General features: G+C 41.8%; 2 protein-coding genes across 10 annotated transcripts; both read right to left on the bottom strand.

The window, feature by feature from the left end:
- Positions 1–24366: 24366 nt before the first annotated feature.
- On the bottom strand, positions 24367–57422 carry Mthfs (methenyltetrahydrofolate synthetase). 9 transcript variants are annotated; one of them, XM_038321612.1, is made up of 5 exons: positions 57266–57371; positions 54818–54926; positions 54179–54287; positions 53224–53485; positions 24367–24710 (listed from the first exon to the last, which is right to left on the bottom strand). In XM_038321612.1, the coding sequence occupies exons 4-5, from the start codon at positions 53429–53431 to the stop codon at positions 24478–24480; spliced, it is 441 nt and encodes a 146-aa protein (XP_038177540.1). In that variant the 5' UTR covers positions 53432–53485; positions 54179–54287; positions 54818–54926; positions 57266–57371; the 3' UTR covers positions 24367–24477. The 9 variants fall into 9 exon arrangements, with proteins under 9 accessions (XP_038177540.1, XP_038177542.1, XP_038177539.1 ...); XM_038321614.1 differs by having other exon boundaries at positions 54179–54249; XM_038321611.1 differs by lacking the exon at positions 57266–57371 and adding an exon at positions 56936–57150.
- Positions 57423–60725: 3303 nt separating this feature from the next.
- On the bottom strand, positions 60726–69722 carry Bcl2a1 (BCL2 related protein A1). The gene is made up of 2 exons (XM_038321619.1): positions 69179–69722; positions 60726–60977 (listed from the first exon to the last, which is right to left on the bottom strand). The coding sequence occupies exons 1-2, from the start codon at positions 69596–69598 to the stop codon at positions 60789–60791; spliced, it is 609 nt and encodes a 202-aa protein (XP_038177547.1). The 5' UTR covers positions 69599–69722; the 3' UTR covers positions 60726–60788.
- Positions 69723–72089: the final 2367 nt, after the last annotated feature.

The raw sequence follows: 72089 nt of genomic DNA, 5'->3' as shown, positions 1-72089 counted from the left end.
ATATTCTGCCTTGCTAGAGACCAAAGCAGTTTTTATTATCAACTAATAATAGCAACATATATACACAAAGTGCCGAAGGCTTATCCCACAGCAGCTCAGCTGGTAGAATGTTTGCCTAACATGCACAAAGTTTTGAATTCAGTGCCCAGCAAAGTATGAACTGTCATTATAGTGTACACCTGTAATCCCAGCACTAAGAAGGTGGAGGCCAGAATATCAATTCAAGGTCATCCTCAGTTACTTAATGAATTTGAGGCTAGCAAGAGCTACATGAGATTCTATCTTACAAAGCAAGAAGTAACAAGAACCACCATAAATGTTTATGTATACCATAAATGTTTATGTGTAAGAATTGTGACACCCCTTTATCATTACATAAGAATTATTAGTAACAGTTAATCATATTTGGCAATATTTTGGATACATATATATTAGGAGAGATATATAAGATATACATAGGATATATAGCTATAGGATATATGTAGAGGGTCAAAAATGTGATCCTATTTCCACCTTGACCAAAGGTCAGAGAGTTGGAACTTACCTCTATTCCTTTAAGGTTATTGTGTTTCTACCTCAAACAAAGGTTCCGCCTAGACTCAGATCAGAGAGCTCTGCTCTCTCAAGGTTGTTGTTAACAGGTGTGGCTAATATCCAGACCTTGTATTTCAGGAATAGGGAAATAGATTTGTTTCTACCTCAAACACAAGTCTAAGGATGCAACTAAGGTTCCAGTTCCTTTAAGGGGAAAACATTGAATTCCACCCAGGGAGTGGTTTTCCCACAGAATATTTTGGTCTAGGGTGTGAGCATGACTTGTTTTGTTATAACAGCAGAATGTTTAACTATGGATGTAGCCCATGACCTCCGACTAGTCAGTTCACTTCCTTGTGTCATGTTAATGCAATTTTTTTCTATCTTACTCCTACCTCTTGGGGTCAGGGATTTTTTTATTGATTTTTATTGACCTCTACATTTTTATCTGCTCCCCTCCCTGCCTGTCCCCCTTCAACCCTCCCCCCAAGCTTTCCATGCTCCCAATTTACTCAGGAGATCTTGTCTTTTTCTACTTCCCATGTAGATTAGATCTATGTAATTCTTTCTTAGTGTCCTCATTGTTGTCCAAGTTCTCTTTATGTTTAAAACCACCTATGAGTGAGTACATGTGATAACTGTCTGTGTCTGGGTTACCTCACTCAAAATATTTTTTTCTAGCTCCATCCATTTTCCTGCAAAATTCAAGATGTCATTTTTTTCTTCTGTGTAGTACTCCATTGCGTAAATGTACTACATTTTCCTTATCCACTCTTCAGTCAAGGTACATTTAGGTTGTTTCCAGGTTCTGGCTATGACAAACAAAGCTTCTATGAACATAGTTGAGCACATGTCCTTGTGGCATGACTGAGCATCCTTTGGATATATACCCAATAGTGGTATTACTGGGTCTTGAGGAAGGTTGTTTTCCAGTTTTCTGAGAAATCGCCACACTGACATACAAAGGGGTTGTGCCAGCTTGTATTCCCACCAGCAATGCAGAGGTGTTCTCTTTTCCCCACAATCTCCAGCATAAGTTGTCATCAGTGTTTTTGATCTTGGCCATTCTTACAGGTGTAAGATGGACTCTCAGAGTTGTTTTGATTTGCATTTCTCTGATGACTAAAGATGTTGAACATTTCCTTAAGTGTCTTTTAGCCATTTTAGATTCCTCTGTTGAGAGGTGTGGGAAGTCCTTCTGATATGTGTTGTTTTTATTGGTCAATGAATAAAGCTGTTTAGAATAGAGCAAGGTGGGAATTCCAAGCAGATAGAGAAGAAGGTGGAGTCAGGGAGACGCCATGTATCCGCTGGAGGAGACAGACGTCGGAACTTTGCCCGGTAAGCCATAGCCATGTGGCGATACACAGGTTAATAGAAATGGGTTAATTTAAGAGGTAAGAGTTAGCTAGAAATATGCAGAAGCTAGTAGGCCTAGCAGTATTGTAATTAATATAGCTTCTGAGTGATTATTTTGGGTCTGTGCGACTGGGAAATGAAGGAGTGCTCTCTGCCAACAATATATCTACTGGACCTCGCAGGAACACAGATCAGAGAAGCACTTTCTCACCTCACCTGGAGGGAGTTAATGTGCTCAGGCAGGATAAAGTTGGAAAAGTCATTCTGTTAGCTACTAAGCAAGGTGGGCACCTTCAGGGGCAGACTCCTGTGTTAATGCACCTTAAAGTATCTATTCTTTCCCTGTAGCTGAAAACTTAAGCTGCCAGCTGAGCATGCCCAGGGGCATTTCTGTCCATTGCTCTAATCCTTTCTGTATGTACTCCAAGGCTGTAAGCTAAGCACATGCAAAAGAAATGTTTACTTTGAAAATTGTGACCTTAAACTGAGCATGTTCAGGAATATACAATTTAACGGAACAAGCTTAGGAATTGGCCAGCCCCAATATGAATATGTCTATCCAAACATAAAATCCCAAGGCTTTGTTTGTTCTAGTAGAACACTACTTGAAAAATGATTACTGTGCTCTCTTTACTTGCTACAGGTAAGAACTCTCCCACTTTAAAAAAAAATATTGATACTTTGTGGATTTCCCATCATGCATCCCGAACCTACTCAACTCCCAGTCCTTTCCCTTCTGTCCTTAGAACCTTCCCTAAAAAACAAAATTTAAAAAACAAACAAAAACAAATAAAAAAATCTTGGCATGCAAACTGTGGTGTGGCCCAGTGAGTCACACAGTATACCCTTTAGCTTATACACTGATTGCAAGTGTTCATTGCAATGAGTCTGATTCGAAGCCTCTGACTTCTGCTACATTAGATATGAGACCCTTACTGAAACTCCTCTTGGAGATCCTGTAGTTGCCTTGTCTCATGAAGACCCTGTAGCATTGGATCTGCAGGTCTGGTCCCTTTGCATGCTCCAGCAGTTCATACTCCTGGTTCTGGGCCTGGGTAGTAGCTGGGTTGGTCAGCCCACCAGCTTTCTGCCACCACCCAGGAGAGCTCTCCAGCACTGCCTCAGCCTCGGCTAGCTTCCCCAGTGTAGCAGACAGCAGTGAGTGGGGCCAGTACTCCAGCTCTTCACCCTCTGGTCCAGTTCACCCACATTCCCACCACCAAGGTCAGCTTTACTGTTTTGCCCAGGCAAGATGGCTGTACTTGGTGAGGGGTAGGGCCAGCGCTTCCATTCTCATGCCTCTGAGCTTAGTTCTTTCCCTTGTCATTCACGGCATAGCAGAGAGGCCACAGGGGCTGCTCTCCTGCTCTCAGGCCCACATGCCTGACTCACCTGAGCCTCCACCAACAATGTCAGTTCAAGTGTGCTGCTCAGACAAGGTACTGTGCCTCCTTTCCCGTGTACTGAGGGGCAGAGCCAACTCGCTTACTCTCCGTGGCCCTGAAGCCAGCTCTCTCACCTGCTGCAGGTGCACCCATGCCCCTGCTAACAGGGGCAGCTCTACTGTACTACCCAGATGAGGTGCAGGGCCTGCTCTCCCGAGTGCTCCTGCCAGTGGGGAATAGTGCCAGTTCTCCCGCTCTCATGACCTCAGGGCCAGCTTTCCCACCCGAAGCAGAGGGAGGCCATCTCTCCTCCTACTCTACCATATGGTAGATGAAGGGTGGGGCTAGATCTCCCATGAGCATTCACTGGGCCAGACCACCTGTGTCCCTGTCAACAGGGTCAGCTCTGCTGTGTTGCCCCGGTACAGGGCCCACTCTCCTGAATGCTGCAACTGGTGAGGAGAAGGATCAACCCTCTCACTCTCATGACCCCAGGACCATCTTTTCCCACAAGGGGTGAGAGGCAAGGGGTGAGGTGCAAGGGGGTTATCTCTCCCTATCCCACACCACTGCACGAAAGACCTTGAGGTTAGGTCTCCCAATCTTATGTCTTCAGGTCCTGCTCACCCACACTGCTGCCTGCAGGGACAGCTCTACTGTGCTGCCCTGGGGAATTTTGGGGCCCACTCTCTGGAGTGCTGTAGCCAACGAGGGGCAGGGCCAACTCTGTGCAGCCCTATCCTCACAGCTTTTGGTGGTAACAGGAGCCACCAACATCAATAGAGACCACAGACCACAATTGTGGTCGGGCCACGAACCCAGACATGGCCCCTGGCAGAAGCCCATGCCCAGATGACACCGTGGACTCTGGTGGCATTGCAATCTACTCAGATCTTGCATGGCCCCAGCAGAGGCTCAACCCTCAGATGCTAAGCCCTAGGTGGCACCCCAGATCACTGATGTCCGCGTGGCCCTTAGAGGCACTACAGGTCATGAACCCCAGTTGTGGTTGGAACATGGATCCAGACATTTCTCCCATTTTTAATGTCTTGGCAGTATTTATTTCACATCTGCACTCACCCAGACCTGAACTCACCGCACAGGGTTACGATCCTGCAAATATGCAAAAGTAATTTCATGAAACTCTGGGCTCTTAGCCATTTGATGTAACAAACTGGCTTGGTGCTTTGGAGCCTTAAGCACTATACAGCTGGTGAAATTATGACTCCCACTTGGGATATAACATGTTACTTTTTCAAGACTAAAATGAAAACATATACTGTACATTCTATCCACAGACCAATTATGCTGGGGTAACAGGGCCATTTTTGCTGTCTGTGCCTGACCAGTGATATACCACCCCCTGCTATCTCCTACTAGCTGTTTCCATTGTTCCTTAATGTCCCACTGATCTTTTGGAAATGCAGGAATTTCACACAAAATGAATAGCTTGATGAACTTTAATCTTACCCATAATTGGATAATAAAATTAGTTAGATGCAGTAATTAAAAGGGTTGTGATAGAAGAGTCAATCTGCCATTCATTTTGAGCCTCTTCCAAACAGAAGTTCAGCATGCAGGAGACTAGAAATCAAATAATGGTCTTTTAGAACAGAGAAATGGCTCAACGGGCAAAGGCTCTCTGCAAAACCTGAGAACCTGAGTTCAGTCCCTGGGACCCTGGTGGAAGAATATGTGCAAGATGTCCTCTGATCTGCACTGTAAATTCTACACACACACACACACACACACACACACACACGCACACACACACACACACACACAGAGAGAAAGAGAGAGAGAGAGAGAGAGAGAGAGAGAGAGAGAGAGAGAGAGAGAGAAATGAAATAGTTAATTACTTGACAAATGACCAGGGAAGAAAGGCTGTGTTCCCTGTTAGAGGAAAATGTGCTTATAAAGAAGCTATCCATGTCAGCAAGGGCTAATACCATTTTAGAAGCTTTGGGAGAAGGTCTTCAATGTTAAAGAATAGACTTTGACATGCTATTTGACATATTTGTGAACAGGAAGCAAACCGCTTGATTTTAATCTAGTAAGTTTGTTTTTCCAGACTGTCTCCAGCTGGTTTATCTAGCACACATTCTCCATTGCTGTCTCTGCTGCAAAAATGTAAATTTGTCATTCTTTTTTTTTCCTGGAAATTCTGATGTAGTGTGTCTGGAAGAGGACCAGGAAACCAGAATTTGTAAACAAGAGCCATAGGTGGTTTTTATAGTGTGGCAATAGGTCTCACTTTACAATCACTTGGCAAGATTTAAAAGTGACGATCAAGACAGCCATAGACTATCGAGGCCAGCTCTTCTTAAGAAGAGCAAATAAGAGTCCTGAATAGAGTAGTATTTTAGAAGAACTCATTATGCTCGGAAGCATTCAGAGAGCTATCAAATGCAGTGAACTCTTAAGGTATTGGGGATCTCTCGGAGAAAGAACACACAGAAGGGAATCTAGTATTGGCACAGCATTTGCCTCAAAGCACTAGCTGAGTCCGAAGCTAAGCCTACAAGCTGAGAAGCTGTGCTTTTCATCAGAGAGAGATGCTAAGAGAAAAAAAATGAAGTAGAAATTGGAAACCCAGAGGCCATGGCACGAGCAGTTAGAGCAGTATCTCCGCCTTTGAGAAGCAAAAGTAGAGTCCATGGCTCCTCCAAAAGGAGGGCGCCTGGAATACGCACAGATTTTTAGAAGGAACTCCTGAATTCTAGCAGTGGGACCAACAAGAAATAGATTGCCATGTGGGGTTAAGGGGATTTAAGTCTCATTTAACTCTGAAATGTGGGTTTAAGTTTGCCCAGTCCCTGACTAGAGTATGCCAAGCCACCCTTAACTCTGATGTCCAAAGGCAAAAGTGCAGGGAGAGCTGGTACCACCCAGATCCTCAGATGCTTTTCATATTGGCACACAGTGTATCTGTTCATCAATAAGAAACTTACAAAATCCAATGAAACAAATTAAAGACAGGAAAATCCAGAATTCAAGAAGATAAAATAAACACAGAAAGAAATCCAAAGAGGCCCTGATACCGGACTTATAACAAAGAAACAAAAGAAATGAAAATATAATAAAGCAGAGAGGTCAACAGTCAGACTTCATAGTAAAGTAGGGACAACTTGAGAAACAATTAGAGAATCCAAGGGGAAGTAACAAAATATTTGGACTGAATGAATAGAAAGAAAAACATGTTCAGGGAGTACTGGGGTGGACTAGGGCAACACATGAAACCCAGTGGGACATAAAGGTCAACACACGTGTGATTGGGCTCCTGCAGAGGAGAGGACACTGGGGAGGTACTTATTTTTATAGAATGACAGAATTTCCCTAAATTAACGAAGTATGTCAAGCCACCATTTTCAGAAATGCCACAAACCTCAAACAGAATACAAAAAAACCCCACATTTTTATCCACATGTAGTAAAACTATTTTTAATTTAAAAATAAAAAGCACTCGAGATTTTTACCTTTTTACTTTTTAAAATTTAAAACTAAAGCTGAAAAAGCATTCAAATTTCAGCTCATTGATTTATCATTAATTTTATTCCATTACTGATAGGTTGCATAAGAGTCTCTGAACCTGAGATGTGCTTTTTACCAACACATTACAGATCACTGTACTCATCTGCTTTCTGTTGCTGACAACACAATACCTCAGACTGGGAAAAATATAAGGAAGAGAGGTTATTTTGGCCCACAGCTCTCGTTCAATGTCAGGGCCTACACCTGGCCTTCTTGGCTGGTAGAATCCTGGCCTATAGTGGATAAAAGTATCACATAGAGACATGGAGAACTTATGCGTGTGAGAGGAGTGCATGTGTGTGTTTTCTGGTCTTCCTACCTCTTCTTATGAAGTTATGAATAGCACTCAACAGTCGGTGCACTATGGCAGGAAGGTCAGAACTGAGAAAAACCAGTCAGGGAATGGATGCCCAAGGCCAAGTGTCTCCCAAACAGAAAATGAGTGACCCCAAGCTCTTTCTCCCACTTTACTGTAAATGGCCTACAAAGTAATCAGCAAAGTGGAGGGAGCCTGAAAGACTGAGAAGTAAACAAAAGAATAGGAACAGGATAAGCAACAGACCCAATACACAACAGCTGCCATAGGCAGATCAATGTCTACTGGGCACTGCCCCTCTGTCCTAAATGTATGTTCAGAAGAAGGTTCTGTGGGGAACCTCACAGAGCTGATACAGCTGTGGCTAGCAAGGACACATTAGTCAGGATTGTCAAAGGATAATATGTGCCCATATTATAAACAAAAAGACAATAAAAACGTGATGGCCCTCTTTTTTCCAAATGGGAAAATTATCCTCTTGACAAAAGTCTGAGAAAGGCTGTCAAAGGGGATCAACAGTTACCTTTGACTCTTTCAATCAGAGGAGCTCATGTTGGAAGAGGACCTGCCCCAGTTTGGGAGCCTGAAGGCTGTTTGGTCTCCTACATTTCTGGCTCTGTGAAAGAGCAGGTAAGCAGCGTTCCTCCCTGGCCTCTGCATTAGTTCCTACCTCAAGGTAGTTGCCTTGCACTCCTGCTCTGACTTCTCTGGATGATGCACTACAAACTGTAGGATGACACAAACCCTGTCCTTCCCAAATTCATTTTGGTCATGGTGTTCTACCAGAGCAACAGAAACCCTAAGATAACTCTACTCCCTACAGGGTACTTTAGCTCCATTATGGTTGTAGCCATGGGCTCCAGTTTCCTGGGCACTACTGGAAACATTCCACATTGTAGTTTCTTAACCCTGAGGATCATATTAACTGAGCCTATCTGCCTTGCAGCTACCTGGACAGTAATAGGTACATTGGTATCTATCACTTCCCAAACCACATTTAATCAGGACTGCATACCCCCTACCACAATTTCCTCTTTAAACTAGGATGGACCATATTCAGAGGCTGAAAAGCAAGAATGTAATCATTTGGTACACACCTGGAAGACTTGAAGAGCATCAGGAGGATGCTCATCTTTGGGGAAGTAGTCAGAGTCCCATGGAATGAATTAGTGAGCTGAGAATCCATGAATCCATAGCTTCACAACCAGAAAGAATTAAACCAAAGGGAGAAACCCCTGCTGGCCTATAACTTGACTGTAAAGAGCTGTTCCTCTGAAGACTAGGCTAAAAGAGCTTAGTCCTGAACCAGGACTGAGTGACATGTTGGGCAGGCACAAGCCGGGAATGGGAAAACATGGCCTTCTCTCAGTCTTCCTGTCTTGGGCTAAATAAATGATTTTATCTTCAAATCTGCCACAGACTCCCGGAAGCCTTTGTGAATTCAGGTTCCTGAGAAAAGTCAATCCATGAGAACCTACGATGCCTCATATCCAAGAAGATGGCCAGGGGTGCTCATTTTCCCAGCACTCTAAGTGAGAAACAAGGAGCAGGAGGAATGTGTACAGACTTTGGCTTTAAGATCGTGTACTTGGTTTAAATCTTGCCACTGACTTGTAAAAACAGACCTCAGCTCAGTTTTATATAAAATGCGGCAAGTGGTACCTCATACGGCTATAAAATGTGATGAATGAACCCACCCCATGCATGGAAAGCCAATCTTGCATGCCCATTTCCCTGCCTCCGGGAACACATATGCGAAGACTTCAGCCAAAGTAACATCTCTGTTCTCTCTCCAGTTCAAAGGGTAAGTTTTACAGATTAAGCCTGCTTTTCTTTTCTTTAATCTGACTCCCTGTAAGAAGGGTGCTCTGTACCATGTACTGGCATATTCTCTCCACGGAAAGCTAGTCAGTGTCTGGCCAATAGAGGTCTTTTTGTTCTGTTTCTGTTTTTAAGACTCTACCTCATGCTTCTCAGTGCTACTGAACTCCCTAAATAGCTGAGGATGACTTTAAACTCCTGATCCTCCTACCTCTACCTTCCAAAAGCTTAAATTACAGGTGCCTCTATGCTTAGCTTTATATGGCTAGGTCTGATGCAGGAGAGTAGCGGCATCTCAGCTGCCTGTCAATCCTTTATGAACTAAACTGATCCAACTTTCTGGTTTTAATTCTTATGACTGTCTCTTGGATGATTCTAAGTTTAGAGGGTAATAATTAGCTCCTGTAGCTCCTCTTGCATAGGAACAAAACATCCACTTAACCTGTTACTTGCACTTCCTCCTGAGATACAGTCCTCTACCAAGTATGGTAGCATTTCCTCCTGAAGGGACACTTAGTCCCTAAATTAACCTCCAAAAGCAAGAATCAGTTTGACAGCCATAGTCTCTCTTTTCAGTTGTGCACCACTGCGGGCGGGGGTGTCCCTATTTTATTTCCAATTTGCCCCTCAGGATCACGACATAATTACCAAAATATCTTCTTAAATGAACCACTACATCATCTGCTTACATCTCCCATCCAACGTCTTCCTTCAAGAGAACTTCGGAGACATAAGCCTTCCTCTTATGTGGGGAGTACATTTTAAGATGCCTGGGGGCTACACAAAACCACAGCAGTACTGAGTATCCTATACAAATAGTTGTATCCTATACAAGCAGTAGTATCCTGTACAAATAGCTGGTTTCCCCTCTATATAGACACCCATAGTGGGGCTTAATTTATAAATTAGGTATAGTAAGAGATTAACAACTAATCAAACAGAGCAACCACACACTGTAACAAAAGGCAAGTGAATGGGTCTTGCACTCATCTTTCTCCTTGGGATAATGAGATGATGCGATGCCCATGTGATGAGATGCAGTCAGCTGAATGGCACAGACTGGTGTGGTGCTAGGCTACTATGTAAGGATAAACCTAAGCGGTGCAATGCAAGCGCCAGCTGGTCTGGTCCGCGAGCTGCTGAAGGACTACTGGCAGGTGATGTGTACGGTGCAGGGACAGGGACAAACAGATACTTCACGTCTGCAGGGCATGGGCTGGGGCAACGGATTTCATCACGTTGCTCAAAACAGCATGTCATGCATGTAACTTAAGATGAATAAATGCTTGCTTCAGGAATTCTCCATATATTCAGACTACAGTTGGTCACATGTAACTGAACTATGTAAGGTAGACCCACAATGGGGGTGGGGACACTCTGCCACTCCTCTTTTCCACCCTGCCTCAGGGATACTCTGCTCTCAGACACTGATTTCAATACACGTGCTTCCTCCCAGAATTTCAGATGTTGGAATATGAAATAACCTGGTAGCACCCAAAAATATTTTCAAATGTCAGGCCTTGGGGGCTGCCCTTCTTTTTGTCCTGCCTGGGACTTCTGTGTTGTTCAATTTGGTAGGATGGACCCCTGTATCCAGAGGCTGATGAGAGAGAACTCTCAGGAATAACTCTGGTAGAGAGGAAAGAAAACAGGCTGGGCAGAGAGAGACTTGGAACAGAATTGCTATTGTATATAGTACAAGGCCCTTGGGCTGTAACTGGGATGTCCTTTATGGGAATCCTTTCTTGAAACCATAGGGCAGTACTATTCAAGCCTTGGGAGCAGGGTATCATCAGAAGGGAGCTGAAACCTTGGACAAGATGCCTCTCCATTTAAGGGCAACTGGTGGGTAGGACCTCAGCTCCAAATTGTTAGCAGGCATCATCCTGGACAATGAGAAATGCATAACTCTATCTCCAGAAAGAATTGGGAACCATCGTATACTGGCTATGGCTCTGTCCAATATTTCTTTTTTCTTATTGAAATTCAGTCCCTGCTTGAAGCCCAAAACAATAGCTAACATATACAGACACAAAGATATGTCAGGCCCTAGGCTCCAATTTACCCCCTGCTCATGGAGAACATTCCTTCACAACATCTAAATCAAAGTTTATCTTGCTACCGCACATCACTCTCATCCCCAAACCAGACCAGGAACATGAACCCTTATGACCAGGAACATGTGCCTGCTGCTACCCAGCCGGAGCTTCTGCTTCACAGTGACTATGTTGTTACCTGTCTGATAGAATATAGAAGGATGCTTGGTATAGTCTCCAAAGTGGAAACAATAGATAAAAAATATCCACAGCATCTAACATGATGAACAAGTTTAGCCTGGATACTCAGAAAAACAGGTACCCAGGACAAGGAACTGTATGACTCAGAATCAAGAAGCAACAGTTGGTGACTGAGAAGAGGGCAACGACAGATGAAGGCCAACCTGAAGGTTAATTAACTAGCTTATTATCACCACACACAGAGAGAGATCAATGCCTGGAATTCATGTTAGGATGAGAAGAGAGCAGATTGTATTAGCTGTCTCAAGCCCTGTTCCTTGAGGAATCGACTCCTTCATACTTCTAGGTCTACACATGGATGAAAGTGATGAAGAGGGCCCTTTCAGGGACTTATTCAAATGTGACACGGCAGAGTAGAAAGCAATGCAGGCGAGAAGTACTATACCAATTGTGGGATAAGTAAAGTCCCCTAAGGGAATGTAGGTGTAACACAAGAGGGGGTCATGACACACATCCATACAGATTTGTTCATGGGGAGCCAGCATGGGTTTTGACCAGTCCCTACCAATAACTCAACTTAATGATGCATCTGCAATGAAAAAGGCAAGTCATGATTGGATTATTTGAGGAAGGGCATTTTCAGGTATAGAAAGTGCTGTTCTTTTCTTTTCCCTCGCCGTGAAAGCTTCCTTTAAACTGGAGGTGTGTAATAAAGAGGCACTTAGGCACTTGTCTCCCAGCAGAATCACATGTCCTGGTAGTTATCACAGTCTAAAAGGAGAGTTCTTGGGAGACACAAGCATTTGTGAAGATGGCAGAATCCTGAAAGTTGTGCCCTGCCTGGAAAAGCCATCAGACCAGATCATGTATGGGTCACATGGGAGATAGGGACACTTGCAGCTTGGTGGGACACACATGCAGGTAATAATCTATTTAGCTAAATATAGAGACCATACAAAGCCATAATTAAGGTTTGATTGAATATGGGGTTGGGGAGGTAAGGTTGGACAGGGTGGACATTAATCGAAGCTATAAAAGCTCAGCTAGGGAGTGGTGCAAGAGGCAGTCTCACAGAGCCTCCCCCCAAACTAGCATAGCAGCTCTTTGAAAACCAGCTGGGGGTGGCACACACCTTTAATCCCAGCACTCGGGAGGCAGAGGCAGGCGGATCTCTGAGTTCGAGGCCAGCCTGGTCTACAAGAGCTAGTTCCAGGACAGGCTCTAGAAACTACAGGGAAACCCTGTCTTGAAAAAGAAAAAAAAACCAGCTAGGCATGTGGTATGTAGAAGGCTCCAATGCCCAGGGGACAGCGGCAATGAGTTAGACAGCTTTGCCCCTTTCCTATTAGAAATTTGAGAACTAGGAGAAAAGCCAAAGAAGAGGAAAACCATTACACTGACACCCACTCCCACAGCTGAGCTGCCAGGGAGAAGGGCACAGAAACAAACAAAAATCTACATAGATGAGGATGAAATTCTGACCAAAACGAAGCTTAACTTTTAAATGTTCTTTTTAAAGAAAATGGAACTTTAAAAAATATCTGAAAGGTAATAAGCAAAGAGACACCATGACCACAGCAACTACTACAAAGGAAAATATTTAAATAGAGCTGGATTACAGGTTCAGAGGTTTAGTCCATTAGTCACGGTGGGAAGCATGGGGGCACAAAGGCAGAAATGATGCTGGAGAGGAGCTGAGAGTTCTACATTTTGATCAGCAGCAGCAGAAAGAGAGAGTGACACTGGGCCTGGCTTGAATATCTGAACCTTCAAAGGCTACCCCCCAGTGACACACTTCTTTCCAAAAGGCTACACCTACTGCAACAAGACCTACTGCCACACCTCCTCATAGTGCAACTCCCAGAGAATACTCCTAGAATCAACTGCACACCAGCAGAACGCTGTTGCCTGATGGTTTAGACCCCCTCATCCTACACAGCTGTTTTCACAGGCCAGCTCCACCAACAAACCCTCTGCACCTGTAAACAACCAGCTGATTTTCATGACTGGCAGGGGAGTTTAAACACGATAACTCCCTGTCTGTCCATCACTGACATTCATCTAGTTCCACATTACTTTAGCATCTAGAGATCAGATGTGGGATCCTTGTAGAAACGTTCCTCTAACTTTAACTTGTATAAGAATGCCCAGGGGAGAGTTGGTAAAAATGGATATTTCCAGTTCCTTACCCCTAAAGATCCTGACTTAATAGGCAGTCTACAGGAAGTCATTTGAAAATTGTGCTCTAGAAAACATGCTGCCTGGCAGGACTTTCTACTTTAAGGAAATGTCCTAGCCCAGGCTATTCAATCAGTAGGCCGTAGTCACAGCTATCATGTGGCTAATGGTTTTAACCAGAGTTTTAAACCAAATTTACTTAAGTTTAAATAGCCACTTGGGGCTAGAGCAACTGTACTGGCGAGTATGGCTTAGAATCTGGCTACTTAGGGGCAGGGCAGAGCAAACATGCAGCAGCATCTGGGATTCTGTGGAAAATGCAGAATTTCAGGTCATACCTCAAGGCAGCTGGATCAGCATTCACATTTTAACCTGACTTCCATACGAACCTCAGAACAATAAAGTCAGCGTCCACTTTCTGAAATATTTTGGTGCCTCTTTGAACAATCCTGTTCTGTTCTATTCGTATTCTATCGTAAAAAGATGAGTTCGTACAGTTCTTCTTATCAAGCATATTAGATGTGAATGTAACTGACATTACTGGTCTGGAACTGGGGGTTGGAAAATTGCAACCTGGTTGGAAAATGCCCTTTGTGTATGAGAGTCAGGGTTTGCGTCTTATTCTGTAAGCAACAGAGAAACAATAAAGGCTGTGAAGCAGGCAGGGGATGTTTTATGGATGGGATGCTTGTGAGCACGTACGAGAGTCTAGAGGAGACGGTCATGCTGATACATAATCTCCACATTCCATTGGCTCTAATATTACATATATCTACAGGAAATGGGGTTTATCTCATCTTATCCTAGATTTAAAGGATAGCAAATACTTAGGAACTACAGCAGTGCATCTATTCTACACAGTCAGCATCCATGGGTAAATCAACCCAGATCTTCAGAACAATGAAGTATTCTTTATCTCTAGGCTTAGGGGGAAAGAAACACATCCTTGAATTGTAATTCTAAAGAAAGTATCTTTCTGAGATCAACCAAGTAGTCATCATCTATAGTATAGGCCTGTATTTTCATTCACTATTGAGGCATCATTTGTTTGGAAATGTGTTTTTAAAACATATCAGGTTAACACTAAAAGCATATTACTGATAGACACATAAGCATATTTTTCATTTATGTCAGGTAGTCTGTTGTCATAATAAAACCACAAATGTTAAAACAGAAACTCATGACTGGTAGTAAAACAAGGGAGAAGATGTCATGGGAAAAATGTGAGGAACTTAGAAAAATTCTAGCTTTCCTTACTCTAGTCCTGAGAATCCTTTGATGGACTTCAGGTAGGAAGAAACAGCCAGACAGGAAGAGGAAAGAATCAGCTCCCACAAAAAAGGATCTGTTGTTTCTAAGGGGACAGCATTTTTAAAGCACTTTGTCTCTTGAGTAGAAGTTACAGCGATGAAATTAAGTTTTCCTAAAAGCTTGGACTGACATCAGCCACTCACTCTGCCTTTTTGAAGGTTGTATCCCGTACTATGTTGGGTTTGTGCTTGAAGGACACAGATGTGAGAGGAGCATTTAGCCACTTTCAGTCCACTGAGACATAACAGTTTCTACTTGAATCCCCCAAACAAGGACTTACCCACCATACCGTGTAGTTTCTACTAGATCAACCTTCCCAAAATAGACAAGTGCCTTTAAAAGATTCCTACACGACAACAGCAGACCAAAGAGAAGTCATCAATCACACGGGCACAGATGAGCAAAAATTGCTGATGCTTCTGTTTCTGGCACAAGCTGTTAACAAGCTTCACAAGGGAAAACTTAATGATTTGCCAAGAAGTCAGCTGAAGAATTTGAAATGATCACGATTTTTCCCAAGTGAGGATTCATGCCCCTGTGGTTCATGAGGGCCTTCATATCCCACATCCATAGCAACAACTATAAAATAATCATGATGGGAAAAGTCAAAAAAGAAGATGATGAAGGCAAACTCGTCTGTTTGGCAGTGTACCACAGCATGAGATGCCAAATTTAAGGGCTCCGAAACAATGTTCACTAAGTACAATGGCAAATATTTATATATTTTAAAAGACAAAAAGTAGCATACCACTTTAAAAGAACAGATTCTTCATGCCAAAAAAATATGAAACAGTAACAGAGCAACGAGACAAAGAGCCAGCTGCACCTTTTTGTCAGGAAGCATCACACGATGACACAGAGAGAACACTTTTGACAAGCTGAAGCCCTCAATGCCAACATAAATTGTATAGGGCGGGAGGTTGAGTAAAAAGGACAAATGCTTCCTCTTGAAGTATGCTCTCAGGAAGACTTTAAAGCAGAGATTTGAAAACGCTGGGGGACAGCTCAGTTTATAAAGTGCTTGTTGCACAAGAGGAGCCTCTTTGTAATCCCAAGACTGGGGAGGTGTAGACAGCCAGATAGTTGGGCTTACTGGTCAACCAGCATTGTGAGCTCTTGGTCAGTGAGACACTGTCTCAATAAAAGAGGTAGATGGTTCCTGAGGAACAACAAACACCTGAAGTTGACTTCTGACCTCCACATACATATACATACATATGCATGTGTACCCATATGAACAAAACACAGATACACAAGAGATAAAATAGATATTTCTCAAAATACCTTGAAAATTTCCAATCCCTGATGGAATGGCTTCTTTGAATGGACTCTTTGATATGGATATTGGCCTCCATATGGAGGAGTAACACGTAATTTATAGATGAGAAATGCCCCACAGGAGGCAAGTTTCACTGGTGTGGTTATAAAAATCACAGTTTAAAACAAGTAAAATATTTACACCTCTTTGTGATATGTTGAAAAATTTCTGACCTTTCTAGATTATAATGGTAACTGGTAAATTGCTACCTAAGCAAATATTTTCAAAATATGAATATGTGTAATTTGATACTTGCAGGTAAATGGCCATGCTCCATCAATGACAAAAATAGAAACTACTTTCAAAAGAGGATATGGTTCTCAGATATGATGTGTGTTAGCATATGTGGCCCTGAGCTTGATCCCTGACAGGTAGAAGAAAAGGAAAGAAGGGAAGTGAGAAATGAGTCAAAGGATTAAGGGAAGAGAGAGGGAGAGATGGAAGGGAGGGAGGGACAGTAACAGGGTATACTGAAAATGCTTATTTGCCATGACTACACTGTGTAATTGAACTGCAAAATCCATGTGATGTCATACACTTTCATATCTGCACAAGTAAATTTGGAATCATATCTTTCTAACTTGGTTTTAACGCCTTTTTAAAAAATTCAACCAGCGGTGAACTTACTTATTAACAATATAGATGGGTCACCTTTAATTCCAAAAGGCGGAAACAGGTGGATCTCTGTAACTTCGAGGCCAGCCTAGTCTACACAGTGAGTTCCAGGCCAGCCAGGACTCCACAGTAAGACCCTGTCAAAAAAGAAGATGGGCAACACCTTCTGATTACTGTAGGAGTGGCAGATCTACATACAGAAATGGATAGTGGCTAATCTGACTACAGTAAAAAAAAAAAAAATCACATAAGCGGCACCTAGAACTGGAAATGTCAGTGCTGTGGCGCAACTTTCACCTGTCTCTGCTTGCCCCAGAAGGGGACTTCACAACTCTAACAACCTCAGAGCTGATTAAGGAGAGATGCACTTACTTATTTTATATGTGGAATTAAGTCTTTGCTTAACAGTAGATGAAGAGCATCTTCAATTTTTGACAGAGTTGATTAATATTGTGACTTTATGACTGTCAATAGAGACTACCACGTCACATAAATATGTAGTGCAATATGGCCAAAATCTCTAGGGCATTTCAGTAATTACTGGAAATGCGGTCCTGATCCCAAGCCAGAATTCAATGAATGATTTTTAAAATAAAATTTAAGACAGCAACTCACATAGCAAATGTTAAAATCAAATACTCTAACCTAATACAACCCAAAGATCTAACAGTTTAGATCCTCACATGCTGAGGAATGATGGTAGGAAAATATTAAATGCTTTGTTTTCCACATTTACTAATATGCTTCTATGAGAGTGGAAATTTTTGTATGTATAGTAATAGCAAAAACACTAGAATTCAAAACATACATGGCTCTCCAAGAAGAGGTTTTGCAGACATTTTTCATTGGCACTAACTGGCATGATGGCATATGCAATGTAAAATGCACATTATTCAGAACCAAGGTTGTGATGAAGTCCTGTGATACAACATGAGCAAGCACTGCCAGAAAAGGCTTGGATCCAAAATATGTTTGATTTTGAATTTTCAGTTCTCATACATTCAAAAAATTTAACCTTTGCCAATTTGAGTGTGTGTGTGTGTGTGTGTATGAGAGAGAGAGAGAGAGAGAGAGAGAGAGAGAGAGAGAGAGAGAGAGAGAGAGAGAGGAGAGAGCCCTAAACTCAGTTATACAACTCCCAACTCCCATAGTTTAAGAAGGCTGCTGTGGGGCACATCTGTAATCCCAACACTTGGAAGGCAGAGGCAGGAAGACTGATGTGGGATTCCCCTCTGTATGCTGTGAATATCATTGGTTAATAAAGAAACTGTCTTGTGCCTATAGCAGAGCAGGGCAACAAAATTGAATGCTGGGAGAAGGAATGCGGAGTTTGAAAAAGCCATGGAACCGCTGGGAAGAAAGACACACCAGAACCTTGCTGATAGGCCATGAGCCTTTGTGGTAAAATATAAAATAATGGAAATGGGTTAATTCTAGATGTAAGAGCTAGCTAACAATATGCTTAAGCTATTGGCCAATCAGTATTGTAAATAATATAGTTTCTGTGTGATTATTTTGGGGCTAAACAGCCAGAAACAGTTTCCTACAACAAAAAGACTACAAGAAATCTGTGGCCATCAGGTCTATTACGAAAAGCTCCAGCCCAGTAGTATGTAGTCTGTCTTAAAAATTCAAAACCAGGGATATGATTCAGCAATTTATGAGCCCTTCCTGCTCTTCCAGAGGATCCAACTTCAATGACAGGTATAGATTCATGGTAAACACACGCACATACACACTAGATCTCATCAGAGAAGCTGGTGTAGCAGATGATTGATGCAGTGACTCACAACCGGTCAGCATAGAGAGAAGGAGTGTCAATGGAGTGGTCAGCATAGAGAGAAGGAGTGTCAATGGAGTGGTCAACATAGAGAGAAGGAGTGTCAATGGAGTGGTCAACATAGAGAGAAGGAGTGTCAATGGAGTGGTCAATATAGAGAGAAGGAGTGGCAATGGAGTGGTCAGCATAGAGAGAAGGAGTGTCAATGGAGTGGTCAGCATAGAGAGGAGTGTCAATGGAGTGGTCAACATAGAGAGGAGTGTCAATGGAGTGGTCAACATAGAGAGGAGTGTCAATGGAGTGGTCAGCATAGAGAGAAGGAGTGTCAATGGAGTGGTCAGCATAGAGAGGAGTGTCAATGGAGTGGTCAACATAGAGAGGAGTGTCAATGGAGTGGTCAGCATAGAGAGAAGGAGTGGCAATGGAGTGGTCAACATAGAGAGGAGTGTCAATGGAGTGGTCAGCATAGAGAGAAGGAGTGTCAATGGAGTGGTCAGCATAGAGAGGAGTGTCAATGGAGTGGTCAACATAAAGAGGAGTGTCAATGGAGTGGTCAGCATAGAGAGAAGGAGTGGCAATGGAGTGGTCAACATAGAGAGGAGTGTCAATGGAGTGGTCAACATAGAGAGAAGGGGTGTCAATGGAGTGGTCAGCATAGAGAGAAGGAGTGTCAATGGAGTGGTCAGCATAGAGAGGAGTGTCAATGGAGTGGTCAACATAGAGAGGAGTGTCAATGGAGTGGTCAGCATAGAGAGAAGGAGTGGCAATGGAGTGGTCAACATAGAGAGGAGTGTCAATGGAGTGGTCAACATAGAGAGAAGGGGTGTCAATGGAGTGGTCAGCCATCTGTTTGTCCATCACAGCTGCTTCCAAGGCCCAGGGACCATTGCAGAAGAGAAGAAAGAAAGATTTAAGAGGCAGAAGTCAGAGAGTTCCAGAGAAAAACTGCCTTGTGGACATGACAAGACAGCTGCACTCATTAATTCAGCAGCTGTGGTCAACAAGAGCAAGCCAGTCAACATTCTAGCATGGAGAGGGAAGTGATTATTGAGCCCCGCCCCTAATTGAGGAGTCATGGACAGTTGATGGCTTCTGAGGGAAAAAGTCAATTTTCTGTTTTGTTTGTTTTTTTTATTTTTGATACTGTACTTTAATTACATTTCTCCTTCCCTTTCCTCCCTTTAAGACCCTCCCCATATAATTTATAATCCTTCCTGCCCTCCTTCAAATTCATGGCCTCTTTCTTCATTAATTGGCATTATATACATATATGTGTTTGCATGTACCTATATTCCTAAATATAACCTGCTGAGTCTATGTAATGTTACTTGTATGTATTTCAGAGGTGCAGCTTCCGGCAAGTCAATGACACTCCCATGGATAATCCCACATGTATGAGTATATAGGCAGCAAAATAGGATTCATGGGCTATTTTTAACAAATGAATAAATAAACAAATAAATAAATAAGTAGAGGGCATGTATTTGGGTGTGGGTAGAAAGATGAGGGTGGATCTGGGAGGAGTTAAGAAAAGGAGTTGGGGTGATTTTGATAAAATACATTGTGTGAAATTTTCAAAGAACTAAAACAATATCAAAAACTCAAACCAAAGGGGGGGGGAAGAAAAATCTCTTAGAATAAGATATGTAAGAACTACCCTATGAGAAGAAACACATACTTGCACTGTTATTCATTCTCAAGGCCAAGAACCTGTGACTCGATAGATCATAAGTCCTAGGGGAGAACCTAGAACTATTATTCCACTAAATGGACATAGTATTTAAAGTAACTCCTAAAGACTTATTGCTATACTCATATATCAGTCCACAGGCCCTCATTAGATAAGCAACTTCTAACACAGACCCATAACTGGCCAGTGTACAAAGAACAAGAGACTGCTGAGTGCTCAACTTAAATGATATGTTTATGGCACCCCTCCCTAAGGCTCAGGAATCTTGGAGGCAGAGGGGACAGAGAATTGCAAGAGCCAGAGTTGCGCTTGACTTCAAGAAAACACTCTTTTCTGGCACAACAGGGAAGCTGCACATGTAAACTCAAAGTGATTGAGACAGCACACACAAATCTTGAGCAAGCTCAAGCTAGACAAAATTGCAGCATGGGGGCAGGGGGAGATTGCCATGAGGTCTCACTCATAGCTGAGGAGTTGTTGACCTTTGATAGCTGCTGACAGACAGAAAGTAAGTTTTCATTCTTGGTGTTACTCTCGGTAGGCAGACCACACTACAGGGCAGGCCCCACACCCAAGAGTAACTGAACAACACAAACTGCAATCGATTTGTTTTAAATGAAAGAATTGTGTGGTTAGGGAGGTAGGGAGGATCTGAGAGGGGTGAGGGGAATGAATATCATCAAAATATATTCATTGTATGAAATTCTCATAGAATTAATAAAATACTATTTTAAAAAAGATATAGTGAAAATGAATTTAAAACACAATTTTACCATATCAGTATCTCCTTTAAAAACATACGGTAAATTTTATACTTTATAATTTTTCGGTATTACCATACCTTTTTAGTATGCATGTTTTATGGTGTGCACTTTTATTATTTAGAAGAACATTTACTTTTAAGCATGAAAAGAAGAATTTATGTGGATAGATACCGATGGGAATGACAATCACTCTTACAGGGCAGAAGGTTTAAAACTTCCAGGCATAGGAAGATGACCAAAAAATATGCAAAGAAGGAAATCGCCAACAAGGAAAAAGAACACAGACAATGCAACTCACAGATACATGCTGGCCAAACAGTGCCCCTGGATTACTAGAACACTTGTTTTGAAATAATCCAATCCTGTGGCAATGCTGAAGGAGCAGAATCTCAACAATAACTAGCAACCACCACAGACTCCAGCACATGCGCAGCAGAAGCAGGGCAGCACTGACCCGGGTTCAGTCCCTCATCAGGAATTACTTTCTGTTTATTTTGTGTTGGGGTCTCTACTGGGTCTCAAAATGATTATGAATTTGTCAGAGAATGCACTTTGAGGAGCTATAGGTTCGTGGAAGAATTAAACATATCCACACAAATACACTGTGAGCAACTGAACTCCAGAAATCTCTACAAGAAACACACATGCCCCCCACCTCCATATCTACACAAATATTTTAATATCTGGAGCCAGGAACTGTCTCAATATCTTCAATCAGTCCTTTATATTGGATGACATTAGGATTAAGTGTGAATTATTCTTAACCACTGATAGACTAGAACTTCATATAGTTTTAGCTCAATAAAGCACAGTTCTATAAAATATCCACTACATACCCATTTGTGGTTCTGGTGTTTTCAACTCTTCAGGATTAAGTGGAGCCTTAGAAGGTGGAGCCTAGCTAGCAAAACTAGGTCACTGGGAGTAGATCTGTCTCCTGGTTCCTCTCTGGTTAAGGTTTCAGTTATTATCTGGTTGCTGGCTCTCCCCCACCCAGATAGTCCGTTCTGAGACCCTCTTCATTCTTACAGTGTGTGCTCATTGCTTTTGCATTGCTGTGACAGACATCTGTCAAAAACAAATCAAGAGAGGAATGATTTGGTCGGGCTCACAGTTTCAGAGGTTTTCAGTTCATGATGGCAGGGAAGGCATGCTAGAGAAGTGTCACTCACAGCAGTGGGGGCTTCATCACAGCAGATCAGAAAGCAGAAAGTCAGAGGAGCCAGGAGCAGGGCTACTTCCAATGGCCTATGTCTGCCAGCTAGGATCTACCTCCGAAAGTTGCACTTCCTGCAAAACAGTGCTATGACTGGGGACAACTGTGCAAAAACATGAACCTGTGGGGGCCTTTCAGATTCAAATCATAACACATGAAGCCCTGCACTGTGGTGCTCACTCCCTGGGTCAGAGATGTCCTAATCATGGCTACAGTGTCATCATACTCTACATTATCAGGGGTGGGAGCTTCTTCCTTCCAATACCTTCAGCAGGGATACCACAGGGCACGGTCGGTCACACAGGAATTACTGCTGTTTTATGGGGGCGTATTACTTACTATGCTTTCTATCACCAAAATACTTGATAAGAAGCAATTTAGGGAAGTATTTATTTTAGCAATATAACCCATTATGGCTTCTGAAGGATGAGGCACCCACAGTCAGGAGGCAGAGAGCAATGAACATTAGTGCTCAGCTCATTTTCTCCTTGTCAATCAGTCCAGGATCCCACCTCATGAGAGAAGGAGTTAGTTACCATATTTTGGGTAAATCTTTACTATTTAATTAAAAACACCCTCATAAACACACTTGGAGATGTGTTTCCACGGTAATTCTAAATCCTGACAAGTTGACAAGATTAATCATTACAGGGAGAGATCCTGTGGTTTTTTACTTCTCTGAATCTTGGGTACCCAGCAATTTCTGGCCAGTTACTTCTCTAACTACACCTGGCTCTTTTGGTACAAGAATAACATAGGTTAAGAAAGCGAGGCTTTCCAGACCTGCAGCAGCTCACTATTTCAGTCATGTCAGCTATATTAACGTTTTCACAGAAGACTAGTCAGTATAATAATGACATCATAGCTTGTAGAATTCCAGTTCTCATTGTAGATACTAAATTGTAGAGATCCACTGTTAGCCAAATTGGCATTTTTAAAGTACTTTTTTTACTTTTGTACGTGCAATATCAAACTATATGCTATCTAAACTATATATTATATAAAAACAGTAGATCTGTGTTTTAAGTGTACATGCATTGTTTACTCTTTAAAAATGATAACAATACTCTACATCAGTTATATACTGAACACAAAGAGCTCTTTTCAACGCAAAGCTCCATGAAGGGGACAGACATGGATACTGACTACTGCTACGCAGGCCAATGTGATAAACAGGGCGATGGCCACAGCAAGGAAGGAAGAGGAACTAGAACTGGTGGATGGGGTGAAGGAAGACCTCCTGGAGATGCACAGCAGCCCGCAGGACAAAAGAGAACACTGAGACAAAGGGAAACAGGCTTGCACAGGGCGGAGGGCAGAAACAGCCTGTGATGCTCGCAGCGTGAACAGAAAGTTAATAATGGAAGGGACGGGAAAGATGATAGAAGAAGGGCAGAGGGGCCCTTACAAGAGGTTTATTCCACAGTGAAAGGCCTCTACCTGCTACAAAGTCTCCAAAATACTTCAGCTGGGAGAGTCCACATCAGATTGATGTCTCATCAGATCATTTCTGAAATAAATTGGAGGCAAAAAGCTGAGAGTGAAGCTCCCTACTTCAGCTGAGAAATGCTGAGGGTGAAGAAAAGAGCAGCGAGATGAGAGGAAGGAGCGAACAGAAGTAGACAGCATCCCAGAGGCAATGCCAGCAGGAGCTGGTGACAGGCTGCAGGTGGGACCCAGGCAAGCAGTCACGGCCAGGAAGATCCCTGAATGTCTTGTGATAACCAAATCTTCCCCACAACAAAATGACCTCTCTCTGGCTGTGAAGCCATCTGGCAATGTCCAGTCCACAGCAGCTTCCATTTCCAAATGGAACCTATGAATCAATAGAAATTATCCAAATGTATATCAAATCTTAAAGTCCTAAAGGCCAGAGACCAATCATCTGAATCAAAGAGTGTAAACTACAAAAGGCTCCCATCTATCCACCAGACAAAGCTACGGAGTGTCATATGTAAAACCTCAAGGTGAGTAAATAAAGCCATGATTAGGTGGTATAATATATGAAGTACTGCCAAACCAATTAAAAACAGATGAGTCTCCATATGCCAGAGGAATCAGGCCTACGACCGGACATCAAGAAATAGGGCCTTTACCCTCAATTTCTATATTTCTTTGATACTCATAAATATTTAATTTAAACTGCAAGGCAGAAAGGTCAACTTACCATCTCAACACCAAGAAGCTAAGCTGAAAACCATACAGCTTTTGCCTCTATTTGAATTAATATTCTAGTATTCACACATCTCTTGACTTCTAAAGGTGGATCTAAGTTAGAAATTTTATATTTACACTCAAAAAACACAATCCGTAATCCGTATTCACTTTAATGTGTCATTTTGACTCATTTTTGACAAGGAGAACATACACACACTTTCTTCACACTGGTACAAACCAGTGAGTGTGGCTGTCACTGGATGACTTAAGAGGTTGGGGCGTCTTCATAAAGGACTTCATCTACCCTCATGTCATGCTCATCCACTGGGACCTGGGGACAGATCTGTTCTTTGAACGCCAAGGCCAAGGTGTAGGGCTTCACTTTCTGGTGCTGCATACAGCGCTTCAGGTAGGTGTCATAGTAGCCCTTGCCCCGCCCCAGCCGGTTGCCATCTTTGTCAAACCCGAGGCCTGGCAGGAAGATGAGGTCAAGTCCACCTGTGGAAACAGGAATGTATTTGGAGTATCAATGGCTATTGCAAGATCACGTCAGGATAGCATCTGGGTTTTATTTCTAATAACAACAACCCTTTTTCTAATTTCTAAAGAAATATATGATCTTTGTGAAATTACGAAAAAAATCAAGTTGGACAAAGAAGGAAATAACTTTTCAGCTACTTAGTTCTGCACCCATCCTTCAGCAGCTCTTGTGTGTGCTAGGTATGACTCTAGCCCCATCCACACCAGCTAGAGCGTTTTCCATGGGCAGAGCCTCGGAACTTCCTTTAATTCTAGTATGCAGCTGATTCTACACACCTGTCCAACCCGGTTTGGTGGGGTGGGATAGGACAGATCTGGAGTGGTGTGAAAAGGTAAGGGAAAAGCAGAAAGGATGGAGCTATTAAAAGTACCAAGCGGCCCACTCCTCTCCTCTCCCTTTCCAGCCATTGGCAGGCAAGAGTAGGCACAGACTTTCAGCTTAGCTGAGAGCTAACCACTCAGACAGCACTGCTGGCAAGGCATATACAATGGTTGGAAGTCAAGGACTCTCCAGCACAGGGAGCCAGAAGTAGTGTTTTTCAGACTGCCAGTTAGACTGGTCCCTGCTTCAAGCAGCTGCTGACTTCCTATGAGGTGAACTCCACTTCCTGCTCCTGGCATGTACCTGTTCACCCTACCCGCCAACGTCCCACACTGCTCAAGTGCAGTCTGATCCAATCCTCTAAGCTTGCCTGCCTATTCCAAGCCCTGAGGGCTAAAAACAGGGATGCCATTGACCTTTTCTCTCTGTCCCATCACAGTCATTTATCTCTATAGGAATAAACAGTGTCCTGCACACTTGAGCTTCTCCCTAGGGTCCTCTTTATGTTTCCAGAGTAACTGACTTCTAAACCTGTAACACACATACATTTTCTATGATTTCTGCTTCTTCACGGAGAGAAAAAGGTATTTTGCAAAGTTCTCAGAGAAGATACATCAGGAGATGGCAGTTCAGTTAAAGTAAAAACTCAGGCCAAAACAACACGGCTATCAATTGTCCCAAACAACACGTCTATCAATTGTCCCAAACAACAGGGACAAGGACTCTGGAGACTTCAGCAGAGAGCAAGTAAATCTAGATAGGCAACAAGAGGTCATGCGGTATTTTGACTTGATGCAGATTTTTAAGAACGTCAAGAGTCAGGTTATATTCCGGAAACCAAAAGAAGGAGCAGTGTGCTGAAGAAGAGGCAGGCAGCAGTTTTGTTTGCTGGAGAAGGAAGATCAGGGTGAAGAGTAAGAGGAGAGATAGGTGTGTGGTTCTCTCCAGCACTAGCTACAGAAGTACAAGATCGTAGGATAATGGCATGCATATCTCCCAGAAAATTAAAAGTAAAACTACCATAAAAATCTAACAATCCCATTCCTGGATTTTAAAACAAGATCTTAGAGGATCTTTACCCTTCCATTTTCATTGTAGAACTGTACACAATAGCCCAAAGGTAGAGAAGCTAAATGTCCATCACAGTAGCAACTGATCAAAACAAAACAACAAAAACCACATCCCATGGTACATACATGTGGTAACATATTAATCTGCCATAAAATAGAAGAAAATTTTCTAATAGTGGACTTGGAGAACATGGACTAATAGAGGACACTATGCTAAATGAAAAAAAAAATCAAATAAACACATGTACTATATGATTCCACTGAAAGGCATCTAGTAAAACATTTATAAACAGAAAGAATGGCATTTGCCAGGGACCTGAGGAAGATGCTTTTGATAAACACAGCATTCAGCATTTCAGTCATAAAAGATGGAAAGGTTCTAGAGGTCTGTGATATGACATTGTGTTTACAGCCAAAACAAATCACTCTACTCCTACAATTTAAGAGGTGACATCTCATATGGCATACTAGTTAACATAATAAAAAGTATAAAAGCAAAGCAACAGAAAGGGAAGGCAACAGAACAGCCAGGGTATCCACCAGTGCCAACTCCTAAGAGAAGGCGGCATTTTGGAGCTACCACATTTATGCTGGTGGAAGAAGAGAGTGGAGAAAGGAAAGAGGCGAGGAAAGCCATCGTCAGTCCGCAGGCTGCAGTCAAGCTTGCTGCTACTGCCCTGTTCCTCCCTATGCTCGGTCTGCTGCTCTCCCTGGAGTCCACCTCGTAGAGCTGAGTGTGTATGTCTCTGTCGACTCTGCTGGACAGCAAATTTCCTTGCAGGCCAGAATTTTTTTCCAAGTCATCCTTCATGTTTGGTTTTTAATAGACTTCTAGAGCATAAAGACCAAAGATGAGTGAGTATATTATCTTCACATGGATCAATCCTGGCAGGACACCCCCTATTTTAGTAATTCTAAGGTACATATGCTTGGATTAAAGAAGTAACACTATGGGACAAAACAAGTAAGTTTATTTATCTTCGCACGGCTTGATATGGACTCTAGAACCGTTAAGCAGAAGTGAGACTGGCCATTGTTCTGTTAAGTAGCTCAGGGATCTGAAACTGCCTTTCACGGGTCCCGGCATTCCACTTAGATGTTGGCTGTGTGTCCCTATCCACAGGATTACCCACACCCAATGCCCTTCTACCATGTGTGGACTATGGCCCCTGGTTCCAGTAGTTACTTAGGAAGTCTTTTCTGGCATGCTCCCACTTCGGCTATTTGGTGAGTCCAAGCATTTTTCTGAATACATACTGCACTCCTTACTTAACTTCATCCATCCATAGTTGAAGTCCTTCCTGTGCCTTGACACACCATTCTTTTCTTTCCTTTCTCCTCTTCCCCCACCTGACACACACACACACACACACACACACACACACACACACACCCCATAACACTACTTCTGGATCCCTCCTTTCCCCATTGATGAAAAAAATTAATTGGACAAGAAAAGCAGGTATGGGCTCTGTAAGCTTTCCATGCCTCACACACACACTAGCGTGTGACCCTAGACACACCCTATATGTACCACAAAGTCAAAATTCAGTGGGCAAAACAGAAAAGCCTTCCTTCGTCAAACATATGCTTCCCGCAGCTCTGGCATGGCCCTGTTTATAATCACCAAAAGCTCATGAACAGAGGACAATGACATCAGCACAGTGTCACCACAATTCTGATTTTGTTAAGCCCCTTGTGCTCTTGTTTCACAGGCCTCACGGGGGTAGAACGTAGCAAGGACAGCCAAAGAGCTCCGCTTGTCAGGATTGCAGCAGGAACTTCAGGGAGAGGTCTCTGGGGATCCTTCTGTACTGCCATAGTTTATTGTTAGCTATTCTTTGTGAGGGAGGTGTAGCTTCATAGATTTCTTGCATTCAAAACTGTAAATCTTACCTTTACCCCAGCCTTATACCCTGTGTTTGTTCGCAATCTTGGTTTTACCCATTACTGGGTAGTGCTCTGAAACAGCAGCCTTCTCTGACGGCAGCTGGTAAGGGGCAAGGACCATGATCCTCTCTAGCTATGGGATCAAGGGCGAGCCACTTTCCAGCCTGTGTCTCAACATTATCACCTGTAAATCTGCTTGGTTACCTGCTGGTCACGAGCATTAAATTAGATAATGCTTATGAACTCTACAGTTAAGTACCATCTATGATGATCCCATGTATTATGAGACTTTCTCTTGTGAATTAAGAAATATGAGGCACCATTTCTTGAACAGGCTGGCGGAGAAGGGGATGGAGTTCCTTTGGAACGCCTAGTGAAATTAAGTACACCTACTTACTCTTGTACTCCCTTAGAACCGATCTCTGCATTCTTTCTTCCCCGAGGCTTCCTCAGGCAAAGAGGGAGCAAAAAACCAAGAGAGTGCAGATAAAGAACCAGAGTTAGGTTTGCTAATTTTTGTTTTCTGTAAAGGGTCAAACAGTAAATAATTTCGGCTATGAGACACTGTGGTCTGCAGGTCCGTTCTGTGCTGTGAAAGCAGCCAGAGACAATCTACATGGATAACTGGCTATGCTTATTTACTTACTAAAACAGACTTGGCCCACAGCTGCAGCTGCTACCCTGCCATGGAATATAGGAAGTTGCTGAAACAAACACAGAAATGGAGTCAAAATGTGGAGAGGATAAGAACAATATCTCTCAGGCGTGGCAGGGAGGCAATTGTTGGAGTAAGAGATACAGAGGGGAGGGGAACAGGCAGAACTGTGGACTCTTCAGGCTGTGTGAGAAAATGAAAGGGGATTTTACGCATGCTTCTACTAGCCCTCGTTCCGAGGATTTAGTTCACCCTTGGGAGCACCATTCTCAGTAAAATAACAGCAGATGTCTCTGAGGACAGCCTAAACTCAGACTCCTGGGACAGAGGTCTCCAGGATGGAACCAGTTCAGCCACTGAACTGTCCCTGCCTGATCCTGAGAGTGAGGGGTGGAGCCCAAGAGATATGCACAGCCTTTCGGCTCTGAAACCAACAGGAACTGTTTTTAGTGCCCTCCTTGTCCCTTTCATTCTTTTTATCTTGCATTTCTTGATGACATCTTCCACACACTCTTCTTCAGACTTCATGAGCACGACAGCGCAGCTGCCCTCTGCACTAGGGACAAGGATCTCATCGTGTTATTCTGAATGTACCATTCCACCGGAAAGTTCAGCTGCTTATCCCTCTTCCTACAATGCAGTCTTTTTTCCTGTCTCTCCCTTGCTCAAAAGCATTTAGCAGGGTTGGGGATGTAGTTTTTTGCCTGTGTGCACAAAGCCCTATGTCTGATCTTCAACATTGCCTGAAAACAGGCATGGTGAACCATGTATGTAATCCCAGCCTGTAATTCAAAGTTATCCTTGGGTACGCTAGAGTTCAGGGCCATCCTGGGTTACAAAAGACCTTGTCTCAAAAATAACAATTACAAAAAACAAAACAAAACAAAAAAGCCAATACAAAAAGAAGTACATTTAGTACATCACCTTTAATGATAACATCCAAGTTGCCCTTTGTTGGCTATGCAAAGCTTCTTCTAGTCTCCCAGACATTACCTCTACATCATTTCCTCTGTATACTCCTGTGCCATCAGTTACATCAACTGAACCCTGTCTGACAAACCCACTTGTGATTTCCTGCCTGGGTATCTGTGTTCCGTCTGTGTTACCTGTCTAACATAGCAACGGCCATACAACAAGCTTCAGTTAAGTGCCCATGCAGTTCTTTTGTCCAATAACTATGCTGTAACCTGTCCTTGCCCTGGGGTCCAGTAAATCCTTTTTCCTTTCTAGATTCCTTATAACTCAGCTCTCACCCCCCCCCCAAAAAAAAAAAACAAACGAAAGAATGAGAGTGAAGGACATAGCAGCCTGCGGCCATATTATATTACTTCAGGTTCCTGACCCTATCTCAGCACTCACCTGATTAGACATCACCCGAGACACCTGACTCTGAACCTCAGGGCAGTGTCAACAAGAACAGAGCTCAGGAACCAATATTTGTGACGTGTCCACCAATGCCCGGCACACTGCTACCCGCTAAGAATAAAGGCGTGAGAAAAGTGCTGCACCCATAGGCAAGCAGGAGGGTGCAGACTACTCTTCGCTTCACACATGAAAACCAATTCAGAGAGCTCAGAGGATTCTTAGGTGTCTCAGTTCAAAGAAGAAGCTATCTCAGGAGGGTCAAGATTCAACATTTCCACCGTTCTCACTGCTAACAGGTACAAATGTGGCCGAGCAAGGAGATGGAAGAAACAAAGCCACAAGCCAACTACTTTAGAGGCCATGGTCAGTGAAAAATGCAGCTTTCACCTCAAAGGAAATAAGGGATAAATTATCCTAAAGCCAAATAAATATTAGTGATGGACCAGAAGCATGGATTCAGGTTATTTGGAAAACAAAAAACAAAAACAACAACAACAACAACAACAACAACAAAAAACCCAGAGTGGCAATGCTTTGAGAGGTTTTTATAGTCACAGAACAAAAGAAAGTCACAAGTCAAGACACTCTTCAAACACATGGTGGGCGCATCAGCTAGGCCAGTGACAGCAAAGCACAGAAATGGCAGCTACAGGCTTCAGGCGGTATCTGGTGGCATTCCCAGCCTTTGGGCTGCTGGGAATTAGTGGTCTGTGAGTACATCACAGAAGGACTTCACCTGGTAATCACAAGGATGTTGGCTACGACACAGATCTGGTGAGCTAAAGGTAACTCATAATAATTCAGTTACAGATCAGCAGCATTCCAACTCTCCGCAATCATGTAAGCACTAAACAGCTTTGTAGAGTTCCTAACACAAGTGAGGCTTTTCTGTGGAGGAAAGACTCACACCATTATACTGAGCGATGGACTCTGCAGGCTTCTAGTCAAGCTACCAGGCTGGAATTCCAGCACTCCCTGTGTATTTATTTATGAAATATCAATCAAAACCACCTTCACCTACAACCCCGAATGAATAAACATACTATGATGTAAGGCTTCCCTGAACTACTAACATCAAATGTTAGCTTAGTCAACCACTGCATGCCGACTCCTTAGCTCACGCGGCTGCCTGCAGTGACTCAGGCTTGTCTAGCAAACATGTTTCCACAGCACAAAGAACCTGAAACCCCAAAACGAAACACAGGGCAGTAACACATGGCATCTCTTGCGACAGACTCAGAAATCAATACTCTGAACCCATCGTGGTTGTGTTAGAGCAGACTGATGCATGAAGCTCCTCACAGAAAAACAATGCAGAACACACAAGGTAACAAAGCAAACCAATTATGTGTTACAACAGGACATAAGTCAACTCCTGATTATTTGTATAAACTGTTTTAAAATCTATTTTTTTCTGAGCCAGCAAGATGGTTTATTGGTTAAAGGTGCTTGCCAACAAGTTACATAGCAGAGAGAGAGAACTGACTCCCCCAAAATTGTCCTCTGACTCCACAGACACACACACACACACACACACACACGCACGTAATAAAATTTAAAAAAAAAGAAACCTGGAAACTCATGAAGAATTAATCAACTAAATCACCTAACAGAAACAAGTAATTAAAAATATTTACATCATAAATGCATTTTTGCTCTGTCCCAATGTTTTGGCCATTGGGAATCTCAGTGCAGAATCATGCATTTAAAATGACACAGCCGGGCAGTGGTGGCGCACGCCTTTAATCCCAGCACTCGGGAGGCAGAGGCAGGCGGATCTCTGAGTTCGAGGCCAGCCTGGTCTACAAGAGCTAGTTCCAGGACAGGCTCTAGAAACTACAGGGAAACCCTGCCTCAAAAAACCATAAATAAATAAATAAATAAATAAATAAAATGACAGAATAACCCCGACTATTCATTTCATCACTGTTATTATAAAATTCTTGCTTTGACACAGGCACCCATGTGCATGAAAATACAGAATTGACATTTATCAGCAGAGAACTGGGCCAAGCACACAACACCAGGTAAGATGTATTCCTGTGTATAACAGGGCACTTGGCTGATCAGCTAGTGATGTAACACAACATAAGAAGCCTATCTATGCCTTACATTCAAACCTAAGGATACTATAAGTGTGAGGCTTGACTCAATCCTATGAACACTATGTGTTTAAATGAAAGAAGTAGTTACAGACCTGGATTGGATCCAGAGGGCACCCACTGAGGTTTTCAGGTCTTTGCGTCTCTGAACAAAGAATCAGACCAGGGGAATATGGACAGTGATAGAAATAAATGGAGGTCATTAATTAAGAAGGTAAACACTCCCGAGTGTAGCAGGTCAGAGAGCTGGGACAACTCCCCAGCCCCAAATCCCTGGGCCATTAAAGTCATTACCCTTCATGGGTCGTTCACAAAGTGCCTGCCTTTCTCAGTTTTGTACATTTGTCTCTTAAATGTAGCCTTGATGGGGAAAATTTCTGTGTTTCTTCCAAATCACTTCTCTCACGTAAACCTTGATCCTCTCTGTGCCCTAACCTTCCTCTACAGTCAAAGGAGATAGGAATTGAGACTCCTCTGGGCACAGCTAACACACAGAAGAAAGCTCAAGTTCCTAAGGTACTAACTGCTGAGTATTTCCACACAGCAGCCTCCACCCCAGCAAAGTCAAAGATGGTCTGTGAAGACATATAATGTCTGTGGACTCCTGAGTTCATCTCAGGAAGGACACACAGAGAAGTGACTGCCCCTAAGATGAAAAGTTGGAGAACACAAGGAAGCCTCTGGATGAGAAGGGGACCCTATACTTCCATAAAAATATGCCTTCTGAATCTTTATCACATGGCACACAGAACTAGAAATGTAAATTTCTCCTCTTAAATGTCAACATTCTGTGTGAAGGCAAAAGCCTAGCAGACTGTCTAGCAATCGGTCAAATGTACTGATTGCCACTGGGTTTGGATCCCACAACAACCATGGGTAGCTAAGAAACTTCTAAGCAACTGAGGCCTTCCTTAAAACCCAAATAGTACCAACATTACAGGGAGATTAAATAAATATATAAAGGAAGTATGCAAACACTTAGTAAGGTGTTCGGTAAACGCAGGCTTCTCTTATACTTATGGAAATGAAAGTGCCTACTCTTTGTTGACTCTGAAAGTTTTTTCTCTAAAGAGTTATTTAGATTTTTTTATTAGCTCAAACCCTGAGAGCAAACCTAACTCTCTACTGCCCTCTGCTGTCAACTAGGAATGTGCAGGCAGGAGACATTCACAAAAGATGCTACAGCCAGGGGCAGAGCATAAACCACACAGGCTCTGGGCAATGGTGGCTCTATGCAAATGCGATAGGAAAGCATTCTGCTTATAAACCACTTTTCCTTCTACAGAGGCTCCTCTGGGAAGTGTGTCTGTCTGAGAACAGGAGGAACAGTGACACTGATCCTGATGCCCACGGTCAGCTGTGCTGTCCTCACATCTCCTGCCCACAGCCCCACAAGACACGTTATCATCTGCTTTTTCCAAATGGGAAAATCAAGCTGTAATCTGACGAAGTCATACAGCCAGTGACGCTGAGACTGCGGTGCTGGGGAAGAGGGAGCTCCTTCCTGGAGGGTAAAGCTCACAAAGACTATTCTACTAAATCCGCCATGGAAGCAGGCTCAGTCACACTGAATATGACATCTATACTAGTTTGGCTTGGGTCACAGTATAGACAGATGACACACAAACTGGGAAGAGGGAAGAAGTCCAATAAAGCGGACAGTTAGGGGGCTGGCAGTGCTTAGGTAGTAACCGCTGGGGAGCACGGACCATCCACAGACCTGCAGGAGGTGGGAGCAGGGACAGGGAATGGATATGGTACCAGCAGATTTGCAGCTAGAAGGGCTGCTGGGCAGGAATGTAGGTGCTGCACAGGGATATAGTGTTACCCTCCAGCTCACTCCTCAGCATCTTCTGGTCTTGAATACGTCCACAAAGTAACCCTTGGTGGGTTTTTATCAAGTGAAAAGTGAAAAAGACTGAGTCTAGCAGAAGCTAACAAACAGACGTAAATGGTTATTATCAGTGGTTATATCTGGGCATGGAGACTTGGATTATTTTTAGTTTCTACCTTATGTCTCATCTTTATGATCAACACTGCTGGGTTTGTTTATCTATTTTATTTGGACATAAAATGACTGTCCCAGTGCTATAATGGAGTGAAGACTAGAGAAAACTTTGCCCCATAGCCATGGTAACAGAGTAAGAATGAAATTACAACGAATGCTAGGATAGTGGTAATGGTAGCAGAGTTATGGACACCCCCAATAGAAAGAGGCGAAGGATAACCACAGGCTCCTCATTTGGGATTTCAGCCATTCCCACAAACCAGCTGTGAGAGCTCTCAGACGCTACAGTATATAAAAAGATGATACAGCTTTCATGACACATCATCCATGATGGAGTGGGACCTTACAGTGATGTAGCTGTTTGGGGGCCACCCACCCTCCTGTGTAAGTAACCCCTCACCCGTGTTCCTGTAAACAAGCCTAGTAAACATACTCAATGGTTTACTATGTGGGACCAGGGTGGACTCCTCATTTTGGTTGTTAGTGCCACACCTGGGGTAAATAGATCCCTTTTCACATCTTCCTGGGAAAAGTTAATGTAAAAACAGAGCACAGCTATTTTCTTTTATTTAAATTGTGTGTGTGTGTGTGTGTGTGTGTGTGAATACTCTATGTCTAGTCTTCACCAAGAGACATACTTCAAATCATATTAGCTATTTTCTTAAGCATCTAACAGTCTAATTGTATCTTGACCAATATCTTATCTAGAAAATATGCCTCAGATATTAAGATAACAGGAAACAGGTAGCAATTATCTGACATTATTTTATCAGACACCATGATCATCACTGCTATCCCTACAAACAACAATCGTAACCATATATGAAAAATACCAAACTAGTTACACAAGCCAGCGTGTAAGTGTGCACCCATGCAGTCACATGGAGGCCAGAGGAAGGCATCGAATGTTCTATCACTCTATGCTTTACTCTCTTGAGACGGAGATAAGTACCAGCCATCCTCTGGTCTCTACCTTCCCGCAGTCCTGGCGTTTTGCTTGTGTTTGGGGTTTAAACTCAGTCCCCATTCTCATGCACCCAGCATTCTCACCCACTGAGCATCTCCACACCACCCAATTCTCTACGTGGATTTGCAACCCACAGTCTACCAGTCAAATAAGGCTATGAAATTTCACCTGAACCCAGCAATGCTTCATGTTGCCACTAAAATGGAAGAGTCAGTCCCTGAAACAGACGCGGTACTAGCCACTGAGCCCCAAATATTTATTACCTGCTCTTTCACAGAAGAGGTTGCCAGCCCTTGATCTGGGCATCTCCTTAGGGCTTAAGCACAGAGAAAATCAAACTTCAGTTCATTTTATCTTAAATGATACTGACTAAAATAAATAATATGGAAGGGGATATTAAATTATTTTCAATGCAAAAAAATGCACAGACGCAGTATTATCTAATCAAACAGCTTCTTAAATGTTATTTTGACACCAAGTTTGGGAGACATTTGCTGCCATTCGTAGTCAGATGGGCCTAAACAGAACAATAAAAGTGGAACAAAATGAATGTTTTTTCTCTAACTTGAGTAACCTCTGGTTATGTAATTTTCTTTAAAAAAGAAAAAAGAGGAAGATAGAAACTCTTCAATCTAAGTTAATAATTCTTAGCACTCTTCTTGCATGTGACACAATCAAGAAAAAAATAAGAAAAGCACAACCCCACTTACGTGTATCCAAAGCAGTCAAGCTCACAGAAATGGAGAAATGGAAAGAAGAACCACGTTCCTTAAGGCCGGCGGGAAGGTCATCTGGTGCATGTGTTATCTATCAGTGGGCACTTTCAGGTCCCCAAAAGAGATTTTGTTTTTTGTTTTTTTGTTTTGTTTTTTGTTTTTTTGTTTTGTTTTGTTTTTTTTTTTTTGTTTTGTTTTTGAGACAGGATTTCTCTGTGTAGTTCTGGCTGTCCTAGAACTCACTCTGTAAACCAAGCTGACCTTGAACTAATGAAGGAATGAAAATGTGGCTTTCTCTAAAGCAGTGTCCTGTGGGTCGCAACCCCTTTGGGGGGTCAAATGACCCTTTTGCAGGAGTCATTTAGGACCACTGGGGATATAAATATTTACAGTACGATTCATAACACTAACAAAATCAGTTATGAAGTGGAAAAGAAATAATTTTATGGTTGGGGTCTCCCAACATGAGGAACTGTGTTAAAGGCTCGCAGCATTCGGAAGGTTGAGAACCACTGCTCTAGAGTAACGAAGAACATCTCTTCAAGGTGCAGGGAAAGAGTGCCTTTGGACCTCTTGCTATCTACCTTAGGTTGTACATGAAGAGCTCAGGAAGTCATTATCCTCATTGGTTATAGTGCTGCCCATTTCCTCAGCCTCAAGACTTTAGCAAAATGGAAACTGCTCGCTGACTTCCATCACCTGTTTTACCCAAATGCTTAACAAGCACTTGAAAGCCCAGCAGTATCTCTGGTTCAGCAAACGTAACCAGACTCACAGTATATCTCTTCAGCTTGCTCTCTTCTTCCTTTATGGGCCTCATAGCTCACCTGATATGAGCCTTGTGCGACCAGAACAACTTCTACTGCTGCAAGACTCAAGTTAAAATAAGACAATGCTATGAAAAAGTGTCACCTATGTCTATATAACATCCTTTCCCATGAACTGTGGTGATTTTTTTCACTCCAGCTAGCCTTGTTATCTGCTTCAATATGTCTTATTTTGGTATGTAAAAAACTTCATCTTGAAACTCTTAATGCACCCTAAAGCCAGCTTGACAACAAGGGGGAAGCAGGAAAAAAATTCCCTAAAGCTTTACCTTCTATCAGAAATTCAATGGAATCAAGTCAATAAATAGCAATTATTAATAACTTGATAAATACAATGTCAGTCCCACCTGAGGACCTACAAAGAACATGGGAAAGGTATACACCAATTAGGCTAACAACTTGCTCAGCTGAAAACACACCCAGGAAGTTGAGTGTAAGGAAACACCTAAACTATAATAGGGATGGCGTGATTCAAGTGCCGAGGCAATACACAGAAAGGAGATAATTGCATCCCACCGGCAAAGGGGTTAACTCAGGGAAGATGACATTAAGGAAGTGGGTGCTGGAAGAATAGAACTTCCGGGGATCAGGAAGAGGAGCAGCAATGGCCTGTGATATCACAATAAAATAAGCAAAAACATAGATATGGAGAGCTTGGCGTGTGTTCAGGGACAGTGATGGTGGCCTCTGGAAAACAGGATAGCAGGGGCATACACATGGACCATGTGGGAAAGTGCCTACAGAGGCTAGGAAAGAAACCCACGAAACTCCACAGCGAGAACCAGTGAAGCCCTTGGGCAGCATTGTAGTGATTAGCTGTGGGCTGGCTTCCCGCTGCCCTATGCCCCAAAATAATTACACGGAAACTGTATTCTTATAAACACTGCCTGGCCCATTATTTTCTGCCTCTTACTCATATCTTGATTAACCCATATCTAATAATCTGTGTAGAACCACAAAGTGGTGCCTTACCGGGAAGTTTCTAGCGTACATCCATCTTGGGCTGGAGCTTCATTGCGTCTGGCATCTCTCTCAGGAGAGGCACGGTGGTCTGTCTCATTTAGGAGAGGCATGGCATCTGACTGACCCTTCTACCTCACTTCCTCTTCCTGTTCTGTCTACTCCACCCACCTAAGGGGCGGTCTATCAAATGGGCCAGGCAGTTTCTTTATTAGCCAATGAAATCAACTCAAACAGAAGACTCTCCCACATCATTTCCCCTCTTCTGTTTAAACAATAAAAGAAAGGCTTTAACATAGTAAAATTACATATAACAAAATAGTTATCAAGTAAGAATTAGTTACAATACTTATATCCATTTTATCTTTATCATAACAAAGGAAAACTTTAACTATCTATCCATTCTTCAACTCCATCAAAGACTCCAGAAGGATATAATATTACCTAAGTAAATAAGAAGTAAGCAACTTACAAAACTCTAGAAATGACAGAGACATCTCGCTGCCTGGACAGTCACCCAAAGTTCCTCTGTACCGTTGGGGCATCCATCTTCGGCCTTCAGGCCCATAGTTTCCAGCAGACATTTCCATAAAGCAAGAAATTTCAAAGACAGTTCAGTCACTTTCTGCTGTGTCCTGCAGAATGTCTTGCAGACTCTTTCATGAATCAGGAATCCCGAAAGATCATCTCACTTTTAGGCAAGTTCAGCATTCCTCTCTCTGAGGGTTCTCTATGTCTAGTTTATGCAATAGTCCAGGCAAGAGCAGTTTCTTGCCCAAATGGCTATCAAACTCAATAAGGATCCTCGTCGATGCCCATCATCTTCTTGAAGTAGATTGGTGCTGCCAGGAGCAGACATGTCTCATTGTCATGAACAGTCCTAAGTTATTAAAACATCTAAAATGCAATATTCTGTAGTCTTTGAAAGATATGAAGAATGCCTATGTAACTTAAAATATATCTCTATATATCTAGAAAATCTAACTAACATGACTACAAGCTTTACTATTATTGATGACTATCCATTAACAACCTATATACATTACATTTTTAAAATGAACTACACAATCACAATACCTTAATATTATTAGAAATACATATACATATAAAAAATTGACCTTAAATTTAAATCACTAAAACAAAATCCATATCAATGCAAATTATTCATCTCCATATCATATCCCCCTTTAAATGTAAAAGAACATTTATAAACAATATTTGGGAATATGGGCGCAGTTATCTCTCTCCAAACTGCTTCCTGCTGAATGGGGACGCTGTTAATCAGATCTTTCATGGTGTAACCTGTGTTCCAGGTTCATCTTGGTCATCAGTTGGGTGAAGTAATTTTCTGAAAGTGTTCACGGCAACCTTTCAGGAGGTCATGGACTATCATACCATATTGTGATAGAAGCAATCCACATGGTCTCATTTTCTGTAAAAATAAAAGAATCTCTTTTCCAAAGTATCATATCCTTAGATCCAAATTCTGAAGTCAAGGTATTTTCAAGATATCTTTCTTGGATTAGTTCAGCAGCATTTATAAACAAGTATCTTTTAGCAGCTGTTGCTCCTTCCTCAGCATTCAAACAATTCAAAGAGAGCATAATAGTATATAGTATCAAGATTCTCTGTGTATTTTCCATCTTTGTGCGGCTTTATTTTAACCTCTATTTTGTTTATTTTTTACTTTTACTTTTTGAGACAGGTTCTCTCTATATTTTTGTCCTGGAATAACTCTGTAGACCAGGTTGTCCTTGAACTCTCAGAGATCCGTCTGCCTCTGCCTCCCCAGTGCTGGGATTAAAGGTGTGTGCTGCCACACCTTGAAGTCACAGAGGTCAATCTACCTCTGCCTCCCAAGTGTTGGGATTAAAGGTGTGTACCACCACAACAAACTACTTCCTTTTTTTAAAGAACTTTAACCTTTAGCCTGCATATATTTTTAACACATCATAAACCATTTAGACATTTTCTTCGACTTTGAATCTTTCTTTTACTGTATATCTCTCTTTTTCTGACGACATGAGTCTTTAATTTACCAAACAATATCGGTAGGACTAAAGCCGTGACTTTGCCGGCTAGATCCAGCCCATTCCTTAGCTTTCCAGCCTCATGGCAGAGGTACTGCTGTAGCCATGTTTTTCACCACAACTCTGTGGCGGTTCAAAGTCCCTGCCAGCAAGCAAGCTGCAACAGTGTTAAACACAACACTCAAAAGCTCCATAGTCAGGACCGCCTGCTTGAAAGAGTTACAGTTTGCCCTGGCAGGACGGCCCAGAAAGCTGGCATTTTAAAACGACACAGCTTTTTTCCTGCTACAGCTGAAAACCGAAAAGCATGCGTTCAGCTTTTCATCAACACCGTTTAAGTGTTTTGTGGCAGGACCTCTTAATGAGCTGCAGGGTTTTGCAGCTAAAGCTGAGTCAGGAAGCTTCTCTTAGATGAGAGCACTTGCTAGCCTCTTGCAAGCAGAGCCAGACCCGAGAAATTGCTGCTACCAAGAAGCCATGCTTTACTCTATTTTTTCCCAAGCTTTCTCAAGCTTTCTGTGGATTCAATTATCCACGTTGAGCGCCATTCTGTAGAGAGGGGCTATGGGCTGCTTTCCTGCAGCCTGCTCCTGATCGCCGGCTAGCTTGTGCCCCCAAATAACGACACACAAATTGTATTCTTTTAAATACTGCCTGGCCCATTATTTTCAGCCTCTTATTCCCATCTTGATTAACCCATATCTAATAATCTGTGTAGAACCACAAAGTGGTGCCTTACCGGGAAGTTTCTAGCGTACATCCATCTTGGGCTGGAGCTTCATTGCGTCTGGCATCTCTCTCAGGAGAGGCACGGTGGTCTGTCTCATTTAGGAGAGGCATGGCATCTGACTGACCCTTCTACCTCACTTCCTCTTCCTGTTCTGTCTACTCCACCCACCTAAGGGGCGGTCTATCAAATGGGCCAGGCAGTTTCTTTATTAGCCAATGAAATCAACTCAAACAGAAGACTCTCCCACATCACAGCATGACAGGAAAATCAGGGGAACATGAGTAGCCATGGGAGGCCAAATGGAATCTTCAAGGAAAAGAAACTCCACCACAAGGTGGAGAAGGCCTGGGACAAGTGAGAAGCATCTTTAAGATCTAAAGTCTAAAATCACTCCTGGCATTTAAAAATGCTACATTAACATAATCCCACATAAGCAAACACTCCTTATGAAAATGTAGTATTGAGCTGCACAGCACTCCCACACTCCCGTTCTGAAGGAAGGCTGGGGAGAAGGTCCTCACTGGTATAGCACTGGTTTGTAATCAGACCCCAGTAACCTGTACCCCCACCAGACAACTGACCCCTTTTAAGACCCTTTCACGAGCTTAGAAGCAGAAGCTTAAAGGAGTTCTTCTGCAGGGCACTTGGGTCAGCAGGGGTATAACGGGTACTCATCACAAAATGAGGGAGAACCTTCTGGAGCCTAGCAATTACATGTCTTACATTCCTTGACATATTTTGAAAGGATGTTGTAGGCTGGTTAAAGATGAGGTATTTCTTTAAAACAGGTATCATCTGCTCTGTGACTTTGCCTAAGTGTTCCTCTATTTGTCTCTAGCTACAACACAGAAGGAAATAACATAGTTTGTCTATTATCCCATGTATTTATTTAAAAGGTAATAGATTCCTCAATAGTGCTTTTCAACACAGAACTGAATGGTTTGTATTATTTTGCTCAGAGGCAATGGATAAGGCTATGTGCAGAGAGAATGTGGGAGTTACTCTACTGGTATTAGACAAGTACCAACACTGGTGTCATACGAGTCAGAAAGGAGAGCAGAACGGTTTTCAAAGGTCACTTTCACATCCAGGAATTCCATATTCAGCCAGCTGTTTTCAGATGGTTCCACTAATTATACACTTTAAGAATCTAGCATCTCCTTCATCACAACTGGACTGCTGTCCAGATGCCCAAACAAACGCACGGCATTTGTCCCTTTCTCCTCCGGAGTGGGAATTCTGTTCTGGATTAAACATTTCTGTTTCCCATGATTTTGGTACCTATTTTTGATCAGTTTCTGAAGATGCAAAGTCTTAGAAACAAAAAACACTTGGCTGACTTCACTGTCCACTTTGTGACTTTGATGAACTACTTTCCACAGGGGCGCATTCCCTAACCAAAGATAAAAGACTGACGTGGAGACCTCCAGTTGACTCCCAGGTCAGTGATTCTCACTGCACTATTAAATGACTCAGGGTCATACAAATGTGGAGACTGTGGACAAAGGCCCTGCTTCAGACGAATCCATCTGTGAAACACTGACATCTGCTGGACCTGGAGAAGAGCACGCATCTAAGAGACAATCCTGAAAACTACAGCTGGCATTCCTCGCTTTGCAAAACATTCATCGAGGATACATGCTTCTTATCAAATCAAAGTTTCAATGTTTGTTTTCACCAAACTCGAGAAATAGTTTAAGATTACAACAATTTTTGAAATTCCTTTAGAGATTTGAAAAGTTGAGTCTATGCTGTTACGTTTTTCTATACAAAAGAAATAATCACGTTAAAAAAATATAACACAGTAACCAGCTGTGAAACATTGTGTAATCACAGCACGGAGAGTGGAGGGGTGGGATGGAGAAAGATAATAATGACTTCCAGGTGCTATCTAGCAAAACACACATACGACACACATATCCCCCCCCACTGATATATGCATTATATAAACACACATACAACACACATATCCCCCCCCACTGATATATGCATTATATAAAAAGGAAAAATATCTGCATACAATAATAACAAGTATAAACTAGTCAAAATACACTTAAAATACACTAAAGGAAATATGCAGAAGCAAGGATGGGGTACAGGGACACATGGAGGATACTATGCTAAAAAATTCTGTTAACTCTTTGGACTTACTTGTGCCTTTTTCTTATCAGCCAGTAATTCCAAATTCAATGTACCTCAGAAACTATTTACAAAAAAGTTTCTGACAGAAGAACCAATATACCAAAACATCTTAACTTACTTTCTGAATGCTTTGAATATTGAAAATTAACTTTAAAGATTTATTTTACAATTTCTAATTTTGTGTGGGTAAATGCACATGAGTACATATGGCTGTGCAGGCCAGAAGAGGGAGTTGGGCCCTTTAGAGCTGCCTGATGTGGGTACCGGAAACGGAGCTCAGGTCTTCCACAAGGTAAGTACCCACTCTTAACCGCAGAGCCATCTCTTTAGACCCGGAATAATGTAACCTTAAAAGTCACCAGAATGTTTACACTGCTGTCCTAAGACACTTAAGGGCAGTTCACAACTGAGATGTCCGTATGTACACTTAAGTGTGTATTGTCTTTTTCCTAAATGAATCTGTTTGTCATTGTCTCCCCTCCCCTTCTCCCTCTTCACCCTACTCTCTCAGTATTGGTACTCAAATGTATATTAAAAACTTTCCCAATAAACCCCAACTCTATTTCAAACTGTTTGTCCTATGAATCTTTCCTGTGATGGCATCAAGAATATTGGTTTGACTGGAGTGGAGATCTCTGCGAGGAAATCCTCAGAGATCCTCATAACAAGGCTGTGTCTTCCTCCTCTTGTGGCTGCTGCCAGTTTAGGTAATGCCATTTACAAGCCTAGAAATGAAATTCACCTGAGTATAGAGCCACAGAGCTTACTTTGTCCCCTCGACAAAAAACAAATTATTTTGCAAGTCTACAAAACTATGGCTGATAAGAACTGCTATCTACTGACCCAATACCATCCTATAATCTGTATAAAAATATATAAATAAGAGAAAAATTCCTGGGTTCCCTATATTTAGGCTTGTTATGTTAAAGCCAATGAGATGTAAGGATCTGCAGAAAAACTTCCTGCAGTAGAGACAGCTAACATTCAACCACTGCCATCAGCCCCGTTTTCCTTCTTCCTCACTACAGATACAATGGCTGGATCCACAGAAGCCATTTCACAAGTAGGAAAGAATTGCCAAGAAAATGGTAGCCCACACTTTCACCTCCTTAAACTGAGATGAAATGTGAACAACCACATGCCACTGAAAGTCTATTCTCATTGCATAAAAACAAATAATAGATAAGTCCCTTCATTGTTTAAACTATACTTTATAAGATTTCTGTTTCTTATAGTCCAATCCCATTACTAACCAGACTACAATAATCAAATATATTAACCAAAAAAGAAAATTTTAATAAATTCCAAAAGTTCTAAAGTATTTGTGCCAATATTTTCTTACTCAAGGGGAATAGATAAGAAAATAGATATGGTTAGGACATATAATAATGTTAAATATTGCTTGGGTCAATGAAGCATCTAATACTATTAAGATAAATCAGTTAACAATGAGACCAAAATCAAAATATTAATATTTTATAATATAGAAATCATATTTCTATCAAAATATTAACTACTATTACTTTTGTATTATAAATGGATGAATAAGGAATCAAGAAATAATTAAAGGTTAATAGCAAGGCCATAACAAGAACAAAATATTGATTGCTTGAATGATTTATAAAAAGAGTAGTTAAGGTGTAGATACCAAGGAGAAGAAGGGGGAAAGCAAGGAGCTGAAGGAAACAGAGGGAAGACAGAGACAGTAGGAGAGAGGAACAGGGAAGGAAAGGAAGATCCCTGGGGAGGGGAAGAAGAGCTGGGCATCACCTCTGAGTCCTTTCTTATTCCTGTCCACATGAGAAGCTCCTCATAGTCCCTGGCCCCAACCCTGAATGCTCAAGGCCTGTCTCACCCAGCTAATCCCTGACCAGCCCTTTCCTCCTTCACCAATCACCCTCACCAACACTGATACTCCCCACCCCACCTATCCACTGGACCCCTGGCCCTCTATATCCTTAACCCCTCAGCATGGTAACCACAGCAAGAGTTAAGAAAATAAATCTACTGAGCAAAGCACAGGTGTTTCAATGTTCTCTGGAGTTAGGCCAGTGGTTCTCAACCTGGAGGTTGAACGATGCTTTCACAGGGTCACATATCAGATAATTTGCATATCAGACATTTATATCATGATTCTAACAGTAGAAAAATTAAATTTCTGCAGTAGCAACAAAAATAATTTATGGTTGGGCGATACCATGACATGAGGAACTGTATTAAAGAGCCTCAGCGTTATGAATGTTGAGATTCACGGAGTTAGGCATCACTGAATTAGTTTTCTTGCCTATTTTATACTATGCTAGAAATAAAGTCCAGCTGTGACTCTATCAGAAGAAGAGACCATTCAATAAATACCACATATGGTTAGTACTTCATGACAACAACGAATATTCTTTTCTAAAAAATACCAAACTGCTAGCCTCACATGCATGAAGAGAAGACCTGGGTTCGATCCCCCCATATGGCATAAACAAAGAATAGTTGTAAACACCTGACATCAAAGTCCTTGCTAGGTAGACACAAAGGAGCAGAAGTCTATAAGGTTAAGGCCATGACACTGGCTAGGATTTGAGAAGGAACTGAAGGTGCGAGGTTGATCGGCAGTTATGATTCACCAGACAAGCTTTAATATATATAATTCAGTTTTAATAAAGGAAAGGAAAGGGAACTTACAAATCCAAGGTTCCAGCGAGGAGGGCAGGAAAACAAAGAGCAGGCGGGCCACAGGCCCGTAAGATTTTATAAGTCAATATTAGCCTAAGGGGGACACGCCTAAGAGGGACACGCCTAAGAAGGACACACCTTTAGACCAAGGGGGACACGCCTTTAGACCAAGGGGGACACGCCTTACAAAACAAGGTTTTTGGCTAGGCTTCCCCTTCAAGGAACTGGGCAGAGTGGTTCACAGTCAGTCTCAGCTTTGGAAACAGATGTTCAGGATTATAAGTACAAGGCCAATCTAGACAACAGACTCCATTTCCCTCTCACCCTAAAGAAAGACGGAAGACTCCAGCAGTCAGGGAAGGGTGACATTCAGTCGAGGTAAACAGATGAATGAAGGCATTGAACCCAACCCCCCCAAAAAGAAGGGGAAAAATATTAAACACCTCCTTTCTTCTTCCTTGCCATAGAATCTGGAATTATTTTCTAGGCAAGGAAAACGACTTCCACATGGTAGAGTAATGCTATGTTGAGGTAAGGTCACATTTGCAAGAATATTTAAAGAAAGGCAGCTAGTGAGTAGGCTTCATTACCCTGTGGAAAAGAATTCAGCGTCTGTTAAGGTCATCAGAGGCGAAAGCAAACTCATTTACAGATAAGGTTTATGTAAAACCTCCTTTTACTCTGATTTTTCAATTAAAAAAATTTCTAACACAATTTCTAGGAAATACTGCAACATATTGTAACTAATTTTATTAATTGATTACTTCTTTTTAAAAGACTGGGGCTTCTAATAATTGAATATGTACATAAACTTAAACCTAATCGTACTTTTATGGTTTTACTCACAGGCAATAAGAAAGGAATGGGAAAAGTACTCTAAGTGCTTCAGGTTTACAAAGAAAGAGTTCTGCGCCACCAGGCTTAGTCCTTCAGAGAAAAAGCAAGTGTTTATAGCACATTCATGACTCATTGTGCCTAAACAGACATTCAGCAGGCTAACCCACTTGGCAAGGGTTGGCCACAATCCCTAAGGGAAGGATCTTTTCATCTCAAGGCACTGGGAGTTAAACAGAAGTAAATCACCGCTTGGGAAAATCAGGATGTATTCTACAGTCGCTGCTACAGAAGATAAAATAGAACGTTCTGAAACAGATCCAGGGAAACCTAACAAGCGCACACCTACCGTTCAAATTAAAATCCAAAGCTGACTTCTCTGTGCTTAGTTGAGTACAAAACGGCTACAGGAAGAGATGAATGCGTGAGCAGCTCGTGAGCTAGTGTGCAAGAAGCAGCGGTTCACTTTCCAGCTCGGCACAAACTGAGCATGGTGGCAGATGCCTGAAATCTAAGCATCTGGACGGTAGATGTGGTAGGAGCATGAATTCACAGCCACCCTCAGCTACTCAGTAAGCTCGAGACCTGCCTGGGCCACCTGAGCCCTCACTGCAAAAGAGAGATGCACTAGAGTGGAAAACAGAGAACTGGATGGCCTCCCACTCTCGTTAACTGCCTGTATGTCCTTTAAAAAGTCACTCCACCTCTCTGGGCTACAGCTAACTCACTAGAATACAGGGGAGACTGTACAAGGATTGTGTGGATTTGGTCTGCTTTCTAATTTCTAATTTTCCTGCTTTACAAATTTCTAAATCTGAAGGAAATTTCCTCTCTGGTCCAGGGAAGGAAGCCACCCCAACTGCCATCACGACAGAGAATGTACAAAAGCACACATAAAAATGACAGCTGTTTATTTTTAGCTAAGACAAGCTATTTCAAAAATTCAAAAAAAATTTAATTAATAACATTTCTGTTGTATAAAGGAGACATTGTAAGACTCCAAAATTAATCTGCAAGCTCCACCTGCCCAAAGACCAAGTAAACTCCTGGGATGCCGGGAGTTGTACAAAGCCCTACGGAAAATATGGTGACTGAAGAGATTTGTCCTTAAAAAGGGCTGACAACGAGTCCGTCTTGGTCAGTACTTGGCTCGAAACTGTGGAAGTGGTTTTTCTCTTTCGAATTTCAGAATTAACAAGATGGCTACAGGTTGGCAAGCATACTTCCTGTAAGACAAAGGCTGTTACAAACCACATCAAATGCCAACCACGTGGGAGCTTTAGCAACGTACTTCTTCGTTTAGCAAGATCTATACCGAAACCAAAAGTTCTCCTGAGCAGATGGTAGTCATCTGCACGGCAGTGTCCCCGAGTTACCACCAGCTCGCTGAGAACGCTGTACACGCTGTAGCTGGGACAGTCTGGCCTGGTTCTTGGGCCTAGGTGCTGCCCCAGGCTTTCAGTCTAAAAATTAACACATTTGTTTGACCTACAAAAGAAGAGATATGGCAGGTATGTTATCTTCATTTGATCTGGGGCCTAACAACCCAATGTACCTAGGGGCCAGTGTACCCCTGGGGTACAGAAAGAAGCATGGTGGAGTAGGTCACCTTGACACAAACAAGCTGTAATCACCTGGCAGGAACAAAGATGTTCTGAAGAGAGAAGGTTGTGGTCATTCCTGTGGCTGTCAGACAACTGAAACAGTCACCCGCAGGGAACTGAATTTCTCTAGAAATGTCATGCGCAAGTGGGGAAAGGCCTGGTGCCCGTCAGAGGAGGAGCTCTTTTCTGCTTTTCACTACCGCTTGTCCTTTCATGGAGAATTGGGGATGGGTGGCCAAGCCTGCTTGTTGAGCCTTCGAGAACCCAGGCTTTTGACCCTAAACACTCCAGTAACAAAACTGCAGGTTTTATTTCTTATCAGCCTTAACACAACAAATGCAGTGTTAACAGACCTTTAGCACGATAAATACACAAGGTACCCACGCCAGTTCCCAGCCTCCACTGCAGATCTGCCAGCATCAGCAGCCAGAGAGCATTTCATGTTTCTCTTAACTCAGCGACTTTCCCAAGACCAGTCCGGAGAGAAGATAAATTTCAAGACTATCTCCCAGGAAGGCCCTGCCCAACCCAGGGATAATGTTGACGTTTTACACATGATATAAGTTTAAAAATCACAGCAACTATAAAACAATTCCCATGCATTGCTTGTAACTTTAAAATTTCAGATTTTCTTTCATGGTTATAAAGGACTGATCGTCTATTCATTGATATAAGCATTCTTTGAATTTATAATAAATACTGGATTCACTTCGAAAAATTTCCAGTATGAATCTACATGTTGCTAGAATTGTTGAAGTCAGAGCACAGATCCTGGCAACCAGAACAAGTCAGGCTCAGTCGCTGCCCTCAGTAGGTTAATCAAACAGACAATAATAAAAAGCAGAGAAAGATTAATCCAATGTGGCCACATTGAGAAGAAAAAGAAATAAAGAGATTCAATAAACTCTGTCGTACGCAATCCTTCTTCAGGTCTTGCCATGAGGTTTATATTTATTTTCTTGCATGCATTACTTATTTCACTAGTTATTCAGTTAGTCATGAAGGAGGGCAACACATGCTACAGAACATGTAGGGAGTCAGAAGTCAAGTTGCATGAGTCTCCATTCGGGTTCCAGGATCAAATTCAAGTCCTCAACGTAGTGAAAAGCAACCTTTACTTACTGAGCCATCTCGCCAGTCCCAAAGTTTATGTTTAAATAGCAGGCAAGAGTTGTATATAAATAAACAGTCCCACTCCGGTTGGGGTCATTGCCCCATCACTGAGCCAGCCCTAGTCTCTCACGCAAGGTAGTCTGGAAAGATGTCAGAACTGTGTGGCATCTCTTCCTGGCAGACAAATTCCTTCTCTGGCTGGCATGGGCTTCAGTTTTTTTCTATCTCTTGGCATTGGTTTTCTGGGGAAATTCCAATTTGGGGGACCACTGCTTCAGTAACCTGATAGCTGAAGAAAAGGCACTGCATGTCTCCTTAGACCTCTCTTCATCCCTGCCAGAATGGCTATACACACTATAAACCACATGATACTAGGGTACCAGAGGCAGAGTATCCTAGACCAAGATCTTGGCCCCTAAAGAGATTAAGTGTACTAGCACAAAAGGAAATAATGAAGCATGGGGGATCAATAGTAAGCGCCAAAGATTTAAGAATCACAGAAGAAAAAGACTAGGATCTTGAGAGAGCCAGGGAAAATACTCAGCACTTAATGATGATGGCTTTATTTTATTGATTCCTCATGACAACACACTGTATAGTATTTAATTGTATATCATCCTACTTTACCCTGTTACAAAACAGTTTTAGTATTCCCAACTCTGGGGTGCTTTCATATATTAAGTAATTTGCCCAACTGGTAAGGAAGTGAACCCAGATTGCAACTTGAGAGAGCCAGTGATCTCAGGCACTTGACTGCAAAATTCTATCCTGAAGAAATGGATGACATGCTCTAGCCTGGGAAACAGCAAGCCACACTTTCACAGCCAAACAGCAGCCACAGCAGCAAGGGCACCTTCACTGAGCGCCTGCCACGCCCTTCCTACCTCTTAGCCATTATCTCCCTGAAGCTCTGTAACAGCCCATGGCAGGCTTCAAGGGCTCCATGTCCCTATGAGATATCTGAAACTCGAGTTCAGGGGCTGAAGTCGCACAGCGAGAAAGGAGTAAAACTAGAGATCAGTCCTGAATCTCTCACTGCCCACTGTTAGGAAATGCTGTCCTTCAGCAGAAGGACAGGAACCACAAGCACTGGGGAGGAGCAGGGAGCATGGGGAAATACCAGTTCAAACAGTGGCCTGAACTTTGGAGTTGTCCAGTGTCGCTGCTTTTGGCTATAGCAGATCAGCAGCAAATACTTTCAGCCAGAGATATAGATGATCACAGTGTACAAGAAAAGACCTAACAGATGGGTAAGCTGTGTAAAAAGGCAACTGAGAGGAATTAATAGAATGAGGGAACCAGTTTGAAATTCTTTCCAGGAGAAAATATGTAAAGGGTCAAAAGCTAGAGACAAAGATGGCTGGGCTTCGAAGCAGGAAATAGAAACTTTACAAAGTGGGACTGAGGAAATGTCTGAGTGGCTAAGAATGTTTGCTGCATAAACGTGAGGCCCTGATCTCAAACCCTAGCACCAATGGAAAAAGCCAGGTGTGGCTGTGTCTGTAACCCAGAATTAGGAAGCAAAAGAAACGGGAAGATTAACTGGGGCTTGCCAGCGTAGTTCCAGACTCAGTGAGAGACTCTGCTTCAGAGCAATAGTGTAGAGAGTGAGAGAGCAGGAATGCAACATCATCCTGTGGCTTCTACTCCTGTGCATGGGCATACACACTAGTCCACATACAAATACACATACCACATGCATGCACCGCATACAAATACAAGGCAAAGAAAAATCTGATAATACTTGATTATTACATGGTAAAAAAAAAAAGAGAGACAAGAATAATTTTATGGGCACAAGCTAGCTATGAACAGAAATATAATAAAAAGAATAAATTTAGAAATATGGAATTCAGGAATAGTGGGACATCTTGATGTTTAACACAAAGCTGACCAGGACAGCTCAGAGAAGAGGAGCTATGACATGCAAGCAAACACCAGCCTCTGTGAGAACAAAAGGCTAGTTGGTGCCACTACTGTGGGAACTAAGTCTCCATCATGCTTCTCACAGATACTCAGCTCAGTCTGTGGGTTGCGAATTTTTCTCAGGTCAAATGACCCTTTCACAAAGGTTGGAATATAGGATATTTACATTACAATTCATAAAAGTAGCAAAGTTACAGTTATGAAATAGCATTGAAAATAATGTTATGGTTGGGGTCACTGCAACATGAGGAACTATATTAAAGGCTTGCAGCATTACGAAGGTTGAGATCCACGGGACTAAGTGCTTAATCAATATTTACCAGCCAAATGGCTATGTAAGTCTATAATCCTTGAAGGCTGAGGCAGGTGGATTGTGAATTCAAAACCAGCCTGGGCTACACAATGTCTGTCTTAGTAGGGGTTTCTTTTGCTGTGGAGAGATGCCATGACCATGGCAACACTTATAAAGGAGAAACATTTGATTGGTGGCTTACACTTTCAGAGGTTCGGTCCACTATCATTATGGCGGGACATGGCGGCATGCAGGCAGACATGGTGCTGGAGAGGTAGCTAAGTTCTACATCTTGCACAGGAAACACAAAGTGGTCTGAGACATTTTTTGAGTATGGCTTAAGCATATATGAGACTCAAAGGCCACCTCCACAGTGACACACTTCCTCCAATAAGGCCTCAGCCACTTTAACAAAGTTTTATCTCCTAATAGTGTCACTTCCTTTGGGGACCATTTTCTTTTAAATCACCACACCATCTCAAAACAAAACAAACCAAGATAAGATAGAACATTTTCACATTTTTTGTGACACAATTCAAATTTCTTTAGCCTATCACGACTTTGTGGTGACTTTTATTTATTTGCATGAAACCTATGCCCACTGTCTTCACCATAATCTTGCAGGTACCCACAATCCTAATAAAGAAGGAAACAGGGCAGCTGAATGGGAACTCTTCTCAATGAGTGACTCTAGCCTCCCCCAAAGTACTGACCTGCTCAACCTAGAGGGGTATATTCATAGACCCTGCCCCCTATGGTGTCCCTTTAATACTATAAAATGTTACAGTGGAGTGCTATAAAATCATTAAAGTCACCTATTTAAGTTGTATCTTGGGTATTCTCACACAGACATGAATTCTTAAAATGTCTCAGAAAAAAATCAAACAATAAAACCATCACTAAACGTTATAGGCAAGGGTCTGTTCTCCAGGATCTCAGAAATGGTTAACAGTACGGGGAGTCTGACTACTGACAGTGACGTATCCATTCTCTTTTGTTCTAGAACAGCATATGCCACTCTCACCTCAGCCCCCGCCCCCCATTCAGCTTAGTGGTTGAAGAGGGGCTGGAGAGGTGGTCATAGGCCCTCGTCCCTGACCACGGAAAGCCAGTCAGAAATGGTCATGTACAACCCAGGCCGTGGGGAAATGAGAGTTAAGACCAAGATTTTATTGAGACTGTTAGAAAACCAGACTTGCTCTCTTCTGCTGGAAATTCTAGCTGAAAAGGTGATCTCCAAGTCCAAGCTAAGGACCAAGGACCACAGTAGACATGAAGCTATTGCAGATACAGAGTCACAGCAAAGACAGACTGACTCCTAAGGACACCAACCAATCCAGACACATTTAAGGCTGGCTGTTCTGTGCAGTCTTCAGTTTCTGCCCCAATATTATCCTACCTGTGTTTAAGCCAAGTTGATTAAGGTTGAATCAGGCTATAAATTCTCTGTGGAAGAACTCCCAGCTGATCAAATTGTCTAGGTAGCTCTAAGTTTAAATTCAATCAAGATATAGCCCCTCTATTTCATTTACCAGCTGGGTTAGTATGCTGTAAACCTAAAACAACAATGCCTTGTGTAAACTTTTTGCTTGAGAACTCATAATTGCAACTGAGGGTACATAAGTTCACCCCTTTCTAAACCGAGATAACACAAGCAAACCAGGAAGACGAGCAGACCACAAAGGCTGCAGCAAAGGCAATCTGAGCTCCAATCAGCTCATCTCAAACAGGGAAGCTCACCTTTATGCTTTAGCACTGAACTTGCCGCATTCTAAACTGCTGATGTAAGTAAAACTGCACACTGAGAACATGACGTTAGGAAGAAACAAATAGCGAGCCTGCCTGCTCAGACATTTCCACAAGCAACAGCAGCGATCTCTCTGCCTTATACCACAAGTGAGAGAATCTAAAGTATCATACTCCATTCCAATGCAATGTGGGTTGCAAGTATCACGGGAGCAAAAAAAAAAAAAAAAAAAAAAAGCCATCGATGCTACAAACACGGCATGAATAAAGAGCAGAGGGTGAAAATGAGTAAACCCATATTGGGAATGCACATTTTCAAGACCAACTCCTGAACTTCAATGTTTTCAATATTCAGCATTCTTTTTACTTGATACTTACGTTTGATGTATAAAACACTCAAAGGCATCAATTCCCCCAAACTAGCCAAGCCCGACCACACTTAGTATCTAAGATCAAAGATACAGGCTGCATCTAGGTAAGTGTTTTGGTGTGAGAAATGAAGCCTTACCAGTGGATAAGGCCTCCTCCCGAACATCCCCTTCACTAGGCTGATGAATGTTCCAGGATGTTTTTGGAAGTAAAGAGATCTCTTCAGGTGATGCCAATCTCACCATGTCCATGTGATTGCTCTGGAATTGGTACCGAGGGATAAAGCAGATTTTGCCTTGTTTGAAAATGTCCTTGATTATCTCTTCTGTCTCAATTTCATCTTGCATGCTCAAAAAGATGGAAATTCTTTTGGAATTTTGATACTGACTGTGGGCAATCACCTAAGTGGGAAATGAAAGCAATTATAATTTTTAGGACTATATTTTTCATAAAACAGTAACTCCTCTGACCAATTTCTCCCTTTCATCACAGCTTTCTCCAAGTAAAGTAATACAGTGAATTCATGCTATGTTCTGATGCCTACTTTTTATTTCAGGACTCAAGATTTGTATATTTGATGATCCGTTTACCTCTCTGCTAGGTCTACTGTCTGCATCATTAAGAAGACAAGAAGTAGAAAAGTTGTCTGTCTCCAGAATTCCTGAAGTGATCCCAGTTCCCAGTACATGTAAAAGACTTTCTGGTTTATTTTCTATTTGGAATTTGGATTCACTCATTTTCCAAACTTTGGATTGTTGAACATTTCTCCCATCAATTTTACCCATGTAAGCTTAACTTTCCTGACCTCTGCAGAACCTTTCCTACATTTAGAGTGATACACAACTCAGCACTTCAGTCAATATGAGGTAAGTCATGAGTCAATCACTGCTTCTGTGTCCTAAATAAAGGATTTTGAATCAGTTCACAAGCTCCCACAGAGACCATGCTTTATAACAGTCTCTTAGCTCTACCAATGCTACTCCATTCAAGAGGATTCATTAAAATGGGGCCAAGGGGCTCCTGGTATAAGAATCCTTATTTAGTGGAATACCTCATGAGGCAAAAGAAGCTAAGTTTTAACCCTAGGAACTTACCCAGACTCAGAAGCTGGCCCTTAACTCCCTTTTGTTCTCCATTCCTTTTCTGCTCTCCCCTGTCCTCCAAGCTAAAGGAAGGACAACACAAAAGCCGCTTACAGTATGACTGGCAGGAAGATACAAGTAAAGAAAGCCAAGTTACATTTAATACAAAGGAAGAGAGAAGTCAAGCAAAGCATATCAAATTGGGGCTACAAAAGAAAGTCAACCCCTGGTTTCTGAAAAGCTGTAAAGCTGTCAGGAGGCTTGGCAGAGGCGGAACAAATGGAAAGGGGGCTGCCCAGATTTGGAGTAGGCCTAAGACTTTGACACCATTTATTATATGAGAAAGTATTTCTCTTAATCTCTCTAACTCAGAGCAGAGAGAACCAAGAGCTGAATAAGCAGTAAGATTCGCAGCTGGAGTTCAGTGTGAGACTATGCATATGCATTTGCCTGTCTTCCTTCAAGCCCATCTACACGCTATTTGTTAAGAAGGGAGGATAAAAGGGAATTCATCGTAACAATGAAGACAAAGAAGCAGAAATCTAAGTCCTGCAAGACAGAGGGAGGGAGAGACAGTATTTACAGACAAAGCAGCTCTAAAATATGGACACAGGAGAAAGGCAGAATCCATTCTTCTCTTAGAATTCTAACCTGTGCCTACAAAAGCAGAGGGAATCTTGTAGCCAACACACTTCCATTCATAAATATGTACAGATAAGGGCCAGGGATTTCATTCAGCGATAGAAGGCTTTTCTACCATCTGCACAGGGAGACAAATTAGGAAAAAAAAAAAAAAGGAAAAATGTTCAGAGTCACAGAAGATCAATCCAGACTTTTTACTTTCTAATTAATTTATTTTCTAATTCCTGAAAGATCCAAAGGAAAACCAGTAATCAAGATGTGGTGGCTGAGTAAGATTGAATACCATAGGCTCATACATTTGAATGGGTTGTTCCCATTTGCTGAACTATCTAGGAAGGATTAGGAGGTGTGTACCTTCTTGTAGAAGGCGTGTCACTCAGGGTGGGCTGTAGAGGGAATAAAGTCCTTATACTCACAGATGAGCAGAAGGGAAACCAGGATGTTAAACACTAAGGGTTGTCTCTTCCTTCAAAGGAAGAGATGTATCATTTGTTTTCTGCCCAGGAGGCTGGGAATGGATTTGATTAATAGCCTGGTGGTCTCTGAACTATCTCTATCATCAGACCACACACGGATCTCCCATATTCTTATGTTTGTCTCAGTCACCCACTCTAGACCCTTATCTTGAGCACTGTTTCTCAGCCATTGGAACCCACCTTTACGGGAGATGTCACACGTGCTTTACAAATGGGCGCAAAGGTGGTTAACAGCCTGGTGACCTTTGCACTATCTGGATGACCAACAGCACCCCAGATCTTTTCCAGACCTTTAACGTGTCACATCTGGTCAATGTATACAAAGCATCTTAATGGGGAAGACACATGGACCTTGGAAAGAGTTTCAATGTAACCATGTCTTAATTATGGTACACATGGGACTGAACTAATTATCACCAGAAAACTTTCCCCCAAAATGTGCTGTACTTAAATATGCCTTTGGGATTATGGAGATCCCTAGAGTAGGCTTTGAGGTTTCAAAATCCCATAGTCCATGGCAAATCCAGTCTCTCTCTCTCTCTCTCTCTCTCTCTCTCTCTCTCTCTCTCTCTCTCTCTCTCTCTCTCTCTCTCTCTCTCTCTCTCCTGCTCTATCCTCTTTTTCCTCTCTCTCTCTCCCTCCCTCCCTCTCTTCATCTTGTGGATATGGTGTAAGCTTTCATCCATGATTCCCACTATGATGATTACAGACTAGCCTTCTGAAACTGTAAGCAAGCCCCAAATAAAATGCTTCTTTTTCTTTTCTTTTCTTTTTTTAAGTTACCTTAGTGTCTCTTCACAGCAACAGAACAGTAACTAAGCCACAAGCTATAAAACATAAATAAAAAAACACCAGTCTCTAGACTGGAAGTAATAGATGTTGCACAGAATGAGAAATAATTAAAAACTTGAAATCAATTGAGCGTTCAAATGGGAGTTGAAATATTTTAACATATATTAAAAAGTTGGATCTAGAGAGATGGTTCTGCAGTTGAAGATCACTTAATGCTCCTGCAGACAACCTGGATTCAAATTCTAGCACACACGTGGGAGCTCACAACCATCTTTACAACCATTCCAAGGGATCTGGCACCCACTTCCGACCTCCAAGGGCACCAGGCACACGCGCGCGTGGACACACACACACACACACACACACACACTGCACTTACATACATACATTCAGGCAAAACATTCATACATATGAACTAAAAATAAAGATTGCCAATCACATAGGTATTTTCTTTAAACATAATTTGAGGATACTCTTTAAAAAGCTGAGATGAAAAAGTACATAAGAAAGAAGGCAAAAGAAGGCAACAGGTTCCAGATACAACCCTAACTCAAAAGCATAAACCCAAGGGGTGAGTGCGGATACAGTTAACTCAAAACGTGAAAATTAATCTACCCATAGATAAACTCAGATTCTAGTTTTGCCAATAATATAGGAAAATGCAATTTAAAACTCCTAGAAAAACAGACCCAAATTCAATGTATGGTCTAAGTATGTACAAACAAAATATAACACATTTTTGAACAGCTGTTTCACTGAGCCTTATCCCTAACGCTACAATTTTTCATTCGCCTGCTTACTCTGCTAGAGCTTATCTTTTTCATCTCTATAATCCCAGTACACAGCAAAAACGGCTTACTGCTAGGTGTTAAACGCCTGTGAATTAATTAAATTTAAACCGGAATCTGCAGGCGTGGTTCGACATTCTCTACATCTACTAAAGCTCGCAGCAATGCGTATCCACCACAGCAAAATAGCTCGGCTTGAATGAACAAACGTGCCCTGTCGGCCTGCCCAGAGAAGCTGCGGCGCTACCCACTGAGTTCGCCGGGAGCCCTACTGGGCCAGCCTAGAGGTGCGAGTGCGCGCCCAGGAGGACGCGCACGCAAAGGGGGAGAGGTGCGCCTGCGCAGACATGCAAGCCGAGCCCAGGCTTCCAGGCGTTTAACTCCCCGCAGCCTTCCCGCACCTTCTGGGTGAGGAGGTGAGACTGGCGCAGCCGTTCCTCCGCGCTCAAGGCCCGCAAACGCTGCTTCAGCTCCGCCCGGAGGCTCCGCTTGGCGCTGCTTGCTGCGACCGCCGCCATCACGTGGCAAGCACCGTCCCAGCCACGCCCATCGCCCTCGGCCGCCGGAGTGGGAGGGGACGGGGGCGTGGCCCCTGTGGCCCAGTAGAGGTGCGTTGACCGCTTAACAGTCTGAGCCGGCCCCCCACTTGCGGCAGCGAATGGCAGCGTGCCGTGGCGACCTTGGCGTTTGTGCTGCTAACCAGGTACCTTTACCCTCCCTCACAGCCTACGGAGGTTGCCCTGCCTCTGCCGAAGGTCTAACAAAGGCCGTTAGCTACCCTCGCGGACTCAGTACTCTCTAATTTCCCTAACGTGGAGTGCAGGGTTGAAGAGGCCTCAGAAGGGCAACGCAAGCCAGATGAGTGCCCATCGTTGCCGGTGGACACTCGGCTCCTCCTGGTCAAAGAAGAGAACATTCTGCTTTACCACGAAGTGCCTTTCTCCCCCTTTTTCAGTCATTGGTTCATTACTGATAGACCTTGGGGTGGCTGATACAACAAATGGCAGGCCCCTTCAGGAGAAGGATGTCCTGTCTCTGGGGAACTCAGGACTCAGTCACCCTGTTCATTATTATGGAAGAGTTTGCCTGCTGTTGCTGCTGTTGGAACCTGCTCAGAGACACATAATGCCTTTCCCTAATGGCCTCTGACTGAGTGGGGAGCACAGAGTAAAGTAAGTAGGTGTGAGGAGCGCTGACTCAGATTTATACCACCCCCACCCCCATGTTACCACGCCTTAGCTGGGTACTGATTTTTTTTTTAAGAGTTAATTCTCCAGAGCTGGGGAGATGGTTTAGTTGGTAAAATGCTTGCTACACAAACAGGAGGAGCCGAGTTCAGGTCTCCAGCACCCACGTAAAAAGGCATAGAGTTCATTTCTGTAAGATCTAAAGTGCCTGAGGATAAAGCAAGGTGGAAGAGGGAGAACAAAGATGAACAGAATTCGTATGGACAGTAAAACAAGCACTGAATTCACTTACATCTGTGGTCTCCTCTTTATGCTACCAGCTCAAGTCAGTGTGGCCATGTCATATCTGCTTATCCATATTAATGTTTGAGTATCACTACCATAAATCAATGTGTGTAGAAGGTGTTAATCTGCAGGAAGAAATCCAAAAATGTAGCGTGCATGTGGTCCTAGGTTTTATCACAGGCACCACACACACACACACAATTGTACATGTTACTATTGATAAATTGCTGTTGTTGGATTCAGGTAAATTGCCTTGGTTTGATCACCAGTACTGCAAAAAATGGTAATAGCTTTGTCCAGTGTGGCAGAGGAGAAAACCTTTAGTTCCATATCTTCATCTTCATCAAGGACATATTTGCACCTGTAAATGCATGCAACCTTAGGTGTAAAGCTCTTTAGGGTTATGAATCCTCAAAAGATTTCTGCATGTCCTCTCACAGGTAAGGCTCCGTGACAGAATCACTGATATCTCCATTCCACCCATGTTTTCAATCCTCTGGAGCCTTGATTGCCAGCAGAAATCCAAATCCCAGGAAGACTCAATAACATAAAGGTGTCAGACACTGAGGGAAGATGTTATACTTGGCACTATAGGGTAGCTGACGCGAAAGAAGAGATCAAGCGTTCGTGTAGGAAACACTTTCTTAAAGATCTTGTAGAATATCTGAACCTTGAAGGTTCTAGGCCATTTTGAGCTACATAGGTACATAGGAAGACCCTGACTCAGAATAAAGCAAAGCCAAAGAAACCTCACATAGGACATCTTAAAAGTGGTGGCACACACATCTGTTATCAGCATTCAGAAGACTAAGGCAGAAAGATTGTGCTGCCAGGATCATCCTAAGCTACACAAGGAGACTGTGTCTTAAAATAAACACAGTTTCATGTTTAAATGTGAAATTCCCCCCCCCCCACAGTCTCTGTGTCTGAACACTTAGTCCTCATTTGGTGGAACTGTTTTGGGGTGCTTTGGAACATTTCTAACAAGTCAGTCACTGTGGGCACCGGAGCTCAACAGTGCTATCTTGGTCTAACTCACCTCAATAGGATTTCAAGTAACTTCCTCCCTGGTCTTCATACTTATTCCTTTTCCCTTCCTCCGTTTAACGGTGGAAATAAAATAAATGTCCATGCTGTTTAGGTTGAAGCGCCACTGCTAGAGTGTTTGCCTTGCATACACAAAGCCTGGGGTGATGGGCCTCGAGGACCACACCACAGGAACTGAACTGAACGTGTTGATGAGGCATCTGTAATCCCAGCCCTCGGGATGTGGAGACAGAAGGATCAGGTGGTACGGTCCTTAGTGACTTGTCCCAGTGTCTTTATTCCCTCAGCTAAGAATCATACTGCAGGGGCTGGAGAGATGGCTCAGAGGTTAAGAGCACTGACTGCTCTTCCAGAGGTCCTGAGTTCAATTCCCAGCAACCACATGGTGGCTCACAACCATGTAATGAGATCTGGTGCCCTCTTCTGGCCTTCAGGCATGGAGGCTGAACACTGTACATAATAAATAAATAAATCTTTTTAAAAAGTCTGGAAAAAAAAAGAATCATAATGCAGTAGTGTTGATAACTGAGGTCCCTTGTAAAGACATGCCTGGCCTTGAGAAAGGGGGCTCTGTTGTTATTGGATCTATTAATAGTCTCAAGGGACATGTATTGCTTATGATCTAGACCAAAACAGAGGATTTCTATATTGCCACCAAACTTGATTTAAAAATTGAAGCATGGTCTAACAAAAGACAATTTTCACACACACACACAAAGTTGAAAAATGGCTTGATATTCATTTAATTGTTTTTGTTCAAACCGCTCCAGGTTCCTGCTGTAGATGCAGGAAGAGAAGCAAATTCTTCCTAACTACTAGAAAGTCAGACTGATCATATATAGTCTGACTATTGACTTGGTTTGGGGAAAGTGAATTCTACTTTTTGTGTCTTGCCTTGGGCAAAATGGAGTGGGAGGTGCTGAGAGAAGAGAAGGCAAGAGAAGATCAGAGAGAAAAATGATTCGAGGCTGTTCTTTTAGGGCATCATTTTTGACCCCAACACTGTGTATCTGACTGCCCTATCCATCGAAGTCCAAATGAAAGGCCAGAGAGTAAAGGTTGGGGTGAGTACATCAATGAGAAACTAAGCAACCAGGACCTCTGAAGATAGAGGAAGTGTGGACTCCGGAATTGTTAGGAAGCAGATTTTAGCCCCCATATGGTTTAGCCTAGACTAACTCTGAATAACAAGCATCCTTGTATGGAAGTCTCTCCCTCAAGGAAGAGGAAGAAAAGACACTACCCTCCAGATCATCATCAGTCCGTACTTCAGTGCCTGTCCCTGTGTCGAGTATTGTTGAAGTTCCAGGCAGACTCAAAGCTTTAAAACATGAAACACATGCAGAAACAAATATCGGTAATTTATTCCATAAAGTGAGAACAAAACATCTGCAACTCCGGAAAGTCAAGTCTCATCTGAGTTGTGAGTACATGGAAGGACTAAGTGCTGGTCACCATTGTCATGGGAGCCAGGGTTCCCTCTGTTCAATAGTGTTGCTTGAGGAGAAAAGAACATTTTCCAGATCTGTCCTGTCATTTCCAGAAAAGTCAGCCAGCCAGATTTAGGTTCAAATTTCTTCATGAAGCCATCTTCCTACGAGAACAAAGCAGAGATTTAAGAATCGGTGAGAGAATCTTCTCCACACTCTGCCTGTTTGCAGTCATTCTATCCTCAGCATTGCTCACTGCTCCAGAGCTAAGCTCCTTTAGAAACACCGCCCAATAGAAATACAGTTTGAGCTACATATGTTAGTTTCAAGAGGTTTTGAAGCCATATATTAATAAGTGTCTTTGTAAATCTTCTGTTGCTGTGAAGAGACACCATGACCAAGGTAGCTCTTAATTTCATTGGAGGCTGGCTTACAGTTCCATTCTCATCGTGGCAGGAAGCATGGTGGCATGCAGTAGCTGCTAAAGAGCTACATCCTGATTCGATGAATAAGCACAGAGAGAGACTCTGGGGTTGGCATGGGCTTTGGAAACCCCAGCTGACATAGTTCTTCCAACAAGGCCATACCTCCTAATCCTTTTCAATCCTTTCAAATAGTGCCACTCCCTTGTTACTAAGCATTCAAGTTCATGAGCATATGGAGTCATTCTTATTCAGAGCACCACAGAAGGAAAAAAGGAGAAAGAATTTGAACACATATCTAGTTCAATGTGTATTTAGTATATGAATATCTTTCAGGGTATAGACAGTACAAAGCCATTATTAAGATACTATATTCTGTTTTGCCTACTAGACTTCCAAAGAGTAGTACTTTCGTCTTCATTCAAACTAGCCTTGTTTCTGTTGCTCGCTAGTTATAAGCGCCAAGGAAAGAAATTCTCTGGTTCTTGTTGTTGTTGTTGTTGTTTTATTTCCTCTCTTTTTCTTTCAGTTGCATAGCACTAAAAATGAATTTATATTTATATTTATAAATTGTATTATACTAAAATTGTTATTGTTATTTGTTTGCTTTGTTTTCCAGATGGGATTTTTTTTCATATAACAGCTATGGCTACTCTAGAATTCCCTTTGTAGACCAGGCTGGCTTTAAATTCATAGAGATCTGCCTGCCTCTGCCTCTCGAGTGCTAGAATTAAAGTACCACTGCCCAGCTGTATTGAGAATTATAAGGACTCATAGTAAATCCAGATTAAACCAATGTTCTTAATTCTAAGAGAATGTTGTGTATTTCCACCATAATTACTTTTGAGGCTGGCCTTTTTTTTAATTAGGAAAATCCAGGCTGGTATAAATGCCTCTCTAGGATTTATGAATTCCTAAATTCAAGCTTCAGAATACATACATACATACATACACACACACACACACACACACACACACAACAATGAACTATAGCACACTGTAACAATATTTTAGCAACTTGAAAACTATAATTATATTACATCTTCATTAGATATTGCTTCTAGCCTCATACTATTATTTTATCTAATGAGGATACTGCCACTTGGGGAAAAGGTAGCTAAGATAATACAACTCATGGTGAGTAACAGCACATACTGTGTTCTCAACTCTTGGGAGATGGAGACAGAAGGATTACTGTAAGCAAGCCTTGACTACACAGTGAGTTTCAAGCCACCATGGGCTACACAGCAAGATGCTGTACCAAAAAAAAATAAATAAATAAAAGATAATATAATTCTTTGCCTGGACCAGGTTTAGGATGAGAACATTACACTCTTTTCACTCCGTATATTTCAAAACAAGCCCAAATAAAGAACTGTTCAAAACACTTATTTTATTTATTTATTTTTATTTATACTCATTTTATTTTCTAGAACTTACAAACTAGCCAGAGATGCCCGTAAACTTTTGAATCTTGTGTCTCTATCTCCTAGCACTGGAGTTATAGCCATGACCCATCATGCCTGGTTCAGGCAGTGCTAGGAATAGACACCAGAACCTTGTGCGTGCTAAGCAAGCAACCTACCAGCTGAGTTATATCCCCAGACTGTGTTCACACACACTCTGTACCACCACCCCTGATATTTTGTTGTTGTTGTTCATCTAAGTAAACATTTGTTCTGCATCTTGTAAGTTCCAGGATTACAATGTCTCCAAATGTCTATGCCATAATAGGACTAATACCGAAAAAGTGAATCACGTGTAGCTTCTTGTGTCATCATGAAACCAGGCAAGCCACCAGAGGGGAAAGTGCCTATGTGTTGTGTGCAGAGTTAGCTGTGAGACACATGATGTCATGTTCCACCAGAAAAGAGATTGCTTACTTCCCTGTTTCCTCTTCTTCTAACCTTATATTCTCACATAGTATCCACAGTCTTGGTATTTATACATTTCTTGTTCCCCTTCCAAGGATAGATGTAATCTTATAGCAGATAGGCAAGTAATAACCTTTAAAATGTCCTTTTATTAACAGGAAAACTGGTCATTTCTGGGCAGTTAACATGCTAACTTCTTACATATTTTCAACTTATAAGGTAAAGAAAGTAAAAGAAAAAAACTAAATGAAAATATAAAATAGTCACAAATCTATAAAAAACTAAAATTAAAAGAACTGAAAAAAACAGGAAAATATATTTATTAGGAAAGAGTTCATTCAAATGTAAGAAAAATTAATCAGGCCTTAACAGTTAAAAAGAGAAGTTGACTGAGACTTAAATTATGAATAATACATAGGAAAACACTTTAAGATTATGAGCAATTAAAGAGCTTTAGATTACAACACAATCAGTTTTTTATAGCTATAAAATATTTTTCTAAACAGGTTCTTTTAAAACTATTTCCTTTAGTGATGCAATTTGAATCTTAAGACCATTACATAAAAATGAATATACAAATAAGAATTCATTATCACATCAGTAATGTAGTAATAAACAAGAAATGCCCATGTCTGGTTATTTCTTGGAGTTGTGAAATTTTGCTAAATTGGGCTATTCTGATTTTGAGAAACCCTAAAGCATAAAGTAATATACCAAGTTGCCATGGTTTGTTCCTACCTTCCAAAACTCATGTTGAGGCTTAATTGCTATTTTGATAATATTAAGAGTTGGAATCTTTAAGAAATGGTTTGGACATGGGAGCACCCCCTCCATGACTATATCAAGACTATTATCCAAGGAGTGGATTTGTTAGCAAAAGATGTGTTCAGCCCTTTAGTCATCTTTCTTCCCTCCTTTCATCCCTGCCTTCCTTCCTGCAGCAAGAAGGCTCTTATCAGATGCAGCCCTTCAATGCTGGTACCCTTCAGTGCTGTAACCCTTGGATTCTGGCACTCTCAGACTCCCCAAACAACTTCCTTTTGGTTATTTTTACTGTGTTATATTCTATTATAGTATTACAAAGTGGACTGACACATATTGTACCAATAACCCAAAGAAAATTAAAACCCTTGACTTCTTTTTAAAGATATAAGTGGGTATCACGGTCACTCCTCTAGAGACTATTAATTCAGTTATTCATTTGACAGCTGCTTCAGTGGTCTGGGGCTATTGCTTTATGGTGGAGTATGTGCCTAACATTTACAGGGCTTGGCTATTTAGACCTTTGGAAATGCCTTTCCTGAGAAGAATGATGAATCAATCACCTACACATCTCTGTGCATCTATCCACTCTGCCCATTCACTTTGTTACCAAACTGACTACACCATTAGAGCAAGAGGAAGAAGCCTGGAGGGGAGGGAGGGGAGGAAAAGAGGAGAGAATCACGTAGCTTAACTCTTACTACTCTTACTATTCTGGTTACTTGGAAAGGGCTAATTCAGTGTAATCCCAATTATAAAAGGGATTTTTTTGTAGTTAAAGCAGTTTTAAAAAACTGTATATTTAAGTTTTTGGAATTTCCCACATAACCCCTCTATTTACATATTCATGATGTACTTTTACAAGAAAACTTTCTGGTTCTTTACATATAGGTGTTATTGTCTTAGCTTTTATTATGTTTATTCTACATTATTATTACATTATATAAATTACATAATGTAATTATTATTACATTATGTTATATTCTGTTGTTATACATATGGCACAGGCAACCTGAAACTTGGAGTACTTCCTAGGTGACCTAACCTAAGCCATGCCTCTAATAAGCAGGGAATTTGGAGTTCAGTCCTCAGATTTCATTGTCAATTTCTGAGATATATAATTATTTGTCAGGTACCTTCCATGCACATGCAATAGATGCTATGCTAAGCATAAGGATATAGTGATGTGTACAGTAGATACAGTCCCCCTCTGTGGGACTAATGACCAAATATTCTTCTCTGTTATATAGGTCTGGACACAGAAAAGTGCTCATTCAAGAATATGGAAGTAGGAAAGTAACCTGAATCCAACTAAAGTATGATTTCCAAGGGGTGAGCCACTGAGTTCCATCTTAAGCACACTCTTTGTTTCACAGACAGGGTCTTGCTATATTACCCACACTGGCCTTGAAATTCTCCTGTGCTCAAGCAGTGTTCCTTTAGCTTTTGCCCCTGTGTAGCTGAGACTATAGACACCAGCACCTAAAATCTACTCTAATGGCTTTAGGAACTATCTTTTCCTCCCAAATGCTCATGATAACTTAAAAACATCACATTAAATATTTTACCACATATTATGAGTCCAACTGTGCACATCAAACTGGTAGAGGGAACTAGAGAAAATAGAAAAAGTGTAGAGGATTAAGAAAAACAGACAACAGATTGAAAACTAAAGGGGATATGGAAGAGAAGGAAAGAACAGAGGAAGGATGAGGGGGGAGGGAAGAGATAGAAGAGTGAGGAGGGGAGGGAAGGAGGAAAGGTTCAAACTGATTTTTTTTTTAAAAAAAAAAAGGAGGAATGAGTTTATGCATCCCATGATTAATGCATCAATCTCATGGTCTTCCCTTTAGTGGCGGAGGCCCATGATGACTAACATCTAACTGAAGTGCACCATATGACTTTTGGTGTTGAAATATACTTCGATTTGATAAATAGAAGCTACTCAGTATTAGTATTTATTAGTAATAACAATAGTCTTGGAATTAAACTGAATTGCTCTGGATGCTTGGTGTGTGTGTGTAAATCATGTGATCCTTGTGCCAGCCCCAGCTGATAGGCTGTAAGATAGCTTATTTTTACAGACAAGGAAGCAAAGTATAGAGAAGTTATGTAAATTGTTCCAGTCACACGGAAGCACTGAGCCCTGAAATAAGCTCAGCCCTGCTTGAATTGGAGTTGGTGCTCCTAATATCTGTGCTGTACTTCTCTATCACATCTTGGTCTGAAACTTCTCATAGAGTTTCAGGCATATTTCAAGTGTGACAAAATCATAGGTTTCATGTTTTGTGATCATTGCAGAGGTTTCTCTTTCAGAAAAGGAAAAAGGAAAAAAGTGTAAAATACCCACTTCCCCTTCCTACTAGGATTCCTGGCTACTAGCATACACATAAGCATTTTCTACAAAATGAATCATTCAGAGTAAACTCATTCATCAGAGCAGATTTGTCAATAGCACTGTGGAAAATAAAAGGGTATTTGTTTGCTATGCCTGTGTGTACTGGCTCACTATTTGCCATAAGCAGAATAAGTGATTTCTCTAGGCTGGAATACAGTGTTGAGATTGCTTAAAACAATCTTAAAGAGCACTTCCATCATACCTACAGCATAAGATCCTAGGTGTAAAAATAAAACCAATTTGAGAACTCACATAGGAGCTTTATGAAGGGTGAGGTGTGTGTGTGTGTGTGTGTGTGTGTGTGTGTGTGTGTGTGTGCATGTGTGTGTTGCATGAGATGTACTTTTGTATCTCCATTAAGATAAGTTTTTCCTACTGTATATCTGCTAATACCTTTATGATTCTCAGGCAAATACATTTCTAGAAATTCTAAGAGACTATTCCATACACTTCATTCATTTTGAATTCTAAGAATTCACATAATGTGCTATATTAACATATATTTAAGTGACACATATTTTGTGTCTTCCTGTTGTGCTAGACAATGGGAACATAGAGTAAACCTATAAAGCTTGTGAGACCTATTCTCTACAGACTCTTTTTTGTGGCCTCTATGCTAGCAGACGCTTGCCTTCACTTAAGGTGTACACAGTGCTGTGGAGATTTTTCTGAGTCCTTCCCACAGCCAACCAGAAGAAATATAGCCAAACATCTGACATATTTCACCTAGACCCAAATCCAGATCAGTTAAAAAGAAGAATTACAGGTAGTTTAAGGCAATTGTAAAGGAGGACTGCTTTCCAGTAAGACATAGCACTGAGCAAGCAGACTTTCAACAAAAAGTAGAAATGGAACAAAGTCTAAGTTCAATAAAGTCAATTACATCAAATGTTTAAACACTTGTAATTATTGAAAACATCTACAGTTTTAGAAGGTAATCAACAAACTAAAAGAAGTTTGCCACATAAAAATAATTTGCATTCAGATTGTTCAAAGAATTCCTTTGTTAATAAAAACAATTGGAAACTGAGCAAAAGAAATAAACAGTAAGAATCCAGTAAGAATTAGTCATTGAACGCAGACTTGAGCTCAGCATGAAGGGAACTTTAATTGTACTAGTAACCAAGGGCAAAATTAATTAACATAAGAAAACTAAGTATATGTTTGTATTTAGTATAACAACATGGAGAAGTTACAGCAGATTGCTAGGACCTCCTTGGACCAAGGAAATGTTGGATACTCTAACATGCTGCTGGCAAGATTATAATGTGGTAGAACCACTATGGAGCCAAAAAATCTAGTAATTTCAAAATGAATACACACCATAGAGTTTTCAGCTCTATGGCCAAATATCCACCCTAGAAAACACCTACACACAGGAAGGATAGGTATTGGTATATTCAAAGAAACATTGCTTGTGACAGAAAACTCTGGAAATAACCCAAATAAGAAACCAACTCTTTGACAGCATGTACATTCAACAGAACATATTAAGAACTCTCTTCATTTTTATTTATTGTGCTAGGGATTTGCATGAGGGGCCTTGTTCATGCAACACAGGAGTTCCACAATTAATCCACTCCCTAAAGTACTCTTTAAAGTGCTATATTTAGTACTCTGGGTTAAAAAGAAACAGTTACAGAATAAGTCCATATACTGTTTGAGGTGGGGGTTAAGCAGGACTTTCTATGGGCAGATCTGGCTTTCTACTGACTCTCTATGGAGTTGAAGATGACCCTGACCTTTTGGTCCTCTTCCATTTGTTCCTGAGCTCTGCGATTACAGATGGGCACTGCCATGTCTAGCCCAGATACTAATTTGTAAAATATTTTCCAGAAAGACTACCATGAGACTAAGGATACAGTGCAGTGATAGAGCGTGTGCTCAGATTGTGTTAGGTTCTAGGTTTGATCCCTGGTGACAAAGGGCTGGGGACAGGGTGGGGTGAGGAGTCTTGCTAGCCAAGCCTGATGGTGTGCATCCAGAATCCCAGATAAAAGGAAGGCCAAGGGTGGTAGAATCACTGTACTCTGGGGGTTGGAGGCCAGCCTGGGCAACATGGTGAGATCTCTTCATTGGGGGTGGTAGATGCTACAAGTATTTTCTTTGTGTGTGTTCAATAAACATGCTTTGTATAAACAATAACAGTGGACATTGCTTGAGAAAGATTAAAAACTGGGGCTGGGAGAGAGACTACATGAGGATAGAAATGGTTTTCAACTCTGTGGTAAGCATATTGAGACACAAAGTTAAGCAACCAAGTCTACCCAGGAAGGGCTTCCCAATAACCTAAGCTCCAAAACCCTTGGCATAGTCTTGGCTTTCTGAGATACTGATTAAAAAAAAAAAAGCAAATTTTTATATTTGAATATGCTTTAAAATTATTCCTTCTAGTGAGGCAATACATTATTTTTATCATGAAACTTTAAAAGCCCGTAATTTGTATATTATAAATGAGGAAATGTCAGTGTGTAAGTAATGAATGTACAAAACCATGCAGCTGACTACTACAGTACAGCAAAGTACAAATAACAAGATCTAACATCAGCTCCTTCTGTGCTAATTCTCCATTGGCATGAGAATCCTAGCAAAAGGCAGACGCTTGGCGGTCTGCCCTGCTGATTCTGAAGATTCAGTAAAATGCTGCTGCTTTCAGGCCCAAACCTCATGAATGTAGTTCACAAGGTGAGAATAAAAGCTGGAGACACAAATGTTTGCCAACTATAAAGTTGTAGGGTCCTCTGGAAATGACCCAGGAAATTTTTGTTTTGTTTACTTTTAATTAAAAGCATCTAAAATAAGATATACAGATTGCAATCTTTTAGCTAGAATTTTCTCATTTGTTTTAACTAGTAAAAAAACTATTCCAATTTTGCAGAGAAATGTAAAAAGAATGTCATCACACATACCCAGCCTCCATTCTGACGTATCCATTCTCCTGTGTTATTCATTATGAATTCAGCCACAAAACTGGAAACTTGCTTGTAAGCATCCACATCCAAGTCAATCTGCTCTTGTGGAAGTTTTTTGAGGAGAACACCCCCAAAAGCAAATATAGTCACAATCCTTCCCCAGTTGATGATGCCGTCTTCAAATTCTTTTTCCATTACTTGATTGAATATTATTCTGGCAGTATCTATGGATTCCACATCAAAATCATCCAAGTATAGTTTCAGATTCTTTTCGACTTTTTTCTGAACTGAGAAAGCAACTCTTTGTAGCACCCTGGATGTTTTGCTTGGAGCCGATTCAAAAGCAGGAACCTGCAGTACATACTGAAGATAGTCCTCAGCCAGTGAGTGGATATACATGAACTCACAGTCAGTCATCTTCCCTGGCAGAGAGCTAACTGGAACTGTCCACCTGAAGGCCGAGGCAGCGACTAATACAAAGACAAGGTTGGGCAACGGATGGGGTGATCATATTTGAACACTGCTGGAATTTCTCTTTATGTATGTGGGCTGTGTGTGAAAGCAAAAGTTCGAACTGTGAAAGAGAAAAATGTTTCAGAGAAACACCACTTCCTCTTCCTCTTGTGATTCAATTTAAGCACCAAGAATGAGAGGATGTAGAGAATCAGATCCCTGTAAGCTCCTGGGAACGAGAGGCCCTTCGAACTTGCTGTGACAATACTACACTTGAAATGTAGATACACTAGGTTGAGAGGAGAAAAAGTTAACTCCTTTCTTCTCATATTTATAATTTCTGATAGCAAACAACCTAACTTTATGCCCAACTTAGTACATATTCTTTTTAAAGTATCTACTTTTGTTTTATGCCTGTGCCTGAGTTTATGCATATTCAGCATGCACTTGCAGTGTCTGTGGAAACTGGAAGAGGGTGTTGGGCTCCTCAGAACTGGAGTTGCAGGCTGTGGGTGCTGGGATCTGAACCTGAGATACCTTGAAACAGCAGAAAGTGCTCTTATCTTCTTAGCGCCCTTTCTAGTCCTTCATACATATTCTTCAATCATATGTATTACCCTGTATCTGGGTGAGAAATCATGGGAGAAATTAGAAGGAGCAATGATGTTAGAGTCACAATGCCTGGTATCAGTTGTAGACAAGTCCTTCTTCCTGTTTACTGTGGTTTGGTTGTGACCTGTACTTTGAAAAAGGAAGCCATCTAGAATGACTTCAGAGGGTTGAGGTGACACTAAAGGAGATGACCTATATAATGTGACTGTCACCATGTCTGGTGAGATGTAGGGGCTTCGTGATGCTGCCCTTCATTCTCTGATGAACTAGTGATGGCTTAGCTTCTCAGTTGCCCCCTGACCCAGTGAGTACAGAACTCCAGAGGTCCACCATTTGAAGTTAAGAGCAAATCTCGCATTTTGTCGAGCTTTGGTAGCAATTCGGAGAGAAGCTTGGTGGAGATGGTGAAATCAGTGGCTAAAGCAACGTTGCAGACTTTGGGTTGGAGCTTAAGTCTCCTCACCTAAGTGTGCGTGTAGCAGTGAAGGCGGCTGCTGAATGCATGGAGGTGAGGAGCTGTACTTACCTGACAGCTTCAAACTGAGAGCCAGTGGTGGAGAAATAGAGACAATCACATCCCGGGAAAAATCAAATGTTTTTCACTCTCCCTCCGTATATGCTGTAATTTTAATTCTTTGCAGCAGATTGTTATGAGCAACTGCAAACATTGAAGAAAAATACATTTGCAACTTGTATTTATGATCAGTCTATAGAGTTGAGGAGGAAGGGTGAGAGGTTGCTTAGGGTGCTCGGAAATAGAAACATGTGGTAGCCATGGAAACATAGGAGCTATCGATTCAGAGCCCCAGCTGATCTGTTTTAAACTTACCACCAACTTTGCCACAGGTCCCGTAGTCTGTTTCCAGCCAGAGACATCAAGGCAGGACTGAAGCCACACTCCTATTCAACATGTTACACAACTTTCCACGACATGTACGTTATATTATTCTACTTTCCAAGGGCTCTCAGAGCCTGAGCCTACTTCCCATACTTTGCTTCCTTCTTCACAAGAATCAGTCCTGGATTACTCTCTTGCAGCTTGCCGGTTTCTTCTGGCTCCGTCCCCACCTCCTCTCCCAGCATTTTCCTCAGCTGTCTCCTCACATCTACTTAGCATAGAGTCTCTTTTTGAACCCATAAGAACAGAACAATTCATGGTTATAGGGCCACTATATTTCTATAAAATTTTACCATGCAAAATTCTTCTGTGACTATTTCTGTTAGCCCACAGAATCACAAGGCCATGGGCAAACTCCTTTTTGGCTTCTAATCAGTTTTGAGTAGCCTAAGGACCACTAAAATGATACAAGGCTTGTTTCCACACCCCACATTCCTGTGATGCTCAGAAGTTCTGACAAAGTAATGGAAGAATGTTGCTTAAGAATTTCAATAAGTCTTCTGTGGTCAAGGGTACCTTTTGCATCTCTTATTGTTCCACCTATTGCCCAAGTCTGGACCCAGGAAAGGCAAGTAGTGGATTTGTTGAATAAGTGAAATAGACTTACTTTAAAACTATAGGGCCAACTATATTTAGATTTTATATTTCTAAAATATTGATCCAAAAATGAGCTATTTTTAATGTTTCTAAAAATTTTGTTTCTTTATTTAATTTATTTTGGAGGGTTTCCAAATTATTGCATTTTAAGAGTTGATAAAAAAGAGAAAGAAATTGTTTTTTACCATCACCACTAAGAAAAAGAAAAAGGAAGTTTGTATATCAATAAAGTATAATATAAAAAGCTTAGGGGGCAGAGTAGCACCCAGAGGGCAATGAGGGTAAGAGGCATGTAGCTGACAGGAAGCACATACAAGAACATGGGAAATATTTTCCACTAACCACTAC

The sequence above is a fragment of the Arvicola amphibius genome, chromosome 3, assembly GCF_903992535.2.
Source record: "Arvicola amphibius chromosome 3, mArvAmp1.2, whole genome shotgun sequence".
Lineage (NCBI taxonomy): Eukaryota > Metazoa > Chordata > Mammalia > Rodentia > Cricetidae > Arvicola > Arvicola amphibius.
Note: the sequence above shows the minus strand (reverse complement) of the source record. Positions and strands in the feature narration are given on the sequence as shown.

Bases quoted from the DNA above. Each gene is read 5' to 3' on its own strand.
- Mthfs (XM_038321610.1), bottom strand. From the start codon at position 57,382: ATGGCGGCGGTCGCAGCAAGCAGCGCCAAGCGGAGCCTCCGGGCGGAG. The intron at 53,486-57,265 runs GTGCGGGAAGGC...TTTCCCACTTAG, and splicing joins CTCACCTCCTCACCCAGAAG to GTGATTGCCCACAGTCAGTA. The intron at 24,711-53,223 runs GTAAGGCTTCAT...CTGTTTCCACAG, and splicing joins GGAGGAGGCCTTATCCACTG to GTGGACTTGACCTCATCTTC.
- Bcl2a1 (XM_038321619.1), bottom strand. From the start codon at position 69,598: ATGACTGACTGTGAGTTCATGTATATCCACTCACTGGCTGAGGACTAT. The intron at 60,978-69,178 runs GTATGTGTGATG...TTGTTCTCGTAG, and splicing joins TACGTCAGAATGGAGGCTGG to GAAGATGGCTTCATGAAGAA.